Source organism: Haliotis rufescens, unplaced genomic scaffold, assembly GCF_023055435.1.
Source record: "Haliotis rufescens isolate VD_foot unplaced genomic scaffold, xgHalRufe1.0.p SCAF_13, whole genome shotgun sequence".
NCBI classification, from domain to species: domain Eukaryota; kingdom Metazoa; phylum Mollusca; class Gastropoda; order Lepetellida; family Haliotidae; genus Haliotis; species Haliotis rufescens.
Window position 1 is genome coordinate 18,275 of NW_025963813.1, and position 72,089 is coordinate 90,363.

The window sequence follows — 72,089 nt, forward strand, 5'->3', positions numbered from 1 at the left end:
ACATAAATATATGTTTTGGACAGGTAGGATTTTGAATACATAAAAAATATGATTTGAATCTTTCATGTTTTGTTTTATTGAACTGCGTAGCAGCATACACTCAGCTGTGATGCTGGCAGATTTGCATATTGGGTTGATGCTCACTGGAATGCTCACTGTTATGGTACAGCTTTTATGGTATAATCTGAGGATACAACTGGGGGGTTTGCAGAGTAGACCAATGACCAATAGATATATTCAGCAATATAGGTCAGCACTGTGTACTTGGTAAAGTGACACACAATGAGCCAGCTGGTGGTCAGGATGTGTGAGCTGGCTCATTTTGTGACACTTTACCAAGCTCACACATCCGACCACGTAGCTACATGGTTTCAATGGACCTGATATGCAGCAGTCACCCAGGGATGATTGGATAGTAATGGAGAACAAGCCACGTCTTCCTGGGTACCTTTTATTTGGTTTTATTAAAACCCTGCAACTGTGGAGGACAACAATAAACTGGTGCTGCATTTGGTATATGATTTCATGTGCACTGTTTGTTTTGTCAAACAGTTTATGTCACTGAAAAGGTAATGAGTTGAACTTAGATCTGATGTGCTTGTCTTCATCATGAAAACAATAGTAGTCAGCCTCAGTGTCTCCTGATAGCCTCAGGGTTAAAGTGTTCACTTGTCATGCCAGGTACGGGTTCAATTGAGTATAATGTGTGAAGCCCATTTCTGGTGTCCTCTGCCATGATATTAATGTAGTATTGTCAAAAGTCACATTAAACCATTGCTCACTGACTGACTGACTCACTCATTATCATTTCATGAAGCTTATATTACCTCTTTAGGTTCTGGTGCCTGTGACTTGAAACATTGTTCTCTCCAATGACTTAAGGTGACTGTAGCTAAAGACATTGTTGGGGTGCATCTGTCTCCATCAGTAGGGTGCGAATACAGTTATACTTACACAAATACCACATTAATTTCACCTTGTCAAGCAAACTAATAATATTTTCTTTTAAAACTTTTGTCAAGGGTTTAGAGTTAATTAGATTAACATGTACGAGACAATGGTCGCAACTCACAGAACACCTGAAGAGTATAATACTAACTTAATGCTTGGGAATGCTGAGTAATCCTTGTGGGTTCAATAATAATTTGATAAAAACCAAAAGTTGCTAGTGGTTCTAGTGGTTTTAGGATACTAAGGTAATCTATATATATTAATATTACCTGCAACTATTGAATCAATATCTAGGTCAATTGCGTTGCCTTATAACATATCAATCAAGCCCCAGTATTGACTACTTTAAGTATGTTACAACATACCAATAAACAGGTGTTCCTTCTTTCTAGTAATTTTCATCCAAAATGCCTCAAGTCCTATTAATAAGTTGTCCATGCATACAGTGAATAAGTTGTCATTATATAGATGGAAACCCCTCCACCCCTTGTACATGTTGTAGACCTATCTAGTGTAAATGCACTGCGGAAACCTGGTTAAGTTATTTCTTCATTAAGATATTAGAGTGTAACCATGTTTATTTAATACATATAACATTATATCATTACATTTGATGTTAAAAATATGAATCTTGTAATTGGGACTTCCTATACTAGGCAGCTGTATCCCCCTCATGCTGAAAGTACAGATGAACTAGATAACATAATATAGATGTAGTCTGTGTTTAAAAACATTCTGCTCTTTGTACAAAGAACCTTACAATTAAATGCCCTATTTCTCTGTTGATACTGTACAAAACCAACTCCAATCAAAAACTTTCACAGGATCAACTTGGATAGAAACTCAGAGTATGCAAAGTAAGGTGTCAAGACAGTTGTTTTAATATAAGAATTATTGATGATTTATCATATCTGTATCAGAATGCATGAGCTGGTGGCATGTGGTCCTGTGCACAGTGCACAAGTCACAAATCATGTCAAGTTAAGCAACACTGGTCGTGGAGAATGGTTGGATCCACTGTGTACAGCAGCTCGGCTGCTAAGATTTTCTTGGACTTTGGTACTGCCTCACTCTGAAGCACATTTAACAAATGTGGTGTCCCCTTGGGCAAGTGACTGTTTGAAATGTGCCTTTGTTCACCCAGCCGTGAATGGGTTCCCGGTAGGATGAGATGTCAATGTGACTGTTAACCTTCTCGTGCCTCAAGTCAGTTTGGGTTGTATACTCCCCAGGGAGCTGAGAATGATTGCTAAGTGCATGCTGATCCATTGAATGGGGTAATTTGTGTGCTTTGAGCAACCACATAGTGGATGGAGAACAGTGCCTAACAAATGCACTTGTGTTGTATGAAATGTTGATGCAGTATAAAGATTTTCAAATGTTAAAAAAAGTAATAATGCCAAACAGGAATAATAAATATCACACAAGGCATGTCAGCACAACAGAGGTCATCCACAAGGCATTTGTCCAGTGACCATGACAAAATAAAGTTCAGAATAAATTATCATGTCCATGAATAAATATATGCACTGAAAGTCAAGTCACAGTTTAGACGATTGATGACAGTAAAGCCCTCCCACAGATCATAATTATATTGACAAAATATGATATAATTGTTTGTACAGAACATGCATGTTTCATGTAGTTGAACTGTTGAACAGATTGTTACTCTAGACCATCATTCGGTTTTTATTTTGATGTGGTTTCTATTTTCTTACTGATAGAAATTTGTTTGTTTAGAAATGGATGTAGTTACTTTGGCTGCTCTGTGAAGATACGTTTGAGGGGCTGATCATCTTTGCAGATCAGGAGGAGTATGGCCTTTTTACCTATTTGGGTTTGAATTTTGTATTTTGTAAAGCCATCTGCAACCTTCACTTGCGTCCATTGGGCTTGCCATGCCATTTGTCCTTTGATTTTGCATTTTCTCCAGTTTGCTAAAGGGAATAAGGTTTATCTCTGTTTTGTCCAAAGCTAGCTTTGCCAGTGTGTCTGCGGCTTCATTCCCATGAATATCTATGTGAGACAGGGATAATTTACCTATTCAAATGTCTTATATAGGCCCAACTAAACACAGATTAATTACTTCATATTTTAAACTTGTTTTGACAATTGCTGAGAGTCACTTTGCTGAACCATTGTGCATGATGTACCCCTCTACTCATCGTTTTTGCCCACTTCACCTAATTTACCAGTAGGAGAGAAACAAGTTATAAGGTGCTGTGTGCAGACTGGGTTCATCAATCAGGTGATGTGGGTATGGAAGAGCCCCCTCCTGAATTCTTAAGGGGTTCCCTGAGGGCCAAATAGTAGAACAAAACATGGATGATTGAAAAGAAGATGAAGAAGTCTCTGTGGTCATTCAAGACAATTTAATGGCAGTTCGTTATTTTGTCATCATAGGCCTGGCATCACACAGACATCATGTGGTTACATAAAAAAGTATGAATTGGGTGCATATAATTGTTGGACCGGCAACTGAATGGCAGAAATTACAACCCACAACAAATTTGGAAACTCTTCCAACTAACCAGATGGCACGCACACTTTTACGGGTCAACTATCACAACATACTTACAGTCTAAACTGCAAGTCTGGCAAATAACGTCTCAAATTGTGCTTCCAAAATTGATCTGCAAGGACTTGACTATGGCGCCACCTGCGCCGTCCTATGATTTCGCTGGCAGGGTAGACCACCTGTTGAAGGGATTGATCCAGGCATCCCATCAGCAGAACATGGCGAGTAATGGGATCTATGTCACGCACATCAATATACACATAACCTAATGGTTTAGAGTTCAAAATGTCTTCTATTTCAGCAAATACTGTTTGAAATACAGGTTCAGTGACTGATTGGTCTCTCAAGATTACCTTGAGTCCATCCTTGACATTTTCTGTTAAACCACATCTTACACAAATCTGAACGGTCCTCGGATGGGACATCTTGCACAACAGAATCATCATTACTGGTCCGCTGTCAAACATGAAATCCTCCATCATCCAACAGATTCCCAATATCATGGAGCAAGTTTCTAGCATCTTCACTAGTTGGCACGCTGTCCAGGCAGTTGTCGACATAGAAAGCCTCTATAACAGATCTCTTGACATGTTCTTTACCCGACCTGTGGTCCTTTACATGCCTCTGTAGGGCATAAGTAGCCCATACTGGACTGCACTTTGTTCCAAATGGCAGTACTTGCCATTCATAAATGTCCGGTTCACTATGACATCTCATGTCAAGCCACAGAAAACGAAGAAGTGATCTGTCCCTTGGCAAAAGTCGCACTTGATGGAACATAGCCTTTATGTCCCCAGCATTGGCAAAAGAATGCTGTCGAAATCTCAAAAGAACTCCGAGTAGGGATGGTCCCAAATGTGGTCCAGGTAACAATTTCTTGTTGAGATTTTTATCGTCATGTTCATCAGAACAATTAAACACCAACCTGTGTTTACCATTGTGTTCCACAATATGATGAGGAATCTACCATGACTTGGAAGTCTTCCTCGTCACTAATAACTTGTACTAGCCCAGCATCAACTAAGTTTTGAACAAGATCACTGTTAATTTCTGCCCTTGCTGCATGATTCAGTAAACGGTGCTCCATACGTTGAAGTGTTGGGATCATCTGTTCTTTTGATGCCCCAAACACTGTGTCATTGAATCGCAACAATGGAGTTGCCTATCGATAAACACCATTCACTTCCACTCTTTGAGTGTCAGTTTCTAGAATATTCATGGCAAGGTTATCCCACTTGGTCCACTTCTAACTGGCTCTTGAGGTACGATCCGTTCGGCCATGTTCATACAATGTAACTTCAACAACTTTCAACATGGTACTAAAGGGCTTAGATGGCTGATCAAGATATGCTTGTACAGACGAGGAAGAGGTCTTTGAAAACATCACCTTCTGTGCAGTCATATGTCTGCATGCATCATTTTGGGCAGTAGGATGCAACTCATCGAAAACATCAATCTCTCAACCAAGATTCAACTTCCAGATCAGAAAGCTTCTTAAACACTGGGCATGTGATGATGTATACATTTAGGACAGTAGCCCTTGTACTGTGGTTTGACCTTGTTGACCCTGTTGTCTGCCATTTGAAGCATTTTGTTGAGTGTAGAATGTTGATGCAGAACTTGTTTCCTTACTTTGTTGGCTGGAGAAAACTGTACATCGAGACATTCGCTTATCAGACTTCATGGAGTCACTCCCAGGCACCGCTTGATGAGATAATCTCTTGGCCCTTGATTTTGGCTGTAACCACTGGTCAAGGTGGGTCAAGTTGTATGTTGCATTAGAAGCAGAATCATACAGTCCCTGTTTGATACAGTACTCTGTAAAGTTATCAAACATCCCATGTGGAAGCTTGGTGATCAGAGTTGACACATGTGAAGCACAATACAGTTCAGCTCCACTCTGCATGGATTTCAACATCCCAACAAACGACTGAAAACATAAGGCAAAATTCTCAAAGGCATCATAATCTCCAAACCTAATTGGTGGACTGTTAAGCAAGGCACTTATCTCACTCTGAATCAGTTGGCCTGCACTACCATGTGTGTGTTGCAACACCTGCACAGCTTTTGTGTAAGGAGTAGGGTGAAAGCACAGCACTTGGATGGAGAGTGTGATTATGGTCTACATATGAATGTTCAATTTCATGCTTGATATGTCTATCAGTGGATGGTTCACCTTGGTCAGTTAACTGCGCAGGGTATGTTACCTCAGTGTTACGTTCCCTGTATGTTACCTCAGTGTTAAGTTCCCTGGGATAGGATGTCTCACTGACTACTGGCTCCTTTATCCAATCACCACGGTCAATCATTGATGAAATTAACTTTGCTTCTTTATACATATTCTCAGCTTCTCTTAAGTTTCTTTTTTAGCAACCTGTGACATCCTACTTTCCTTCTCTTTCTTGATACTCCTCTCAATGTCTCTCACTTATGTCTAGTTTCAGATGCTTCATCCTCCATATGCTTAATGTGAACAGCTATATGTCTAGCAGTTTGCTTATCACTTAGTCTTGACAAGACAAAACGGACGAACTAGTAGAATGTGCACTTCCACACTTATTTCTGATCATGTGGTCATTATTTCATCAAGTTCATAATCCACTCACCTACATAATCTGACAAATAGGCAAGTGGTAGTCTGCGCCTGGACGAAAACTGGACAGGGCATCCGTCTTGTGAGCGCAACCATGTTTCAACGAGAATATCATTGTCATCACTGTCAAAGTTCATAGTTAGGCACAATCCTTACATATCCGGCTCGCAGGACCATATAAAGAAGACAAAGAAGTCTCCGTGGTCATTCAAGACAATCTAATGGCAGTTAGTTATTTCCTCATCATAGGCACGTCATGGTGGTTTGTCAACACATGCAAACAGACAGCACATGGTCACATAAAAAAGTATAAATCGGGCGCATATAATTGTTGGACTGGCAACGGAATGGCAGAAATTACACCCCACGACATGTACACAGCATCAGCAATAGGTGAACAGCCTTACTATTTTTATTATTATTGAACAGCATTCATTCATTACTTTATGACAATGATGGTGATACAAGATTCATTCAAAGCATAATTTGTTGAGTTTCACCTGTTTTTGCGAACAGTGAGTGGTTTCATACTTCCTAATCATATGCATGAACTTCATCCACTCATATTTCCATGTATTTTTGTTCAGGTTAAATGTCTGTTCCCATCCACCAAGCAGACGAGACACATGGTAAATGGAGTCTACTCATGCCTACAGTGTTACAGAAACATCTTTATGCATCAGTGACTGTCTCAGCTACTGTCTTCTACCTTGACATAAAGTGGCATAGCCCTCCATGTTATTGTGGACTGTGACATGCCTACACAAACACATTAAGTACATATTTTATTATTTTTTTGTATTTTCTGTTCCCCTTTCAGACATTTAGTAAAATATATGAAATATTTGCAACAACATGTCAAATTGGTATGGTTTTACTATTAAGTTATTGTGACAAGTTAAAAATGTGGATATATGTTACGCAATATTATATAAAATATGTCTCAGTGTATTGTTACTATAATACCTATCTTTAAAGTCATATGTCACTACAGTTAATTGGTTGTCCAGCAGCACTAAGAAATTCAAGGGGAGTCTTAATCCTGACGTGGTACTGACCCACTGTGAACCATCTGAGCTGACGTTGTACTGACCCACTGTGAAACCAACTAAACTAACTTTGTAACGACCCACTGTGAACCATCTGAGCTGACATGGTACCTGTGATATGATCCTATTTCGTTTTAGATCATAGATTAATATCTGGTTCGTTTCTGGACGAGTTACGATTTTAGTAGGTTATCATCTCTCACATGTCAATGACACCATGTTGCTCACGTTTATTAAAAGTTTAAATTGAAGACTTGTGTTCTGCCATGGACAGAAACTGTTACATGGTGGCAGCGGTGCAAAGAAGTCTACGCATCACCGACTCGATCTTGTTCATGCCTTTTGACATGTTTTGAACTGTATCTATGTATCTGACAGTCGGCGTGCTGTTTCGACTACGCGCCATGTGGACTGAATCATGGATGTCACTGTGACCGTAACTATTCCCAGCTTTGTGCATTTAACCAGTAACTATCAGTATTTGGTATACAATCAGAACATTTCACGAACGAACATTGTACCGTAGCATATTTCCTCAGTGTGACTGATGAACTTTTCACTGAGCACACACTCCTTAGCGCCAAGTTTTCTTGTGACGCGATCGTAAAATCACCATGGCAGAGTCAATACCGTCACCTTGCATGGACTGCTCACACCCGGACATAGGTCAAGCTTTTAAGGAATTTAAGCAAACTAGTGAACTTTGGTTTAAGATTAAAGGTATCAAGCCAGAAGATCAACACAGTTAAATTATTTTATGGTCTGGCAAAGAAGGTCTTAGAATGTTCAACACATGGAATCTAACTGATGAAAATTTAAACAATCCCGAGAATTTATGGCAAAAGTTTTCTTCTCAAATTGAACCTGAAGAAAATTTCAGAATTCATAGATTAGAGTTTCTTCGTTACAAACAGAAGGACAATGAGACTATTGATGACTTTATCACAAGATGTAAAGCAAAAGCTATGAAGTGTTTGTTTAAAGACAATGATGCATTAGAGGAGAGAATGATTGAAGTTTTCATTGCTGGTGTTCTATACCCATGGTACAGAAAACATTGCTAGGACGTGATGAAAAATTAACCCTCTAGGAAGCCATTGATATTGGTAGGAGACATGAAGCAAGTGTTAACCATATGTCCCAGTTTAAGAATCTAGATGGTAAGGTTTTAAAAGCTGATGAGATTCAGCATGTTTGCTGGTTTTGTGGAACAAAACACTCTTTCAAATCTAGAAAAGTATGTCCAGCAGTCAACAGTAAATGCAAAATGTGTGGTAAAATTGGGCATTGGCAGGAAATGTGTCAACAGGGAAGAGAGTGACCGCAGCATAGACGAAAGACAGTCAAGGCGCCATCAACAGTCTAGGTCAAGGAGTCGTGGACGACAGTCTCGTAGGAATGATGAACATATGTCACGACAGTCTCAGCATAAGCAAAAGTCATACCAACATTCACAAAAACAACATGATATTGACTATGTGAGTGAGGAGTTTGAACATTTCCATTTTGAATCTATTACTTTTGTTGATGAGGTAGCCAAAGACAACGTTGATGAACTGAAAGTAAACCTAGATGTTTAGCTGTGTAGCCGTCAAGGCAGCCACACCTTAAAGGTTAAAGTGGATACAGGCTCACAAGGAAATCTACTACCACTTCGTGTATACAGAAGAATGTTTCCAGAATTTCTTGATGCATCAGGTTTCCCTAAATCTGGTACTACAAAGGCTAGACATGTCAAGCTGAGAGCTTATAATGGTACTGAAATTCCCCAGTATGGTAGTATTACTTTACCATGTGGATTTGATGGTAAATGGTACGTTGAACACAGAGTTCTTTGTTGCAGATGCACCAGGGCCTATTCTGCTTGGATTACCTTCAATCCTTGCTCTGAATCTAATCACACCAAATTGTCCCACGAATTCAGTGCATAGCGTGGAGAAGTCTGCACCTATCCCTAACAAGGAAACCCTACAGAAGCTATACCCAGGCAGATTTGAAGGCATTGGTCAATTTCCTGGAAAGTGTCATATAGCTCTGAAGGAAGACGCTGTACCCGTGATACATCCAGCCAGAAAGTATCCAATTCAACTTAAGGATGAATTGAAATCTGAGTTGGAAAGAATGGAGTCTTTAGGTGTGATAGCTAAGGTAACTGGGTGTCCTCACTTGCGTTCAGTAGGAAGGAAAATGGCAAGTTGAGAGTGTGTCTTGATCCTAGTGACTTAAAACGTTCCATTAAGAGAACTTACCACAAGACACCGACCCTGGAAGAAATAAAACACAAGTTTAGTGAAGCAACAGTGTTTAGCAAACTAGACGCTAGGCATGGATATTGGAGCATCACCCTTGATGAATCTTCGAGTTTACTTACAACATTCAATACACCTTTTGGAAGGTACCGGTTTCTTAGACTTCCTTTCAGACTAAGAATATCACAGGACATATTTCAGGAGAAGATGGATTTGATCCTTGAACAGTGTCCTGGAACACTTGGTATCAGTGATGATACAGCAGTCTATGGAAAGACTGTAGAGGAGCATGATCAAAACCTGCATCAACTTAGGAAAGTTGCAGCAAGATATGGTCTCATCTTCAACATTGAGAAGTGTGAGATAAGAAAAGAAAGGATCAAGTTCTTTGGAAACTATTATGCTGCTCAAGGTGTACATCCTGATCCAGAAATAGTTCAGGAAATTCACAATCTACCTCCACCTGCGAACACTGTTGAACTGCAACGGTTCCTGGGGATGATACAGTATATGTCATCATTCATACATTCAACATGGCTGACTTCACGGAACCATTAAGGATGCTGACCCACAAGGACAGTGTTTGGCAATGGACAGAATCACATCAAGCAGCATTTGACAAGCAGAAGACTATGATCTGTCTTGATGGTACTCTGAAATACTTTGTTCCAAGGAAGCCAACAGTCGTGCAAGTTGATGCATCAATGAAAGGTCTAGGTGCTGTGATCATGCAGGATGGATACCCAGTTGCTTATGCCAGTAAGGCACTCACAGACACAGAAAAGTGATATGCTAATATCGAGCGTGAACTCCTTGCAGTGGTGTTTGGATGCAAGAGGTTTTTATACATATGTGTTTGGCAGTCACTTCACAGTTGAATCGGATCATAAACCTCTAGAGAACATTCAGCACAAGAATCTAGCCAGCACTCCTCCTCGACTCCAGAGAATGATGCTACAACTTCAGCAATACGACTTCGAGATTAGATACAAACCTGGGAAGGAAATGATTCTTTCAGACATGCTGTTTAGGCAAAACCCAGCTCCAAGTCCAACTATCAGTATCGACAAAACCATTCACCAAGTTCGGTTCTCAAGTGAAAAGCTTCAGATGATCCGCAAGGAAACTGAAAATGATGAGACATTCAGTTCATTAAAGAACATTATTGTATCAGGGTGGCCAGAAGATCCAAAGCAAGTGCGAAAAATCGTTCGCCCATTTTGGTCTTGTCGTCATGAACTGTCTGTGGAGGATGGGCTGTTACTGAAAGGCGACAGGATAATGATACCTAGTGCGATGAGGCGTGAGGCGCTTCAACAACTTCGCATTGGACATCAAGGTGTTACAAAATGCCAACTTGGTGCTAAATCGTGCATACACTGGCCAGGTATCAACAAGGAGATTGAAGAACTATTGGCAAATTGTAATATTTGTCAAGAAAACCAAAAGTCGCAATAAAATGAAACATTGCAACCCCATGATATTCCACAGAGACCATGGCACACAGTAGCAATGGATTTGTTTCACTTCGATGGATGTGAAAATCTTTTGATAACTGACTACTACTCCAAATCATTCTTTGTACGCAGAATTCATGGACAGTGTACAAGTAGGGCTGTCATAGATCACTGCAAGCAACTGTTTAGCGAACAGGGGATACCCAACAAAGTTATCAGTGATAACAGTAGACAGTTTGACTGTGAAGAATTTAGACATTTCGCTGATAAGTGGTGTTTCGATCATGTAACTTCTAGTCCACGATATCCACGAAGTAATGGATTCGTAGAGAGAGCAGTGCAAACTGTAAAGCAGTGTCTTACCAAAGCGAAGCAGTCTAGAACTGATCCAGATCTAGCATTGCTGAGTCTCAGAACAACCCCGATTGACAGTACCATTCCATCACCAGGCGAACTTTTGGTCGTAAGTTGCAAGGTAACTTACCTGTATTAATTGCAAATAATCACCCGCAGAAGGATACAATCATGAATAGACTTCAGGACAGACAACAGTCGCAGAAATATTATCACGACAGAAAAGGGGTGAAAGACTTACCTGCTTTGAATATAGGTCAGAGAGTTTTGACTCAAGATCAAGACAGCGGAAGATGGGTACCTGGTAGGATATCAGCTAAGTGTATTGAGCCCAGATCCTATTTGGTGGAAACCCTAAATGGCAAGGTGTTAAGACGAAACAGACACCATTTGCGAGAGATGCTGAACGCCCAGAAAAGTGAGATTTGCGCTGGATGATCCCAGTGTCATTGATGAGACTCCCCGGTCAAGTATATCTGATGATGACAGTCAGCATGCAAATAGCGGTAATGATCTGACCGCTAGAAACATTGATGGACAGTACAGGACCAGGAGTGGGAGAATGGTCAAGAGACCAGACAGATTCCTGGAACAATATTGACTTTTAACTATTGATTTCATAGTTTCAACAGTTCAGAATACTAAATGATCAGTGATTTTTATTATAATGTTGGAGGAGTTAAAACTCAGTTTATCTTTAAAGTGTTGACTGTGTGGAAGAATTTAACTATGAGTTAAGGCAAGGATTTGCTGCTAGATTCATGAGTTTGTGTTGAACAAGTATTCAAGAATTTCAGTATTATTTCCAGGTATCATTTAAATTGTGGAAGTAGCATTTTACATGTAGGATAATTTGCTTCAGTAACAATAGGTCAATTATCTGATGATAGTGCAACACATAAGTGTGCTTCAAATTATTTCTTTATAAAAGTAACTATCACAGTTCCTTCTATTCAAAAGAAAGGGGATGTGATATGATCCTATTTCGTTTTAGATCATAGATTTATATCTGGTTCGTTTCTGGACGAGTTACGATTTTAGTAGGTTATCATCTCTCACAAGAAGATGACGCCATGTTGCTCACGTTTATTAAAAGTTGAATCTGAAAACTTGTGTTCTGCCATGGACAGAAACTATTACAGTACCGACCCACTGTGAACCATCTGAACTAACTTTGTATTGACCCACTGTGAACCATCTGAACTAACTTGGTACTGACCCACTGTGAACCATCTGAACTAACTTGGTACTGACCCACTGTGAACCATCTGAACTAACTTGGTACTGACCCACTGTGAACCATCTGAGCTGACATGGTACCAACCCACTGTGAACCATCTGAACTAACTTGGTACTGACCCACTGTGAACCATCTGAACTAACTTGGTACTGACCCAATGTGAACCATCTGAACTAACTTGGTACTGACCCACTGTGAACCATCTGAACTAACTTGGTACTGACCCACTGTGAACCATCTGAACTAACTTGGTACTGACCCAATGTGAACCATCTGAACTAACTTGGTACTGACCCACTGTGAACCATCTGAACTAATTTGGTACTGACCCACTGTGAACCATCTGAACTAACTTGGTACTGACCCACTGTGGTACACGTGAGGTATTCAACTTTCTCTGGATTTGCCATGGTACTTGTTGTTGCTTTAAGTGTTTAAGAGGTCGCCTTCTGCCTAAGCAATTTCAGCTGACCTGTCCCTCTTTGGGACTCCTGTGTGTGAGTTGGGTACACATATCTATTGTGAGTTTGGTATTCACATAATTTCTGTTTTTGTATTGATATGATTTCTATTTTCTTATATTGATATGATTTCATGTTTATCCTCGGCTGCTCTGTTTACATACGTTCGAGTAGCTGTCCATCTGTCAGAAATAGAGTTAGTTTGGCCTTCGCTATTTTATCTCTTGGCTTTAGGAGATCTATGACAGATAGCGCATCTAACTGTAATTCTTGTTTAAACCTTGCCCGGAGCTGTGGACATGGATCCCGTAACCAGCACTGTTGTTGATAGGATTCTTGGATCCATCAGTGGCCCGCCCAGCTGTCCCAGGTAGTTTGAATTTTAGTGATAGCTACTGATCGTAGAAGGGTTGGGTTTTCTTTTTTAGTGACTTCTGATGTTAAAGCAGTGTCAACTTTGGGAGTTTTTAAAGTCCAGGGAGGGTGTAACCCTTTGTAGTGACTTTATGGAGGCTGAATGTCATCACAATTGTGACTTCGGATGAGTTCACTTACTAATATCCCAGATGGCTTTAGTGAGGGATTTTTTTTAGCTAGGGCTTCATCTCGAGTGTTTTTGTCTTGCCATATCTTTTAACCAAAGGGTTTGATGTTCGTCCCCAGAACGATAATATTGGCTGCTCTCTTCTTAGTTTCAATGGTAGTTCTCCAGTTTCTACTTGTAGTACTTCTAGTGAGGTGCCTGTTGCTGCGCCTGTGGCCAGCATTGGGGTTTTGTATTGTATTCTGTCTAGGCGGCTCAAGACAGTATTTGATGCTGAGTGAAAGGCCTCACAACCATAGTCAATTTTGATCTGATAAGAGATTTGTAGCGGTCCAGCTGAGTGTCCCTCGATGTGACCAAGATATGCCTGAAATTGCCCGTAATACGTTAGGTCTTTTTGACATCTGTTTTACACATATTCTATATGTTTGCACCTAGTGAGGTGTTGATCAAGGATCACCCCAAGAAATATTGTCGATTTTTAAAATTTAATTGGTTTGCCTTTTATGGAGACACGGGGTATCATAGCATCTTTCCCCCGGCGTTTGAATAGAACTCCAACAGTTTTTTCACTTGAAAGGGTGAATCACCATTTATTGCACCATTGATCTACACCATCCAGGGCTGACTGGTGTTTTTTCTGATTTGTGAAATATCCCATATTGTTGACATGATCAAAAAGATCATTGATCATTTTGTTTGATAGGCATTACTTAGAAGTTGACGGATGACAAGGTAGACACAATTTTATGGATAACAACTTCTTTAATACTGTGAAAAATACTGTGACTGTGACAGTATTAAAGAAGTTGTTATCCATAAAATTGTGTCTATCTCACATTGATCATGATGTTAACAGGGTTGGGCTTATAATGCTGCCTTGTGGCGTGCCATTGTCCAGTGCCATAGGATCAGATTGATTGTTCTTTTAACTGATAGTGACCTGTCTTGCAGGAAGCTGTCTATGAAGTTTGCCATGTTCCCTTCTACTCCATTTTGTGCTAGTTTTGTGAGGAGTCCTTTGTTCTAACATCCCATGACAACTTATAACTGTGCATTTCCTTCCCCACTTTGAGTAAAGAAAACAAGATTCTCATTTCTTACAAAACTGCTTACCAATCTCCTACTGGGACTTGATCTTACGGTAAATGCCATCAAAATACTGGAGATGCAAATGAAGAGAAGCGAAACGAAAACAACATAATCTGTACCTTTTGTTTTGCCCCTGGCATATAATGTTGGGGGATATAGTTGATATCTGTCTGTCCATCCGTAATCATTTTGTTTCTGGAGCATAAGTCGAATACCATTCAATATCTTTGAACAAGACCTCTATATCAAACAGGTCCTGAAGTTGTGCCTGTTACTGTTTGCAGATTTTTGGTTTGTATATTTTCTCGATTTCCATGGAAACAATTTCAAAAGGTGGAGGTAGGTGTCGTTTTTCGGAGCAGAACTTAAAAACTATACGTCAATAACTATAGATTTAACGCCAACTTCCGGGTCTGTTATAGAACTGTTGTGGTTGGAAAAGTCTGGATTCAGTTACAGTACTTAATTCTTCTGGTGTTTCTTAGAACCGATACTCTGAAGTGTAAAGCAATATACATACAGTTGAATGTCGACATATGACGACAACAAAAATCTTTATTGAAGGTATGTGACAAGTAGTACTTACATGTAATACAATACAGCCTTCGATGTTTTCATATTTGATACTCCGATTTCTATTTTTGAATAATATTGTTTAATCTTTGATATAAGATTACAACAAAAACTTTAATGAAGGTATGTGACATGTAATACAACAAAGTCAGTGATAACCTTTTGTTTTAAGGATTTGAAAACAATGAACACTCGGTATTTTCTGGTTTCCCAGTAACCATACATTATTATTTGTTAACACAATATTTTCGGTTCTCTCCGATGCCCTGATCCGGTTTTGTTATAGAACTGTTGTTGCCTAAAGGATCCGGTTTCTATTAGTTACTTCTTCCGGTGTTTCTCAGAGTTGATACTCCAAAGTGTAGAACACAGATATACTGTTGAATGTTGATACAGGATGACAACAAAGAACTTTATTGAAGGTATGTGACAAGTTGTACGTTCATGTAATACAAAACAGCCAGTGAGAACATTTTGTTTTACCTGTGGGAGGAAAATGAATGCTTTGTAGTCGGTGTCACCCGGTATTATTTGTATGCATACTCAGATCGTCTTGATGACGGATATTTCAGAATAACTTTCTTTTGCAATATCAAAATAATAACTTCTTGCTGTATTTTGTAGTTAATATTACGTATGAGAGGAAATTTTTGTCCTTAGATGCAAAACTGTGGTCATATCATAAAATTATCTTGCACTAGTCTAGATTGTAGTGTGAAAAATATTTTTGTAATGAAAATCCCATGATAATAAGGGACTGACTGTAGATAATTTTTGTACAATCATAATGATATTTGATAACACCATGAAAACTACGGTGTTAATGACTTGACAACATCCTCTGATATTATTTTGAATAGAAATTATATACAGATGTAACAATGTCATATATGCAAGTGGTAAAGTGGCTAATTATTAAAACTACTATATTACCATAAAATAAAAATCAACATCAGTATCTTTTAGACAGTTTATGGATATACAAAAACCATGCCTTCCCCTCTTGGGAACATATTCATATTTATCTCTTTACCTTAAGAAAACATGCAAAAACTAAAAAACCTGTATATGTTCCGTAGGTGTAAATTGTTCATACTGTTTAAAAGTTGTCAAATCTTTTCCTTTGGTAATGGCTAAAATAAATAAAATTAAAATTGTATCTGCAAATTGTAAAGGCTTAGCTGAAAAAAATAAACGAAAGGAAGTCATGAATATCTGGCGAAAGAAAGTTTTTTCAATCATTTGTCTACAGGACATTCATATTTCTGAAAAAGATGAAAATATAATGAGAAATGAATGGGGGCTACAATGTACTATTGCACCATTTAGATCCAACGCCAGTGGGGTAGCTATGCTTTTCAATGATAATTTAGAAATAAAAATTCATAGAACTAAAACCCAAGACAACAGGCAAGGCTTGATTTTTTCATGATCTCTCAAGATATTTATGATATGACTTTAAAGAGTTCAATATTACCAGGCTATAAATCTGACCATTCAGTAAAAACTCTAGAATTCTCAAATGGTTTAAGTCAGGAAAAAGGACGAGGTTATTGGAAGCTTAATACCTCATTATTGTGTAATCTAGATTATGTTAAAATGGTGATTGAAACTATGGAAGAAACTAAAACAGAATATTCTTGTAAAGTGAGTGAGTGAGTATGGTTTTACGCCACTTTTAGTAATATTCCAGCAACATCACAGCGGGGGACACCAGAAATGGGCTTCACACATTGTACCCACATCGGGAATCGAACCCGGGTCTTCGGCGTGACGAGCGAACGCTTTAACCACTAGGCTACCCGACCGCCCCTATTCTTGTAAAGAGCCAGGAGGTAAGATTGGTGATGGGGATAGAAACTAAGAATTAACCATTGGTGACTGTTTAATTCTGGAAACTTTATAAAAGAAAATTAGAGGTAAAACCATATCATTTGCAACATATGTTAAAAAAAGCAGGCGAAACCAGACTAGAAACTGGAAGATAAAATAAAAGAAGTAGAGGAAGACATTAGGAATAACTTTCAACAGATTAGTGAAAATAAATTGGCTGAACTATCCAAATATAAAATAGAATTATAAAAAATTAATGAAGAAGTAACAAGGGGAATACATATTAGAAATAGGATAAAATGGTATGATGAAGGCGAAAAACCAACAAGCTACTTTTGTACTTTGGAATCTCAAAATTATACGTAAACATAAACTCATAAACACTTTAATTGATGATAAAGGGGAAGAAATTACTGACGGATTCTTTATAATAAATGAACAAAGAGAATTTTATGAGAAGCTTTACTCATTACCAAAAGAAAATGATACTGAAAATGCTGAGACACTCAAAAATGTAAAAAAAACTAGTCTAAATGAAGACCTAAGGGTTAATTTAGAAGAAAAAAATCACTTTAGATGAAATATCAAAGGCAGTAAAACAAATGAAAAATAATAAAAGCCCAGGAATAGATGGCTTTCCAATAGAATTCTTTAAGTTTTTTTAGAAAGACTTAAAAATATGGGTTTTTAGATACATAAATGAAACTTTTGAAAATAAGGAAATGACATATACAATGAAATGGGGAGTCATTACTTGTATAATCAAGGGAAACAAAGACAGAAGATTTCTAAAAAATTTGCATCCAATATCATTGCTGAATGCACTTTATAAAATAATTAGTACTTGTATTGCAAATAGAATGAAAATCACTTTAGGTCTTCTAATTCATGATAATCAAACTGGCTTTATTCCTGGAAGATGTATTAGCGAAAACACAAGACTTTTGTATGACATTAGGTTTGAATGTAAAAGACTAAATAGACCAGGAATGTTGCTTCTGATTGATTTTGAGAACGCGTTTGATACAATATCAAGACAGTTTATTTCCAAGGCATTAGAAAAGTATGTCTTTGGGCCTTATATGATAAAATGGATACACCTACTAACTAATAATGCATCCTTCAGTGTAATACAAAACGGTCATATGTCTTCTTTCTTTATTAATGAAAGAGGATGCAGACAAGGAGACCCAATATAGCCATATCTTTTTCTTTTTGCTGTAGAAATCTTAGGCTGTATGATAAGAGACAATAAAAATATTAAAGGAATTGTATTGAATGATAAAGAGTATAAATTAGGTCAGTATGCAGACGACACAATTATTCTTAAATGGAGGGGCAGAAAGCCTGTATGCAGCAATAAATATACTTGATTGTTTCTTCAAAATGTCTGGACTTAAAATAAATATTGATAAAACAAAAGCCATATGGATCGGGTTGAAAGCAGGTAGCTCAACAAATATTTGTGAAGATTTAAAATTAGACTGGCATGTAGGCAATTTTGAAGGGTTATCAATACCCGAAAAAGACTTGAAACAATAACTAGGCTATTGGCAAACTGGAGAAGAAGAAACTTGACTCTCTCAACTCTTGTCAATATTTTTATGGCACTGCCAAACCCCCCAAAAGATTTTATTACAAACTTAAATAAAATGTTGTTTAGATTTTTATGGAATGATGAACCAGATAAAATTAAAATTCAAAATCTGAAAAAAAATTATGCTGATGGTGGGCTTAGAATGGTGGACATTAAAATATTTATAGAATCACTAAAATTATCTGCATTAAGAAGGTATTTTAAAATGAGTACATTTGATAATCCTTCAGTTTTTTCTTTCACTGATATGATTAATTTAGGAGTTAATGCTGATAGATATTTATTTGTGAAAAACCCTTTTTGGAGAGATGTTTTAAATCTTTGGGGAAGTTATGGCAGAAAAGTTACAACAGATTCAGAAACGATTTCCGAAATTCTATCACAGCCCCTATGGCTAAATCACCAATTTAAACATGAAAACTACATAATTAAAAATTGGTTTAAAAAGGGTATAATGACAATTAAGGACTTATGTATAATGAGAATGGATTTCTGCCATTTGAAATATTAAAAGTATGTTATGATATACAGGGTACAATACTAGATTATAATAAGGTTAAACTTAGTATTCCTGAAGAATGGAGAGACACTGTCAATTATTATATCCAAATACCAATATATGACTTAAATCTTAGTCCACAATTGAGGGATATATTTATACCCGTTCAAGGATCTAGGTACTTTTATGATAGACTAATTACAATAACAAAACCACCCTTAGTAAATGGAAAATGGCAGTCTCTTTTTGACGATGATATTCCATGGGAAGAAGTTAATTCAAACTTCAGAAAATGTACTAAAGATACTAAATTGATTGACTTTCAGTTTAAGTTTATCCATAGAATATTTTACACCAAAAAGGAATTATTGAAAATGAAACTAGTTGATAATGATATTTGCTCCTTTTGTGATTTAAATGGTGAAAACCTTATACATGTATATTGGGAATGTGAATATGTTAAACGCTTTTGGAGCAAAATGGAAACCTTTTTAAACCTTGATATCAATACTAGGATCTCACTTACCAAATGCTCAGTTATATTTGGATTCAACAAAAATAAACTTTTACTAAATCATATTATAATATCCAGTAAAAGATTTTATATATATATATATATATATAAAGTATTAAGGGTGAGAAACCAAGTTTTGATAATTTTAGGAAAATACTGAAAGAGTCAGCTGTGATTGAAAAATTCATTGCCACAAAAAAAAATGGTCTATTACAATTTGAACAAAAATGGGGAAAAATCCTACACAAATTAAAATAATAATCATGCCCTGTACAATAATGCTATAGATCAGTAACGCCCCAAATAGCAATACTATCATAAATGCTTATATCTGACTATCATTACAACTTTTCATGCTTTTCTTGAAACATATCGTGTGTATATATATATTTATATATATTTCAGTTATACATGCTATATTTATATCACAAGAAATGTACATCCATGTAACGTATGTTCACTACAATTGATTAAACCTAGTGTACAACCTTGGAACCTGATGTACAACCCTTTGAAAGGAATAAAAAATGTTAAAAAAAACAACTTCACAGTCCTGTAATCTGTCGACAGGGTAGGTGGGGTTGAATAAAAAATAATGTGCTTAATAGATATAAACCACCATACAAAAAAACCCTGTAATTGTAGGGGGTAAAAATATAAGTAATAGGGCATATGTACACATGTATATGTAAGGGCAAATCCAACCGTCGGGCAACACTATGGTATACTGCTACCACACTGTTGTTATACATGCAGTTAAACACAATCAAAGTTGATGCACAACTGTAAACAAATGACGAAACCTTGTAAATATGAGCAAATAAATAACATATGTCGCCCAAAGGTAAAGTGTACAGTGTATAAGTGTATATTTTAGACCATCAGGCTACTGTCGCCCAAAGGCTGCTTATCTAATATATAGTATATATGTCACCCAATGGTTGCTATGTAACATAATATATACATATATATATGTGTGTGTTCCACTGATCACTTATTTAATATATTATATAATCTCACCCAATGGTTTATGTGCAACATGATATATATATATATATATATGTATGCATATATGAGTGTGTGTCTTCCAATGGTTGGTTATTTAATGTCACCCTTTAATTGTTTGTGTTTCAAGGTTTCGACCTGGCCAGTAAAATACATTCCATATCTATGTCCTTGAAATCAGATCTATTGTTACTTCATTCTTGAAACTCAGAGAGCTGCTGGTGTTCTAGACTAACACTAAATATATAATTTTTATGGAAATATGTAGCTATTGAGATTGAAAAGGAGCCCTAGTGAGATGATAGATTCCTGAACCTGAGAAAAATCTAGACTTACTTTGTTTAGGGCTTTTGCATTACAGAAAGGGCTGGGCGGAAGGGCAAATAACATGGTTCAGGGACTGTGAGACACACAACTGATGTGCAGCATCACAGTATAACCATTCATAGTTCTACTGTGGCAGTGTTTAGTTTTCACAAAAGGACTCAGTCAAACTGGGCTCTCCAATGGTTAGAATTAACAGGCTGCACTTGGTTTGATAATATGTAATGTTTGCATAAATACAATGTTGAAACACCCATTTATCATAAGGCATGACTAAAAACATATCCCCAAACAAAAATCCATCATGTTAGGTGGCCCGGAAGGCAGATGTGCTAAATCTTGACTATGGGTATTGTTAAATTTATTTCAAGCTTCTTTCAATGGCATATCAAGCAGTGCATGGAACTGCTCCCACATATCTTAAAGATCACACAAGGCAGTATGTCCCTGCAAGAATGCTTCAGTCAAACCAACAATTCCTGCTGCGGGTTCAAATATCAAAGTTAAAGACCTTCGGCCCCAGATCGTAAAGCATTGATGTCACTTCTTTGTGGAACTCACTCACTCTCACACTGAAACCAGGACCAACACTTCACTCCCCGAAGTCAGGGTGTAAAACACACATCTTCCAGCGCTATTCCCATTTACTCTGATGATTTGGTTGATAAGCACTTTCAGAGTAAACTGCATTTGCTAGTCTTGCAATTTGTGTGCACTTTGAGCATGCCCGTATGGTGTGGACAAAAAGTGCAACACACATAACCTTATTATTATTTTTTACAAAGCTCACCTGAAACTAAATAAAGTTAGGAACAACAACAAGCCATCAATAAAAAAATATATTTGTTTTAGTAAAATATTATTAATACTTATCCTTACTCATACTTATTGCTTATGTCTCTCTCTTCCGAGAGTGGAAATGTCCTGTTTTGTGTTCCTGGAGAAAAGTGAAAAACATCTCATCCCAACTCACCCTGGTTCCTCTCAGGCGCACCATAACCATGTGGCCAAGACCAGGAACTAGTCACTCTCTCTTTTCCCAACTTAATGGTCCAAAACACATCAGTGGAGAGAAGGGACGGCCTGGTCGGTGCTCATGGGTATGAGTCAGGATAAGTTTTAATAATATTTTCACTAAAGAAAAATACATATTTTATTTTATCATGACTCATACTTATTGCTTGAATAAGTTCCACCTTATGTGTGATTAGGGACAATCTGTTCTATAAACCCCATGGGACTGTTGGTTGATTCTGTGATGTTTTTCTCTTGGGGCACAACCTTCCTTTTTTGTGAACAGCAAAAATTGAAGTAAATCTTTTAGATTTTGTAAGCTTTGTGAAGATCTTGCTTGCCTTAAATGATTCTAGTGTTAAGGGAAGAGCAATAATTGTTATCACTTATATGCTGATTTACATGGTATGGAACAGTAACCTGACTTCCATGAGCCTGCGTGATTGTGGGTTAGTATAATCTTGCCTATCTTTTAGAAGGCTTTGTGAGTTGCTGTACAACAAGTAATTCAAATTGATGAATGTCTGGTAGCAAAATCTGAGGTAGTGACTGATTTCCAGAAGCAGATTTCCATGATTGATGGAGCAGTTGATGGAGCTAATGTGGAGCTGTGGCTCTTACTTCATGGGGGTTGGAGGCTGATGGTGGATCCAAACCAGCTGCTCTGTATGCTCTAAGAATGACAGCTCTCATCCAGAATGAAATAGTGTTCTGGAGACTTCTGTGCAAGTATTTCTTAATATAGAAATAAACAGTCTTTCAAAACCTTGATTGTGACTTTTGCAAGTATATCCGTAAAGCCCCGACTGGGCATCGTGATAAGTCCTCTGTATCCTCTGAACCCAGGATGGAGGAAAGACCCGGGACAACAAATTGTCTGTGTGGTTCCCCTGGTAACTGAGCTTTTGCAATGATGTCCCATCTTAAGCCAAGCTCTGATGCATTATTGCTGCTGTCAAATCTAACGCGATTGAAATCTGTCACAGGGATCTCAGACATTCTGGCTGCTGTGGCAAGAGCCAGAAGAAACAGACTTTCTGTGTTTGGTGTTCCAAGTCCACCTGATACAGTGGTTCATAAGCATCACTGGTTAAGTGTTGTTGTACTATATTTAGGTCCAATGCTGTGGCTCTAAATTTCTTCTGTTTGTCCTCCAGCCTTAAAGATAAGTAGAACTAACAGTTCTGGGACTTTGGTAAGTTTTGTTCTAATAGACACTGTCAGTATGGAGCTGATAGCAGCCAGATAGATGCCTAGAGTTAAGCCTTTAAGATTCCTTGTGCTTCTTTAATGACACAGGTAATCTGCTACAAGAGGGAAAGTAGCTCTGGCTGCTGAAAATCCCTGCTAAAGAAACTGCCTTAGCTGCTCTGATGGAATAAACTCGTTTGATGAGATTGTTTTTAATATGTTCCATACGTGGAGCTTGAAAAGTTCTGGTCTGGGATGAACTTGGTTTGAGTGAGGGTGTAGTTGAAGATTTGGCCATTTCGGAAGTTTTACTAACAGGTTTCCTGCTATTTTGACTAGTAAGGCACTACCAAAAGCAGTTGTAGATTGCTTATGTGTAGAATCTTCTGTAACATCCGTGGTATCAAGGCTTGTGGGGGAAAACGCCTATGCATTTAGGCCCTCCCATGATATTGCCATAATATCAGCTGACCAGACTAGTGGGTCTGGTACTGATGACACAAACATTGTTATCTGATTGTTGAATCTGGTTGCAGATAGGTCTATTATTAGCCCCTGTCCTTTATCACCAACTGGAATGCTTCCAGGTGAAGCTTCAATTCTGTTGGTGATGGTTTGCCTGGACTGGATAGGGCATCCGCCAAGACATTTTCCACTCCTGGTATATGTCTTGCCTTAATCTCAGTTGAAAGGTCAACTCTAGAAGGGTTTTTGGCTTTCTGGTACTTTGACAAATTATGTTGAAGGCCACAGTTGAATTGTCTGTTCTGATCATCAGAAAATTGTTTCTTGTCTGTGGGGCCCAGTAGGATATTGCTCAGATTACTCCCTCATATTCCAGATAATTGATGTGGAATGAATTTTCTGTCTCTGACCATAGGCCTGACGTTACTACCATGTTGAGGGTGAAATTCAGTTGTTGTTTGAGGAGTTCTATTGATTTTTGGGCTTATATTCTGTCGTCTATGTACAAAGCGCAATAAATTCCCTTGTTGTGCAGAAATGTCATAATTGGTTTGGTCACATGTGACGAAATTCCAAAAGGCAGGACTGTCCATTGGTAGTGTTGGCCTATGAAATGGAACCATTGGAATATTCTGCACTTAGAATGAATGGGAATGTGTGTTTTTAAATCTTGTAGATCTATGATTGGGAGATAGTCGTGCTGTCTTATCATTTGTTTCAATAATGGTTGGTAAATCATTCTGAACATTTCCGTGTTTTTAAAGGTATTTCTTGTTGAATCTCCTCATGTTGTAAATCAAACGAAACTTTACGTTTGAATTTTTTGGGAGAACCAAAACATTTTGTGAATAAAAACCTGGAGTTAATACTTCCAGATGAATTATCACTACTGCGCCCTTGTTGAGAAGTGCGTTGATCGCTTCCGTTAATTGTGGGAGTACCTGGGTCCGATTGTGTAAGATTGGTGGCTTGAAAGATAATGTTTGTTTTTTGTGATAATGTCGGAGTGTAGCCCCTCCTGAGAATGTCTGAAACGAACATGTCTCTGAGTATGTCCCAATACTTCCAAAACACTACTGCCAACCTTCCGCCTATAGTTGTTTGCCATGTACAAACTACTAGGGGGGGGCGGGGAGTTCCAAGTGGTTCATGTGTGGTTCTTCATCTGCTGTGCGCTCCCCTGAATCCATGACCAGGACTGTAGTCACGTGACTTGTCATGTGGCCTGCGAAAAGAGCTATTTTTAGCTCCTCTATGTCTGTTAGTACGTTTCTCCTTATCTTTTTGGATTCCTGAGAAATGACTTTGAATTGAGTTCTTTGTAAAGACTGAACATTGAACTCATAGTCTGTACTGAATTACATTTATTAGTATTTAATCTTTGGAATCTTGCGTCACTTCCTTGTTGATGTTGTGAATATGACCATTAAAAATGGTTGTTGATTCTCCATTGTTGTGTAGTAATTCTTTTGTACAGCCCTGACCAATTAGAATTGGCTATGAGTCCTTGGCATCGCAGCCAAATAAGACCTGCTGATACCAAACTCATGTGATCAGAGATAAACTCTTGGTTTTCCTTTTGACTGATTAAAACTGAAAGTAACATTCTTTTGCGGTCAATGTTTTGGTTGATCCTGGCTTCATTCATGGATCGAGCCACAGCTTGTCAAAAGAATGAACATCTGGTTATTGCATCTAGTTGTGGTAACTTTCTATGTTTGATATGGCAAGACCTGCTCTTGGGGTCTGACATGAGTGAATAACCTTCGTCAATCTCTGGTTTTCGGAGAAAGTGAGACATGGCAGGCATGCATAGGAAACTTTCTCTGGTTGAAAGTGGGTGTCGGTAGACCTTTTGATCTCTTAGCTTTAGTTAATGCTATTTTAGGTTCTCAGCAATGTTGCAAATTAGCTTTTATTGGGAGATAGGTTAGTGTGTCGATGTCGTCACCATTGATGCAGAAAGTGTCAATGGGAGAAGAATCCTGAGTTGGTGATAATATCGCCAATCTATCCATAATCCATGCCATTACATCATGATCCTCATATTTTGAGGGATAATTATGCAGAAATGTATCCTCTATTTGAGGTTGCTCGAACACATCATCCTCTTGCAGAAGATAGGAGGCGTTAGGTATCGGAGCGGTAGATGAAGGCTGAGAATTCACGGCTATTGTGTGCCGTCGTTGTTGACTGTGTCCAAGCTTTGTTGAATAACTGTGTTGAATGGCCATTATTAGATGTTGCGTAACATTATCTACTAACTCTGTGTTAGTAGCTGACACTGGCATAGGAGCTTGCGTAAAGAATGAAGGCTGTGTGAAAGCAGTTGGTTGTGTGAACGATGCTGTAGACTGTAGGGCTTGCGTGTACATTGATTGATTATACGAGGGCTGCACAAGGCCGGTATCTGTGCGAAGGTATGCGGTTGCATAATGCTTGAATCATGTGTGTTCACAGCCTGACTGGATGGAGCATTAGTGAAGGTCTGCAACTGCACCAGAGTGGACTGTCATTCTTCTTTTGACCCTCAGATGAAGTAGTTGTATATCTAATAGATTCCTTCATGTTCGATGATGGCACAGGTTTTAAAAGAGGTTATAACCTCTGCATAAACATCATCTCTTACAAAACAGGACATTTCCACCACTATTCGGAAGAGAGGGCGATAAAAAAGCAATAAGTATGGTTCAGGATAAGATAAAATTCAAATTTATTAAACCACAGTGTTTTGAATATGTAATTACATGTATCAATAAAACATAGGAAGGAAAGTAAGCCTTTGGGACAACTATCACATGGAGATCTATCTATCCATCCATCCATCCATCCATGAAAAAACAGAACATTTTAATGACATCATTGCATGCTCAATGAAGTACAACTTCGAAGTTAAAGTCCTTTGCCTCCCGCTGCCTTAATATCAAAGTTATGACAACTTCTGGGTGGATGATATTACTGTAACCTCAGGAGTTGCGTTCTATACCCTCTACCTTTGGTCACTCGTAATTATCAACCACTTCTTGGTTCCTAGGACGATGTAGGTCTCAAAATCACAAGTCGGCTTGTTTGCTCAAGTCCTTTTTATTTATGATGTAAGTTATCATATTTCTGATCAACTGTTAACTTTAATACTTTTCCTGATCCGGACTTTCAATTTACAGAAAGAACCTCTCTGTTCAGCCGTGAGTTTCCGATTCCCCGCACCACTCCCGGACAACTAACAAAATACTTTTGATGATAATTTTAGTTCCTCCCACCGAAATAATGTTTAAAGTCATAAAAAATTACTCAAAAGCTTATTTCATTAGAAGCTAATTTCCAATCCCCAAGTGGCAGATTCAGTTGGTGCTATCAAACTCTTCTTGTCTAAAATAACTCAGCTAACTTTCTAAATTCATCAGTCAATCGAACATAGTTCATGAACCTAGGATGAGAGCCAGGTACTATGTCAAAATGGTATTTACCAATTTACCAAGAGATCCTAAATCAGATTCCAATCAAGCAATAATTCATACAGTCAAGCAGTAGTTCATACAATATTTGGTCACTTCAAGACTGATTATCTGTTCCATCTTTTCATTTGTTCTCTTGTACTTGTATTGCAAGACCAGATCCTGCTAATTCCCTTTTACTGATGAGAAGTCGTCACAAAGAGAAGTAGAATCAATAACCTTTTGACCTCGTAGGTCTAGGCCTCACCCAGTACAATCACCCCTCTCATGTCCATTTCATATTTTAACCTAGAACCTTATAGAATTTCATAAACCACATTTTAAGTTAATATTAAATCCTTTTCCAAAATACCCTGGTTATATAACTTCAAAAGTTTGGGAACATACCGTACAGCTGAAAATAGGGCTTCAAAGAGTACTTGAGTACTCGGGCACAGGCCGAGTTAAGTGGGACTCGAGTCCAGATTGAAAGACTCGAGTGCTCAACGAAGGGAGATAACTCTAATTTGGTTGACTTTTGATAAGTAAATAGAAACGTGTCTTTATGCAAACATGAGTAATCAATTAAATCAAATAAAAGTGTCAATAGCTTTTCTTTAGTTATTTTTCGAAACAATACACTTATTTACAACCATTTCATAAGGATATTACCTGGTTTAAAAAAGTACTTTATTTCTTGTTTAAAAGGGATGTTTTACGAAACTATTAAACTGTCGCAGACAGTAGACCTATTTATTTTAAATAAGCGTCGTAACGTTAATCATTATTAATTCAATATTTTCATAAGATATTTATAACTGAACATCACTTTAATAAATAATAACATTGTGTTACTGTATCTCATTCTGATTATCTCTTTAAATGTCGGGAAAACATCTTATAGAAGTCAACCATAAATTTACAAGCCAAGTAATCTTTCAATGTTTTGTTTACAATGAAGAAAAAGGTAAATAATGACTTGTGAATTTGTGATAACATTGAAAATGTTACTTTTAACTTATTATCTATATTTTGTCATTTATTGACAATTTACTTCGGCGCTGGCATCAAATGATCTTATTTATCATATAAGGTATACCTAAGAAGCCAGCCTGCCAAAATCCAGCCAATCACCAATTACAACATACATCACGTGAGCAATGTTGTTTTCATCCTGAACTTGGCATGTGTTAAATTGAGATGTAAATGATTTCTTTTCCCAAGTTGACAATTCTTATTTCAATGAAGATTCAGAGTATCAACATACAAATTTATAAGGTATTTTATTTGATATGCGATGACATTGGTTTTCTTAGTTATCTAAGATGTCATTGTGACTTTTCCACTTTGTATACGATAAGATAATTGCCAATTTTATTGAACAGATGTATGATTGCGGGTACACGAGCACGAGCCGAGTCTTACCCCTCGGGTACTCAAGTCGATATTTTTGGACCCGTTGAAGCCTTAGCTGGAAAACAAAGTCCCGTGCCTCTTGCTACATTAATAAACAAGAGTCATCAGAAGATGATAAATCCCCCCCCTCAACCCCCACAATTCATCTGACTTAGTCCAGCTTGATGAGAGAATTTCTATCGGATCTGTCTGTCGATATACATTAGTAGTTACTGAGCCATAAAAACAATACCATGGAATTAGGATTCGGAACTTTGTATTTCTTTGTCAGGTAGACACCACTATGAACAGAGTCAAAATCAAACTTGTTGCCATGTAAACAGAAAAAATATAAATTCAAGACATCCCTTAGTAAGCACTATTTGACAACCTGTTCTCTGTGTGTGTAAAGTGTCATGAAAGAATACCTATTAGTTTTAGAGATATGGTCTTGACAAAGACACCACTATGAACAGAGTCAAAGTCAAACTTGTTGCCATGGAAACAGATTTTTTTTTTAAATTCCTAAAAAGCAAAAGGCACTACTTCAGCTTGTTTAATACATGAACCAAGTTTGGCTGAAAAATGTTGAATAGTTTTTAAGTTCTGCTCCGAAACGACACCTACCAGTATTTCAGCTTAATCTACCTTGTTTCGATGGAAAGAGGGAAAAATGAAATTTTGAAAAGTTCCTATATAACAAAAGGCACCATTTCAGCCCTTGGTGAATATATGCACCAGGTTTGGATGAAAAGTCTTTCACAGTTTTCAAGTTGTGCTCCGGAAATGACACCTACTCTCCCTCCGCCAAAAAATCTCTAAACCATTTTTGTCTTTTCTTTAATTGTGAAATAGAACATGTAGCACCCTTCTTTTGTTCTAGCAACTCCTTTGCCTTTTCCCCATCCATTAGACTCCCTCAATCTTCAAAAAGGATGTCTTTGTTAATGTCTTTTTGTGAAAACACCAAAGCCAAAGTGTAAAAATGCAATATACACAGTCATGTGCAACTTATATTGGCCCACCCAGCAATTACGTCGTTCGTGTAACATTCAACTCGGTTCTTTGAAGCGCTCGTGTATTGCAACCGGACGTCGTATAATTATTTTAGTGGGTGCATTACGTCTCACATCATGTGGCTGTCATGTGACACATTCTAAACTTGTCGTCTGCTGCTTTTGTTGACTGAGTGACCGAAAAGCCGAGATGGGTTGAAAAAGTAATGAGCCATCTGTGCCTCTCAAAGACATAATTGCAGAAAAGTTTGAAAGCGGTAGAAGTCAGAGACAAATTGCTGATCTCTTGAAGATTCCTCAATCTACAGTTAGATATATTATTCATAAATTTTGCGGCACTGGATCCGTTGAAAACATACCTCGGAGAGCACAAAGAAAATCCATTGATGGACGTGATCGCACCTCGTTAATTAGACTCGCAGAAAATAATCGATGAATGACTTTGAAGGAAATTACCAGTGAATTTAATTCAAATAAGGATCAAGTTTTTTGGAACGAAGTGTCCAGCATGCATTGCACTCTGAAGGATATTTTAGACGTATTGCCAAGAAAAAATTGGAGGCAAGAGAGTTAACTGACTTTAAAAGTCCAGTTTCCACCCTTGCCGAACTAGGCTGGTATTATGGAGTTACATTTTGGCATGACTAACGAATCTATGCATAGTCCAATCAAAATCGCCCACCGAAATCGAAATCCGGTTCGTCAACTGCCGTGCAGATTTCGGTTGATTGCAGGATTTGTAAAGCAAAACTCGTTGTCAGCAGATATTTTCCAAATCTGTTCATGTTTTTAATGGAGGTGCTCACGTGATTTGATGCATTTCGCGATGTAAGACCCGTTTTATCACAATATAGATCTTGATTATCGATCAGATTGTCCTGACTCGGCTCCACCATTTTGTGTGAAGCAAACGCAAGTGATGAGAGGTGGAATCTGATTGGTCCATAGGAGCGGCTCAGAAGGGACATAACTGGTAAAAGCCACTAGTGGCGCTACGATCGTGCCCAGTAATTCCAGCCTAGTTTGGCAAGGGTGGAAACTGGACTTTTAAAGTCATAACTCTCTTGCCTCGGGAAGATGTGTGTATGTATGGAGGAAGTCTGATGAAGCATACAGGCCAGAGTGTGTGTGCCCACTCCAGGGACATAAGGTGTCTTTGATGATATGGGGTTGCGTCACTTTTAAGGGTGTCAGATCTTTATTTCCCGTTGAAGGAAATATAAATGCTGACAAATATGTTGATGTAATTGACACTAATTTGTGGCCAGTTATTGCCCGTCATTTTCCCATCGGAGATTATGTCTTCCAAGACGATAATGCCCCTGTAGATCGTGCGGCAAAACTGAAAAAGTATATGGAAGACAACCAAGTCAACACGCTTGAATGGCCGGCTCTGTCACCTGATTTGAACATTATAGAAAATATTTGGCTAAAATTTAAAAGACATTTAAAATCCCATGTCAGTGACGTCACTACACCTGATGAACTTTTCAACGAGATCCATGCATATTGGCAAAATATACTGCTTGAGTATGTTCAAGGATTACATGTATATTCGACGATTCCGAAGCAGATTTTGCATGTTATAAAGATGAAAGGTCATCTCACAAAATATTAAAGGCATGTGACAAATAGATTTTAAGTTAATGACTTTGAAAGACGAGGTTGCTAATGTAAACAATGCGCTGCCATTTTGAAGGTGGGCCAATATAAGTACATGACTGTACATTATATCAGAACAGGGGTGTGTAGTCTAACAAAATGAAAGAAGTTTGCAAAGTTAAACAATTCACAATCAGGGCTCGATTTAACATCATAAAGGTTACCCACAAACAAAGGTTTTCCCATAGACTTCTATAGTAACATTATATATTTTTTTAAATAACTAGAATTCAGCAGCCATTTATTAAATGCACATGTGTGCACAGTTTGCCTCAAAGCAGCAATAAAAACAAAATAATGGACTGGCACAGCCAGCTCCTTTTCCCGAGTTCCTTTGGGCACGTCAGAAACCTATGATTGTGGGTTCGAATCCTGATTCGCCCCGATTATGTTTCTAGGTTTGTCAGCACCATACCCGTGCTCGTTGGTTTCACCGAAGTGGTAAACGTCTGAGACCTGCATCACTTCGGGCTTTCCTCCCACATTAAGCTGACATAACTGGAAAACTGTTAAAAGCGGCGTTAAACCCAACTCACTCACTCACTCACCTTTTCCAAGTACAGGAAACTAAACACAACACCCCAAGTTCTGCACCAAATGTTACTTGCTTGAAAATATACATGTATGTGGTCACATTCAGCATAAGTCAGATGTTAAAAAAAGACGCACTAAATATTGAAAAACATTGGTCAGTTTTAATTACTGGATGGATGTACTATACAAAAAAACTTGAAAACTTACACACAATCATCCAATCACAGCTGCCAGATGATTCAAAAAGGCTCTCCATGAAATCTGCTTGTTGAACAACTGATTCTGATTTGGTGTTGTAGGACCTGCAGACAAATGAGAAAACATTTGATTTATGTATGTATGTATGTAAGCTTCTCAGAAAAAAATGGAAATTGGATTTAATTCATCCAACATGGGAATATGGCACCAGAATACTGATTGATGTACCGTAAGAGCTGTAAGAGTTAAATGATATATATTTCATTAATGTTTTACAAAATGTATTTCTGTATTAATACGAAGTGTCTACAATCATACACAGACCATGGGAGTTTATTCATGTTTCATAAAAGAAGGGGCTCATGGATCAGTTCCATACATGATTGAGGCTGCCTAGATATTTATCATCCAAAACTGGAAGCCTCAGAGTTTTCCTACTTTTATCAACTCGTGTTGATATATTTGATATCAAAAGACACAAGGATGAGATTCTCTCTGTCACCCTAAAACATATTTAAACTATAAAAAATGAACAAATCTTTAAACCTCAACACCACTAAGAATACATATTTCAAATTCATTAATGGGCAGTTGTTTGCCTCAGATCATAGCAGAGTCTTCAACATTCATGTAAAATGGTTTCATACCCGTGAAGATCTGGGGTAGAAAAGGTCTTCAGCAACCCATGCTTGCTGTAAAAGGTGACTATGCTTGTCGTAAGAGGCGACTAACGGGATCAGGTGGTCAGGCTCACTGACTTGGTTGATGCATGTCATCGATCCCAATTGCGCAGATCGATGCTCATGATATCAATCACTGGATTGTCTGGTCCAGACTCGATTATTTACAGACCGCCATCATGTAGCTGGAATATTGCCGAGCGAGGCATAAAACAACAAACCAAACTAATATAGATTTGACATTCATGACATGAATGATTGAGATTGTTCGTGATTCCTTTAACTTACATCCCTACATTGTTCTAACTATCGAACACCCAGAGACTGTCCATATTTGGTAAATCATCTATAGAAGGACAGAGGGACACATTAAGCAGCTTTACATGTGAGGCGATGTGAACTTTACTAGAAAGTAGGAAGTAAAGAGGTGGATTGCGGCCAGCAATCTCAAACACTGACTAGTGAACCATACCATCTATCACAGCCAATAGGGAAGTAACCCCTCAAGTGGAAGAAAATACTTTGAACCACAACATGAAAGAAAATTACACTTGAGTTTAATGATTCATTTACTTAAGACTTTGAAATACTCCCAGGAAATCTAAAGCAACTTCTGATTAATGTTTTTAGGTTGCTAAACAAGCCAATTTCAATTATTTGCCAATTTGAAGGCGACAAAGAAAAAAATTTCACATTAATTAGGAAATCTATAGCTTATCCCGACACAAAAATGGTTATTTTAATTCACAGCAATAGCAGCTTAGCATAGTATTTCTCTGCAATAATTTATAGGCTTTTGGGTACAGAAATATACAATGCATTTTACGAAACAGGGGAGATAATTTAGTAAAGTAGATGAATGTCACACTTTTTATAAGGTGAATTAGAACCATAATGTTTCATTCCGCAAAAGCCAGTGGGTATGATTGTCATCTCTGCAGGTTCTGGGGCTGATGTATAGCCCTTGCTTCAGGTTGGGATAGTGAAAGGCTGCACAATGACGCACTAATGAAGCACTGTCAGACATTTCTGATGTATGAGGGTGACTTCATGATGGAACTCAACAGTGGTGTTCTTCCCTAGTCAACATCAGACATGCAATAAGCTGAAAACAGTTATTATTAAATTATTAAAAATAATTATTTGAAAATCATATTAACGCATATCGCTGTGTGTAAAGAATCCCCACGTATAAACCCCCTGTACACGCCTTCAAAATCAACCCTAAATCCTATACTCCGTCTATACAGTGACCTGGAATGAAGCACATCACAAGTTGGCACACAATATTTTTGTAGAAGTATAAGAGATAACTTGGAGCATCAACACACAAAAAGAACAGAAAGAACGGCTAGATTGCTATATTGCTTACATTACATAAGAGGGTTTGTTACATGTTCTGCTGGCAGCAGTGTACATGCTCCATACTCATGATACCAGCATCCCGTGACTTGGCCAGCAGGTGATTAACACAGACACACAAATTGTTTTGGCAGTGGTGACTTTATCCTAATTAGTTGTCAAATTCATCAGTTTCAACGAATTCAAAAGGCAGGGGACTGTAACTTCACAATCTAATGGAGGGGGCTCTCCTCTTGTTGATACAAAACAAAGCAATGTTCATATTCATATTGTAAGAAAAGGACACATGGAAACTGGTAACAGTTTGCATCTGATGTTTACTTTGTGCTCTGGGTTCTTGGGACTGAGCAAACCTTCATACCAAGGAAGGATAGCGCTAGCCTGATAGGGGTTACGGAACTTCATTTAACTTGCTCAAGGAGCATATTGACGTGAAAACCTTGTTGCACCAGACAAAATTAAACTTGTACCCTTGTCACATAAATTTATCAAAGATGAAACATACATGAATAAGTGAATAAGTACAACTCAAATGTCTTATATAGTACATGTATATTTAACATAAATAGTGCTGTTAAACGTAATAGAATGTGCACATAATCTTGAAGTCCCCCCAGTTTGAGGATGTCAAGCCCAAGGAGTATCACAGGGAGTAGTGATGTAGTAGGGTACATTCAGCTGGAGTGAGTGAGTGAGTGAGTGAGTGAGTTGGGTTTAACGCTGCTTTTAACAGTATTCCAGTTATATCACCGCGTGTCAGCTTAATGTGGGAGGAAAGCCCGAAGTGATGCAGGTCTCAGACGTTTACCACTTCGGTGAAACCCACGAGCACGGGTATGGTGCTGACAAACCTAGAAACATAATGGGGGCAAACCGGTATTCGAACCCACAATCATAGGTTTCTGGCGTGGGGTAAAATGCATGTTAAGTAACACAGCAAAGTGGGGTAAAATGTATGTAATGTAACACAGCGAAGTGGGGTAAAATGCATGTTATGTAACACAGCGAAGTGGGGTAAAATGTATGCTATGTAACACAGCGAAGTGGGGTAAAATATATGTTATGGAGCACAGCGAAGTGGGGTAAAATATATGTTATGTAACACAGCGAAGTGGGGTAAAATATATGTTTTTAGGCATGTATATGTTACCATGATTACAGTCTATTTATAAAATTTTATTCACTCAGGCAATTTAATTAATGTCTAAATATTTCAGTCATATTACAAATTGACTGAATAATCTGTCCATTTATTTCACTGATAGACTAAAATTTATTAAGACAATCAAAAGGGCTTAAATCTTGAACCAAGAGCATGTTAAAATAAAATCAATTCTGTGCAGAATTGCGTCACTTCGCTGTGTTACATAACATACATTTTACCCCACTTTGCTGTGCTCCATAACATATAGTTTACCCCACTTCGCTGTGTTACATAGCATACATTTTACCCCACTTCGCTGTGTTACATAACATACATTTTACCCCACTTTGCTGTGTTACATTACATACATTTTACCCCACTTCGCTGTGTTACTTAACATGCATTTTACCCCACTTCGCTGTGTTACTTAACATGCATTTTACCCCACTTCGCTGTTACATAACATACATTTTACCCCACTTCGCTGTGTTACTTAACATACATTTTACCCCACTTCGTTGTGTTACATAACATCCATTTTACCCCACTTTGCTGTTACATAACATACATTTTACCCCACTTCGCTGTGCTCCATAACATATAGTTTACCCCACTTCGCTGTGTTACATAACATACATTTTACCCTACTTCGCTGTTACATAACATACATTTTACCCCACTTTGCTGTGTTACATAACATACATTTTACCCCACTTCGTTGTGTTACATAACATATATTTTACCCCACTTCGTTGTGTTACATAACATACATTTTGCCCCACTTAGCTGTGTTACATAACATACATTTTACCCCACTTCGCTGTTTTACATAACATACATTTTACCCCACTTCGTTGTGTTACATAACATACATTTTACCCCACTTCGCTGTGTTACATAACATACATTTTACCCCACTTCGTTGTGTTACATAACATACATTTTACCCCACTTAGCTGTGTTACATAACATACATTTTACCCCACTTCGCTGTGTTACATAACATACATTTTACCCCACTTCGCTGTGCTCCATAACATACATTTTACCCCACTTCGCTGTGTTACATAACATACATTTTACCTCACTTCGCTGTGCTACATAACATGCATTTTACCCCACTTCGCTGTGTTACATAGCATACATTTTACCTCACTTCACTGTTACATAACATACATTTTACCCCACTTCGCTGTGCTCCATAACATATATTTTACCTCACTTCACTGTGTTACATAGCATAATTATAAGAGGATGCTGTAAATGAATATGAACAGCCATGCTGTCTGACTGTTGATAGAATTTGAGATCTTCACAATCACCGGGTGTGACCATGTAGACAGAATCTCGTTAGGGTTTGTGATTTTTACATTTGCCCAATGACCATAGTGAGTATTGCTGGGGATACCAAACGTAACAGTTTATTATTAGAGGTTGTGAGTACCTATACCACGTAGATAGGATATCTTTAGGATTTTAATCCTTCTTTGAGAGGCATTTAGAAGTTGGAGTACTACGTTAGGATAAGATTTATGGGTGACTTTAATCCTTTCTTTCTCTGTGGGTAATCCTTTCACGTTGATTGGAGGAAGTCACGCAACCAGGTCATGACAGGTCGTGAGTTTACTCACTAACTACTGTGAGCGTTTTTGGCATAACATCTTTTCTTGTATAAACATAGAAACGATGCTCACTCACTCACTGTTAATCTTCTGCAGTTTGCTGGCAAAGTGGGGATAAACCTCAGTGTCAAAGACGATCAAACTTAGTTCGAATCCTTGTTTATATGTGACATCTCCCAAATGGGGACATTTTCATAAACTTGGCAAGTGATTATGAATTTTAATATTAACATAATTATAGTTTATGAAATTGTTAATAAAACTTTAATAAAATTGTGCTTCACTCTCACGAAAAATATATTGTCTGTGAGTAAATTTATATGTCACGTTTCATCGGCATTTTTCAGTGATATTGGGACTACATGAAACATGGCTGGTTTTACATTTCTGATACAGGTGCTTGACTGACTGAGTAGTCCATGATCAGTTAGATATGTTTAAATCAGTCAAGTTTGCAACAATAGATGAATAAGTTGATACATTTGGACCGCAGTTACCGATTAACAACTTAAGACATAGAGACAGGGAGGAGATATATAACCAAACCTATGGTCCTGTTGAGACAGTTGACAGTTAGAACGTTGGATTAAATGAGAGTAACTAATTTGAACATTCCCCAGTAATATCATAAAATACATCATAACTCATAACAGTCCGAGAAACAGCTTCCAGCCGTATACTAGTATTGAAGGGACAATTGCTTTTGACAGTTTAAAAATAAACTCACCTTAAGGTGCTTGGCAAGTCAAAACTGACCTGCCTGAATATGTTTTTTAGGTTTGACAGCAACTATGCTTGTGGATTTCAGAGATAGACATGATTTGATAGCTAGATGTTATTACAATAAGCGAAAATGTCTTAAAAGTCCACAGTTTGTTTAATAGTACAAAAAGTGTGTTATAGATCTATCAACGTTTTCTTTTATTGAGGTGAGGTGAAATTGGGTTTAACGTCGCGTCCAAGATTATTGCACTTATATAGCGACGTGCATGCACGTGTATGTGTGTGTGCGGCTGCTAGTAGTAGTCCGGACTGATGCCGATTTATAGTGCTAGCTCACTGAGATACCATGCCGAAGTTTAACATGAATACCCCACTCAGACACAGTATACCGACTCCGAGCCGACCAGTCCTTGTTTTAGCCCCTTAATGCCGAGCGCCAGACAGGATAACAACAAGTACAATCTTTTAACGTCTTTTTGTATGACGCGGCCCGGGATCGAACCCCGGACCTTCCGCTCTCCAGGCGGACGCCCTACCACAAGACCACGGAGGCGGTCCTTTCTTTTATTGAACATAATATTTGCACTATATTGCTGTTAGCTGTAAATAATCTAGCCTCCCCATGTACGTAACTTACATATATTTATGTATGACCAGAACAGCAAATAAAGTTCTGGTAGATGGGTACCTCGGAGATTTAACGTGCGCTTTCCGACTTAAGCCTATCTCGCACACGGGGAAGCACTTATACTATTAGGGTAAAAAAGCGTAATGATTAAATAAAGAAGTGCACCCCCCCCCCCCAAAAAAAAATATAAGTTTACAGCCTATTCTAATAAAGTTAAGGGGGTTGGGGTTTGGCTGGGTGGGAGTGGGTGATAAAAGAATATTCAATAATATGGAAAAGTTTGGGCCTGGGGGTGGGGGGGCAAGCGTGGGAAGGCACGGCGTCGGCTGGCGAGCGTGTGTGGCTAGAAGTCTAGCGGCGGTATCCTTGTAGTAGTCTCTTGGTCAGCTTCTCATCCTGGAGGTCGGGATTCTGGTAGAGACTCTTGGCAAGGAGGGCGGTGGTATTGGCGACGAAGTGGTTTGAGGTCTGTACGCCACTACTCTGGAAGAAGTGGTACAAGTCTGTGTAGTTTGTGATGTCGTACTCGATGTCCTGTCCCCCCTTCTTGTGCACCATGACGAAAGGGACTCCTTGTTTGGCGTAGAGATGTTCCTTTGGGGTGTTGATCTGGTCAACCTTGAGATCCGGCCGAGCCTTGTAGTGGTTGATCGGAATGTCTGACTTTTCCACTAGTAAATAAAGTTCTTTGGTATGACCTCTTTTATCCCTGCTGACGTTATCCTAATGTTAAATTTCAGTCTGCCTCACCAATCGTTAGAAAGCATTGTACATGTTCTGATATACCACACTGATGCAATTAAGCAAATGAATATTTGCTGTGGGCAAATATCTATTTTCTATATATATATTTGTGGATATGAAGCCTTCTAGTTAATTGTGGATACACTGGGCAGACAGAATTGTGTTTATTTCCAGGCCATCCTGATCGACGTTTACTACTATAAGGTGTATGTTTTGAGGCAAGATCAAAGGCGCCGCACAGCATTTATTAGATAACAGACGGGGTCGTCCGTTTCGCTTTAAACAACCACCCCACCCTGTCTGTAGGAGTTATATAATCGGTGCGCAAATAACTGTGTCAAGTCCACTGCCGGGCTGATGCGGTGTCAGTGTCAGCGATGAACATGAATGCTCAAATTATAGACCTGTAGCACTCACAAGTTGCTTAGCCAAAATATTTGAAAAGTGTATATTCAATGCTCCGATAACAGCAAATATAACCTTAGAAATAGATTCAACATACAAACAATCAAATGTAGAACACAGACCTATGCTTAATAATAATTTCTGGATATGATCAACCTGCGGAACCATCTATCCGATGAAGTAAAAAATCATTAAAAGAAATCAAATCATTAATTAATCGTTCTGATGCAATTACTAATAATTTTGACTTCAAATATTTTCATAGATCATGCCAAATTGTCCACTGTCGCCTTAGGCTCGGCTGCAGTGACTTAAACGCTGATAAGTTTAGACGACATGTATCAGACATACCAGACTGCACTTGTGGATATCACCTTGAAGATGCAATTCACTTTTTCTATAACTGTCAAAAAATACGATAATATCAGAAACACTGTGTATTTCTACACACATGGGTATGGTCTAAAAATGATATTACGTGGCAGTAGTTAAGCAGTTCTACAAACATGACTCTTCTTAAATCAGTTCACGACATCATTGTCAAAAGCAAAAGGTTTGAGTCGCTTAATTTTATGCATGTAGTAAAGGAAAACTGCATTACCTTATTTCACAGACACCACTTGCTTCAGTGTATTGGCTTCGTGTATTTCATTTGTGCATTTTGTATGTTTATGTTCATCACTCTCTTATATATATCCAGCTGTTGTTAAGTTGTTACCTGGAGAGGTATTACATAAGCAAGTTTTGCTTGTTTACCGATCCAGATTTCTTTTGAAATAAAAATACGTTTAAGCCAACACAGCTAACCCTAAAACACATGATTGTAAACTATTCAAAAAGGGGCACTAATCTCTGGCTTCTTCTCGGGTGTCGGACTCAAACTCAAACTCATTTATTCTAAGAATAACATGACATACAATTATCTACAATTTTTATTATGTACAATTTAACAAAAATAATAAAAATAGGATACGTGGATACTAATACAATTTACCAATTGTATTGTACACATTGTTAAGGAATTTAGATAGGCCTTTTAGATTTCTTACACTGTTAGTGGTCATAATTTTCTTAAATGTTTGGAAACTTAAGATATCGCTTATTTAAGAGTTCATATCGCCATTGGTGAAAAGCTTCACATTGGAATAAATAATGCAATTCATCTCCCACAGCGAAAGATTCACAGAGTGGACACTGGCTGTCTTCCCTGGGAATGTTCAGCCATCAACCAGTTTCAACTGGTAATCCTTGGTTAGAAAGTTCTGACTTTAATTTTGAGAGCTGTAGATATTTCGCAAATGAAGGTTGATTCTTCAGGTAATACGACCTTTGGATTTCCGCTTGGGCTTTCTAGCTGCCATGAGTCAATTTGCTCGTTAACGCAACCGAGCGTGACAAGAGACTGGGCTACCAGTCTGCAAGGACAGCTAAATAAGCTTACGCATTTTTGAAAACTGATTGGTTACCCGTGATCTATGAAGATTTCAACAAAGGGCGCATGGTAATTAATTTCTTCAGCCTAAACAAACAGACAAATAACGGCGAAAGCTCATCGGATGTCGTTATTTGGAAATACCCCTGATGGTTACAGTTTAATAATAAAAAAGTATCCCTGAGTGAAAGCATTTGCGGATTTCGGATTGCGTGGATGATACAATTACTACTCCCTTGTTGTCATCCACATTTTCTGGTATAACCCTACACTTGTGTATTTATCGTAATTCACTTGCTGCTCAGTTAATGAATTTATAACATGTATACTTAGTTGTAGCACCACTCAGATTATAAAGGTTCAAATTTGGTCTTTCTTGTACCTGGGGTAATTATTCAATCTAAATCCAGGTTTGAAGTGAGGTGGAATGTGAGTTATGTGATATGCACGTGGCAGCCCAGCAAGAGATGTATGGTCAGTTGCTTTACTTTTTTTGTAAATCAACTGATCATTCCCAGACATCAAAGGATCAACAGGAAATACGTTGATTGATTAATTACTGTTATCTTGCACAGTGGATATGTCAAAAGTAAGTGGTTACATGTGAAGGTAGGTTTACTAAACCTAGGGAATACACTCATATCATGGCGTGAAGTAGAGATGTAAAAACAACATACTTTGTTCAAAGGGTAACCGATAATACACTGACTGGTTGTTTATTGTAATCTAACTCAATGTATGTTTTTAAGAACCGTGGACATTATAAAAATAGTTGTCACGTGGGCTTTCTCAGCTAACTTGGCACCTATGTGAAACAATTGAAACAAACTAAGTGATCAGTTAAGAAACAAACACGGGTTATAATATTCGATACATTTAAATAACGTATAAGTATAAGTATATATCGAATAAGTATTTTTGTACAGCTGCAGACGCAATGGATATTGTTCCTTTATGTTGATATTCCCGGATACATTATAACTTTAGTAGGTTGAAATAATGATATTTACATTATGTTTTCATTCATTCGCTGCAGCTTTGAACAGAATCATTCTTGTTCCTTTCCGTTTGGTTGGGAAGTTTTTCGATGCGCGATAGACGTTGTTTTCACAAGTATTTTCTTTTGTAAGCGTGTATATGTTACAGTCAATGTGTAAAATATGATTCACTCAGGCAATTTATTAAATATCTAAATATTTCAGTCATTTTACAAATTGACTGAATAATCCATTCATTTATTTAACCGACTGACTAAAAATGATAAAGACGATCAAAAGAGCTTAAACACATCACAATATATTAATTATGCTAAGAAAAGAAGCCAAACAATACAGAACTGTACTTGGTGATGATATTAAACATAAACAAATATTTGGAATTCATTATCATATTAATAAAGATTGACATATTTTTCAGTTAATTTGTAAAATAAACTGAATATTTAGGCATTTAATAAATTTATTTAGTGAAATCTGTTTACATTTTGAATGTAAACATATACACACGGTAAAATAAGCAATGTTCAGATGAAATATTTACTTTGTGTTGCAAGTCAAAATAGTGTACACAAAGATCGCACAATTACCAAGCAAGTGACTTACCAAAACTGCATCACCATTACCGATGCTCCCCACTAATATACCTACATTTCCAAAACTGTATTTCATTTTTGTTGATCAATGTGACCATACATCCTTCTACTTTCAATAAAAATGCGCTTACGAATGGCGAGCACAGGTCGCGAACAAGTCTAGATTTCTGCTATATCATCTGGGTACGCACTGGGAAAATACAGTAATGCACAGGCAACAACTACTCCCGCGGAATTGCTTTAGATCAGTGCTCCTTTGTACGTTGAAATACTATATATTGTGAATGCCAAAATGATGTATCAAGGATCAAGTAGAAGATACATTGACCGTAGCGCTGGGAGTTTATTCAACAGACCTGTGAAAATAACACTGCTGTATCTTATTATTTATTTTAGATGACGCAGTCAAAGCTCACTTCTCCTGGCGGCCATTATCGAACGGCCAGCTAAAACACAACCCCGCGCTTACATCTACAGGTCTCTTCCTGTAGTACGGTAATTAGTATTCTCTCCCTCAAGTGTATCCTCAATGATATAACCCACCCTCCTTAATTACATGCTGCTCTTTTCCAGCCTCACGGCTATGGAGCTGAGCTAAAGAGTCCAAGTCATCATAAAGTAATTTGGGTCCAATAAAAACAATGCGCCGCCAAACCTCATACATATTATCACTGAAAGTTGTACTACAGACGGTTAATGTCAAATCACAATAAAAGCATTTCAGTTGCAATAACATGTTCCAGGACCATGTATTCTCTTAACACCATCGGATTTAGAAGCAATGGTCGTATAAAACAAGACAGATCTATTTAAACACAACAGTATTCATGTTATTCCCACAAAATCACATAAAGAAAGGAGACATTAGCAAATACATGTGTGTTATCATTTTCTCTCCTTGTTACCATCTCCAGGTTCAGCTTAAGACGGGTCCTCCTTTGGTCAAAAGTTTGTTCCCCCTCTAATGAGTGTGTCACGCGTTGCACACGATTGGCGGACGGGGTGCACACCCGTGACCAACCCGATGCACACTGGTTGCGTAACGCGTTGCCCATGCGTGTAAGGGGAATGAACTTCTAGGCAGTAGTGTAACATATATTTTACCCCACTTCGCTGTGTTACATAACATACATTTTACCCCACTTCGCTGTGTTACATAGCATACATTTTACCCCACTTCGCTGTGTTACATAACATACATTTTACCCCACTTCGCTGTGTTACATAACATACACTTTACCCCACTTCGCTGTGTTACATTACATACATTTTACCCCACTTTGCTGTGTTACATAACATACATTTTACCCTACTTCGCTGTGTTACATAACATACATTTTACCCCACTTCGCTGTGCTACATAACATGCATTTTACCCCACTTCGCTGTGTTACATAACATACATTTTACCCCACTTCGCTGTGCTACATAGCATACATTTTACCCCACTTCGCTGTGTTACATAACATACATTTTACCCCACTTCGCTGTGTTACATAACATACATTTTACCCCACTTCGCTGTGTTACATAACATGCATTTTACCCCACTTCGCTGTGTTACATAACATGCATTTTACCCCACTTTGCTGTGTTACATAACATACATTTTACCCCACTTCGCTGTGCTACATAGCATACATTTTACCCCACTTCGCTGTGTTACATAACATACATTTTACCCCACTTCGCTGTGTTACATAACATACATTTTACCCCACTTCGCTGTGTTACATAACATGCATTTTACCCCACTTCGCTGTGTTACATAACATGCATTTTACCCCACTTTGCTGTGTTACATAACATCCATTTTACCCCACTTCAAACCTTGATTTAGATTGAATAATTACCCCAGACAGGGAATGCCAAATGGGAACCTGTCAGGTAGTAAGAGTGGTGCTACCACTAATTATACCAGCAATAAATTCATTAACGGAGCATCAAGTGAATGATCATAAATACACAATTGTCGGGTTATCCCAGGATGCATGGATGACAAGGGAATAGTAATTGTATTATCCACACAATCCAAAATCCACCAAAATGCTTTCACTGCAGTGAGGCTATTTTTTGTTAAATTAAAACCATTAAGGGTTTTTCCACATAACGACATCTGATGAGCCTTTACCATTCTTTTTGTTGTTTTGTTCAGGTGGAAGAAATTGATTTCCATGTGCCTTTTGTCATCTTCACAGATCACAGGTAACGATATCAGTGTTCAGAAAAGGTGAATTGATGAGGACAAGCAGGCAGTGTCAGACATCCCGGAAGAAGAGAGAGATTAGTGCCCCTTTAATGCTTAATGTTTGCATTTCCGCTTTGAATGAAATGTTAAACTACCCCAACATTTAAGAAAGAAAGGAATGTAAGAAAATCCCAATTTGAACAAAATTACAGTTATGTAGGCCTATAATATATCCCTGCATGGAGATAGGAGTCTGAGTTGGCCTAATGGCCTACCAATAACATGTCTAGGTGTGTCTGCAAAAATAATGTTGGTCTACATGCTCTATGAAAACATGACATATTGACTGCTTTAAATATGTTGAATTAAATAATAAATATTCACATTTCTAACACACAACATGACAACTTGGGCTGGGATTGTTCACTCAGGCACTCTGTGGATGGGTCATGAGTAGGACCCGAGTACCCACAGTACCAGATCTACCTTTGTTAAGTCATGTGATACTTTGTTTAATGACAATAACAATCAAACTCCAAGGTTTCACTTCAAGTCACTGAATGGTTGCCTTTCTTTCAGACAATGCACACATTCCTTCTGATTTTATTATGTTTGAGTAATTATTAAAGCTTCTGTCAACTTCAGTGTATGCATGATCAGATCACATTATGTGTGTATCTAAGTAGTTTTCACAAGGGCTGTGGTAAAACACTTCCCTATCGGACTTCTTGCACCCAACTCGAGACCTACAGCAGGTAGGGCTGAAATATTAGAATCAACAGGCCTGTTTCTGTACAATGGATAAGTGTATAGATATTGTTTTCACAATAGATAGGCCTAGTTTATACAAGTATTATAATAATTATCTCAGATCGTGGGTTTCACCGAAGTGGTAAACGTCTGAGACCTGCATCACTTCGGGCTTTCCTCCCACATTAAGCTGACACGCCGTGATATAACTGGAATACTGTTAAAAGCGGTGTTAACCCAACTCACTCACTCACTCACTCACTCAGATCTTGTAAAATTTTCAGAGTGATATCTAAAATTCAAATTGAACATACCACACAGTCAGCTTGTTCATGCAGAAGTCTTAGTCTAAAGAACAACTTGCCCGTCACATCTCCTGGATATCAGGCATCTGTGAGTGAGCACGGTAAGAGACAAGCACCACTGTTGATACAATCATTATTTTCAAGAAGAGACACGATACAAACCATGCATCAGGAATACTCCCAGAGCCTGGAGAGACAGTTGATACTGTCCACGTAAGTCAGAACACCGGAATTAATAAAGTGTTGATGAATATAATCACACCCTCAAAAGGTTGCAAATGTTTTTTATGATATACTTTTGAAAGCGCAAACTGTACCAGCAGTATGTAAAAAGTGGTAAAACATTACTGATATTATACAACCATGGGAGGTTCTATTCACAAATAATAGAAGATGTACAAAAGACACTAAGTTGCTCAATTTTCAATACAAGTTTATTCACCAAATAGTATACACTAATAATGAACTACAAAAGATAAAAAGTGTGTACTTTCTGCTAGAGTGAACCAGAGAATAGAAAACACCTCCTTGTTTCGTGTGTGCATTTGAAAAAGTTCTTGAATGATCTGACTGTTTATTAATATCTTGATATCGATGTTGGATTAACATCAGGATTAACCCATCTGGTGATTAGCATTGTGCTGTAAAGGGCAACTGAAATGAATAGAGCACATATGAAACTTCACAAAATGAATGTTGTGACAGTAGTATGGACAAGCATTTAATTCTCAATGAATATATTTTTATAATATTATCTTACTTTCATGTCAAATACTTGAACAACATCATCATGAATTCCCATCTGTCCCACTCTAGCCATGTAAAACATGGAAAAATATACCCTGCTGTCATGGCAACAGGCATGTTGCTGATTTGTGTAATGACTAAAATTTTAACATGGACTTTGATTACTGTGGTAATATATGGTGACAATGTTGCAATGTGGTGATACAGTGGCAATGTGGTGATACAGTGGCAATGTGGTGATACAGTGACAATGTGGTGATACAGTGACAATGTGGTGATACAATGGCAATGTGGTGATACAGTGACAATGTGGTGATACAATGGCAATGTGGTGATACAGTGACAATGTGCTGATACAGTGGCAATGTGCTGATACAGTGGCAATGTGGTGATACAGTGGCAATGTGCTGATACAGTGGCAATGTGCTGATACAGTGACAATGTGCTGATACAGTGGCAATGTGGTGATACAGTGGCAATGTGGTGATACAGTGACAATGTTGCAATGTGGTGATACAGTGGCAATGTGGTGATACAGTGACAATGTTGCAATGTGGTGATACAGTGACAATGTGGTGATACAGTGGCAATGTGGTGATACAGTGGCAATGTGGTGATACAGTGGCAATGTGGTGATACAGTGGCAATGTGGTGATACAGTGGCAATGTGGTGATACAGTGACAATGTTGCAATGTGGTGATGCAGTGACAATGTTGCAATGTGGTGATACAGTGACAATGTGGTGATACAGTGACAATGTTGCAATGTGGTGATACAGTTGCAATGTGGTGATACAGTGACAATGTGGTGATACAGTGGCAATGTGGTGATACAATGGCAATGTGGTGATACAGTGACAATGTGGTGATACAGTGACAATGTTGCAATGTGGTGATACAGTGGCAATGTGGTAACACAGTGACAATGTGGTGATACAGTGACAATGTTGCAATGTGGTGATACAGTGGCAATGTGGTGATACAGTGACAATGTGGTGATACAGTGGCAATGTGGTGATACAGTGGCAATGTGGTGATACAGTGACAATGTGGTGATACAGTGGCAATGTGGTGATACAGTGACAATGTGGTGATACAGTGGCAATGTGGTGATACAGTGGCAATGTGGTTATACAGTGGCAATGTGGTGAAACAGTGACAATGTGGTGATACAGTGGCAATGTGGTGAAACAGTGGCAATGTGGTGATACAGTGACAATGTGGTGATACACTGTGCGTAGAAGAGGGAGGGCAACATTGTAGGATGTTTAGAAATTATATTTGTAAACAACCACTTAATGTAACCAGGGGTGTTCATAAATAACATGGGTCATATGTAAAAGGATTTATTGACAACGGTCAGAACAAACGCCTCGAAACATACTTCCAGATATAAATACACAGACATAAATATGTAAGGGTACATCACATTCACATGCAGTCATAGTTATTGTCATTCACATCGTCACGCAGATGACATCATAGAAACAGATACAACTCATGTTATTAACAAATAGATTGAAGGATGTGTCAGAAGTCACAATAACTTTTTTTTTATCCCTATACATGTGTAATGATATGATAAATATAATTATGGATTACATTAATTCACAAGACAATACAAGCATAGCTGGTAGGTGAAACTGGGAGTTGCTGTGTTCAGCACACTGGAGTGAGTGAGTGAGTTGGGTTTTACGCCGCTTTTAACAGTATTCCAGGTATATCACGGCGTGTCAGCTTAATGTAGGAGGAAAGCCCGAAGTGATGCAGGTCTTAGACGTTTACCACTTCGGTGAAACCCACGAGCATGGGTATGGTGCTGACAAACCTAGAAACATAATTGGGGCGAACCGAGATTCGAACCCACAATCATAGGTTTCTGGCGTGCCCAAGGGACGCAACTCTGCACAGCGAATCGCGGCGCCTTAGACGACTGGGCCACCCGTGCCCCTCAGCACACTGGAACTGACCACACAGTGATGCCTGCATCTGAATACAAACTCACAGACAAATATACTCACTCTCAAATGAATCATTTAGGAAAGGTGAAGATATATACTGCTGTATTTCTTTAGAAACTTACTGACCTAGTTTAAACATTTTAGTGGTTGCAATGACATGACTATAACTAATTGAGATAAGTAATTAGACTTTGTAATTCTACAACAGATTACACAAATAAGTACAAGTATATCATAACAATACGTATAAAAACATTACTGACCTGTTAGGACGGTCTCAAGAGCTGAAATATGACACAAAGCAAATGACTGTTGTCAGCATGGTCAAGGTGTTGTGGCTGGTGTGCTGGTAGTTAGTATTTTAAACAAGGCCAATCAGGCACAAGCTGAATTAAACAAAGGACTGACCCAAGCTACCTACCCTACCCCACAGCAAGTAGAAGTTATTACATGAATACAAAGATAGAAAATACACATACAAAAACAACACTGCCACTCAGCACATATTGATAGCAGTGGAGCCCTGGAAGCTCCTGACATCATTACATCCGACCTCAGCACATATTGATAGCAGTGGAGCCCTGGAAGCTCCTGACATCATTACATCCGACCTCAGCACATATTGATAGCAGTGGAGCCCTGGAAGCTCCTGACATCATTACATCCGACCTCAGCACATATTGATAGTAGTGGGGCCCTGGAGCTCCTGGCATCATAACACCTGACCTCAGCACATATTGATAGTAGTGGGGCCCTGGAGCTCCTGGCATCATAACACCTGACCTCAGCACATATTGATAGCAGTGGAGCCATGGAAGCTCCTGGCATCATAACACCTGACCTCAGCACATATTGATAGCAGTGGAGCCATGGAAGCTCCTGGCATCATAACACCTGACCTCAGCACATATTGATAGCAGTGGAGCCATGGAGCTCCTGGCATCATTACACCCGACCTCAGCACATATTGATAGCAGTGGAGCCATGGAGCTCCTGGCATCATTACACCTGACCTCAGCACATATAGATAGCAGTGGAGCCATGGAAGCTCCTGACATCATTACACCTGACCTCAGCACATATTGATAGCAGTGGAGCCATGGAGCTCCTGGCATCATTACACCTGACCTCAGCACATATTGATAGCAGTGGAGCCATGGAGCTCCTGGCATCATTACACCCGACCTCAGCACATATTGATAGCAGTGGAGCCATGGAGCTCCTGGCATCATTACACCCGACCTCAGCACATATTGATAGCAGTGGAGCCATGGAGCTCCTGGCATCATTACACCCGACCTCAGCACATATTAATAGCAGTGGAGCCATGGAGCTCCTGGCATCATTACACCCGACCTCAGCACATATTGATAGCAGTGGAGCCATGGAGCTCCTGGCATCATTACACCCGAGAAGGTGGATTGAAGCTCACCTGGCAAGCTGGCAGAACCTCTCAGGTGCACACTGACCGTCCGCCTTGACACGCTGAGGCAGCTGCCCATTTTTGCTGAAATGGGAGAGAGAGTGAATGAAATTTTTCAGTCTAGATGGGGTTGTGCATGGTCAAAGGGATCAGGAGGGGCCTATGCACCAGCTAATGACTGCCTGGTGGGTCCAGGAATGGGCCACCCCATCACTGTAGATTTAAGACCTTCAGCAGGTTTAAGGGTTCCAATAACACAGCACTTAAACCTCCTGAAAGTCTTAAGGCTACAAAAGTCCTTGAAAAGAGGCAGAGAGAAAAAGAAGGTGGATTTGATTTGTTACCAATCCCCTAGGGTGCCTTGAGCTATTTGAAGCTCACCTGGCAAGCTGGCAGAACCTCTCAGGTTCCACTGACCGTCCGACTTGACACACCCAGGAAGACACAGGAGAGAGAGTGAATGAAATTTTTCAGTCTAGATGGGGTTGTGCATGGTCAAAGGGATCAGGAAGGGCCTATGCACCAGCCCATGACTTTCTGGAGGGTCCAGGAAGGGGCCACCCCATCATTGTAGACTTAAAACCTTCAGCAGGTTTAAGGGTTTCAATAGCAGCCCTTAAACCTGCTGAAGGTCTTAAGGCTACACAAGTCCTTGAAAAAAAGACAGAGAGAAAAAGAAGGTGGATCAGATTTCTTACCAATCCCCTTGGGTGCCTTGGGCTATTTGAAGCTCACCTGGCAAGCTGGCAGAACCTCTCAGGTGCACACTGACTGTCCGCCTTGACACGCCGAGGAGGCCGCCCATTTTTGCTGAAATGGGAGAGAGAGTGAATGAATTTTTTCAGTCTAGATAGGGGGGTTGTGCATGGTTAAAGGGATCAGGAAGGGCCTATGCTCCAGCCCATGACTTTCTGGAGGGTCAGGGAAGGGGCAACCCCATCACTGTAGACTTAAGACCTTCAGCAGGTTTAAGGACTGAGATAGGAACCCTTAACCCTGATGAAAATGTCAGATCATGATTGAGAAACTATTTTACAGGGGGTTTTTAACATCATGTTGTTCATACTTTTCGACAGATCTTCCATCTTGAGTAACATACAACTGCTCACATATCCAATTGAATGTTCAGCCTGTATTATCTGGAATAAGGGAAAATATCATTACTGATCATGTATTTCATCTCATTTTATTATTTGCCAAATGGTTCATTTACAAGTGTAAACTGAATTTGAAAAAATATATATCTAAACAGATTATATACAAATAGGGCATCATATCATATATTGTTTGGAGATAAAAGTTGTGTCACTTTTAATACCTGGAATTGTATTTCATACTTTGTACTTTATTTTAGCTAAATATTGAGGACTGTAGTTAAGCAGTACAGAATGAATGAAAGTGTCTCAGAATCTCTGTTCATATGGGGTTTTTTTTAATCCAGAAAGAGGATTGCACATTCCTGAATCTGTCTCTCAGAAACATGAGAATAAATTGAGTAAGGCAGCCAACTCAAGTCTAGAATGATTTGGCAAGTCCAAATTGCCTGACCCCTCGGCCTGATTAATAAACATTGTTCTAGGCGCCATTTGGATTTGATTTTATATATTTATATTACAAGCATGATAACTCTTTTTCTGGGACACCATGATAATATAGCCCCTACCAGGGTCTTGTAGTTGACCAACTTTTGCCACACGCAGAGACTGTTTTGCTCCTGCCTATAACAAGTAGAGAAAGATGTATTGTATAAGTATGGAGCTTGGTGACAAGAGCGTTTTACTGTGTTGGGTATGAAAGTAATAGCAAAGGCATGTCAATGTTACGATCAGGGCTACTTTGGTACATCAATGAATGTTTCGGAGATAGGCGAGTTGAGTTGACTCTGCAATTCGGGTAACTTTCGATCTGAAATCGAGGCTCGCAAATACAGTACAGCACAATGTTCAAAGACACATACACTACATGTTATACATGGGCGGATACAGAGGGGGGTGGGGGGGGGGGGGGGGGGGTGCGCACATCAATCTACACGCATTTACCTCACACATCAATCTACATGCAATAACCTCACTCATCAATCTACTCGCAAAAGAACTCACTAATCAATCTACACGCAATTACCTCACTCATCAATCTACACGCAAAAACCTCACTCATCAATCTACACGCAATGACCTCACTCATCAATCTACACGCAAAAAACTCACTCATCAATCTACACGCAATTACCTCACACATTAATCTACATGCAATAACCTCACTCATCAATCTACACGCAATAACCTCACTCATCAATCTACACGCAATAACCTCACTCAGAAATCGCGAAAAAATACGCTCAACAATGACAAGCTTACAATCCAAAAGACGTTCACTTTATTGTCATCATAACATCATGTTGCTGATACGATTGTCAAGAAAGTTCATTCGAGGTATTTCATTTCGTACAACCATTAAGGCAAAACGTAGACGAATACAATATATTATAGTAATATATCAAGGTAAATACTGGAAGCAGCTAATCAACAATTTATGGTAACATTGGAATTGGAGGTATTTCCAAGAGTGTTGTTGGAGGCGGTACTGTTTCGGATCTTCTTGCACTTTAAATGTCCCATGACGTCACCGGCACCAGATTCGTCTAGAACAGCAGGCTTGGCCTGTAAAACATCACAGACAAGTCGCTTGTGACCATCACATTGGCAATTGAACAATATCTTCAAAATGTGAATTGGCAAAACTACCTTCATGCTTCCTTCCAATGGGCGCTAACAAGACATTGACACAACGATACATGTTGTAAACATTTATCACATTACTCGATATAAAAATGACATATTAAATTAACTTAATACTCACCGGAAGTATATTCTTCAGAGCTAGAATCATGGTTGGAAACAAATTTCACAGTGTCCCCTGAAATATGTTCGTAACATTTTACGGTTTTTTAAAGGTTTTTTTTGCGTTGATAATCAGGATAACAGATATAGTACTTACACTTCGTAAAACTGATGTACATATATACCATGATTTTCCTTTCGTTTGTAAAAATACATTTTAAAAATAATTCCTATCTTAAAATTTACCAAGTAATTTAAGGTCAATTCTGATTTTATGCCAACGCTCTCAGCTGTTAGAGACTAATAGACTAAGTGTATAAACACAATTATAACAATTTCAGCAATTACATCACTCACAAATATTTTTAAACTCTGTAAAACTGTTTCACCCAAAAGGCTAAAAGATATAAGAAATTTGTCCAGATATATTGTATGTCTATATAAGTAATTAAGAAAGAACCGTTGACCCTGTCACTTGTCATCTTTTTGTATTTTCATATGTATATATATATAGCTGTAAACGCTCATGAAAGGTGCGTCACCTCATGACATTGATTGATACCTTGCCAACACTGGCAGATACACGTGCCACGTGTAAGCACGTGAATCCTCAGGTTTGTGGTTTACGGTAATCCTCGGTATACCATTATCAGCCGTGCAATGAAATTTTCAGCGTCATAAATGAAGTCTTTGTTTTTATTAACAATAACTGAATTTTACTTGTTTGCTTGTGGTTTTACGCCGCCATCAGCAATACTCCAGCTATATGACGGCTGTCTGTAAATAATCGAGTCTGGACCAGACAAACCAGTGACTGACATGAGCATCGAGCCACGTAATTGAGTACAATAATATGTATCAACCAAGTCAGCGAGCCTGTCCCCGATACAGTTTGTCGCCTCTTACGACAAGCATATGGGTTGCTGAAGACTTATCCTACCCGGATCTTCACGGGTCCTGGATTTTAGGGAATATGATAGTCTGTCTCTGAGAAAATTCGTCGAGTGGCTGGTCTAGAAAAAGCATCATTAGTCGGGACAATCCCTTATTTCGAGTTGACATGTTCGACCATTCCCTTGAGGCATTTCCTAAGCTAATATCTCAATAGATTAAACCAGTTTCACAGTTCACTTATCCCGACGTTTTAGTGGACGTGGAATAAAGTCGTCATCATTCCAAATAAGACGAAACGTTCTAAAAACGATCACCTTCCATTTCAAGATTTTCCTCCCAAATTTTGGGAACTTGAATTTAAGTCTCTCGTCACACTCCTCAAACCCCAAAGGAGTTTCAATCCGGTGTACAGCTTGGGACAACACGCCATCTTCTCCATATTTGAAACACATGCTAACACGTGACCTCTTTTAGATCCCTTTCAATGCACGCTTTTCTCGGTTTTTTTGCGTTTCGGCATGCTTTCCTCTCTTTCGTTGTCTTCGGCACTACTTTTAAAGGGATTTGACATAATATCTTCGAAGGTTTCATTAAAATATTCGATTATTTAAAATCGTGTTTCGTCATGTTTGTTTTGACAAGAGTATAGGATGGACAATGAAACCTCGGTAATTCACGGCTCAGAAACACCTCAGCCTCGGTCATTCTCTCCAACACACCAACATGACAACACGTTCACACCTGCCCGTTCAGTGGTATAAAGCGTCTTATTTGTTTGTTTATTTGTTGTTTAACGCTGAACTCGGCAATATTCCAGCTATATGACGGTGGTCTGTAAATAATCGACCAGACAATCCAGTAATAGATATCATGAGCAACGATCCACATAATTGGGATACGATGACATGCATCAACCAAGTCAGCTGGACTGACTATCCAATGCCGTTAGTCGCCTCTAATGACAAGCATAGTCGCCTTTTGTGACAAGCAGTGGTTGCTGAAGACCTATTTTAGTCCGGTTGTTCACGGGACAGTGTCGTGTCTAAGAGACTGGTTGGTGATATTGGTTGTTTCCATAGTCTGGTGAATCGATATCCGAGTACATGCTCTCTGTATCAGTTGTCAATCCTCCGTCCTGTATATTTTGAGTGCGATAAATAGCAAGGCTAAAGAGTCTTACTTATACGTGTAAATAACCCCATAGCTCCCCATAAGGAACTTGTATTTCCAATGGACGATAGGTTGCTGCCAGCACAAGACATATAAATGTATGGCAGAACAATAATACCCCAAAGGTTTGGCACTCATGCACTACTTGACACATATAACGACACATGACATCTTGCCAAGAGGTGCTCGCTTTGAGAAAACGCTTGAGCCTCGCATAGGTGACGCGAGGGTCATTCTTCTGACGTGGGTTCTTGACGTATTGCACACTGCTAAATACAGGCGAGTGTAACGGGGTGTAACCGTCTGAATTTGGTGTCACCCTTGTAAGGAATGACTAACGGGTAGCCAGCGCAGATCAGGGAAACAAGTGCGGGATTCTGAAGGTACAACGAGGCACGTGAATGAGGTGACCACATTGCAGTGTCAGAACGCTGTTGTTTTAAAGGCGGGCCTCACCTTTCCGCACAATTTCTGCAAGGAAACCTGCGGCTGCTCGCTGAAGTCAGTCGATACGCAGGTCGAGTTCACTGGATACTCAGAAAATAGCTACGCATGGCTGATTGATCTCAGAAGTTAGGCCTGAGGTCCTGACATATTATTTACTGATATATAGATCTGGGTCATTATTCTCTGTGGTAAATCGTTAGGGTGTCTAAATCTGGTGGCACCTAATTATTTAAATTTCGTCGGTTTAATCAAACAGAATTACGTACCTTGGTCGTGTTTGTGTGGGAACAAGGTCATGAAACTTCATGTACCTTGAATAATTGTACTCCAATATTGATTGGTAGATGTTCGATATGATTAAACCTGTGGGCTTCTGGGGTCCACCTATGTGTTCTCTGTCCATCGTGTTGTGACAGCATCATCCCCTTGTTGTCAACACCTACCAATGTTATCCCACTCATGTATCCAATTGTTGTTACTGTTAATCCTCTACTGTTAATCCCCCACCTACTATATGTATTCTGTACTTTGTCCCTCAATCAGTCTTGCTTGACAACTGTATAAGGATCTATACCGAAACGTCGCTTTTCACAGTATTAAAGTTGTTATCCATAAAATTGTGTCTACCTTATCGAATCCTAAGTTTTGCCGTCATGTCGAGGGATTTTACGTCCGTTTAACCATTTTCTCCGACATATCCGTCTTCTTATGTCAGACCAGCGATATCCAGGAATACATGTTGTACGATACATGAGTGGTTACAGGTCTTGATCGGTTCCAAGATGAACTGTACTGTCGCATTGAGCTCAGCTGTCGCATACTGAGGAAAGTACAGGCGTACTGTTCCGGGCGCGGGTCAAGAACCATAACTCTTCACGGCCTCTGTGGCTCTTGTGTTGGGCTTGACAAAAGGAAATATACTGAACCGCAAAAGAAACGTCACCATGGATAGATATTATGAGAAACCTAATTTGTCCAACCACTGTAAACATACTTTGAGACATATTAAAAAGATGACACTTGGCAAAACTGATCATTAAGGTTGAAATTAAAGTGGTAAATGTTCTTAAATTAAACACAACACTAGTCTCTGAGAAAAGGGCATCACAAGTCAGTATCTCGTGTGTCCGCCATGTGCATTGATGACTGCTGCAACGTCGAAACATGTAATGGATGAGGCGGTTGATGAAGGCCATAGGCACTTGAGCCCACACACTGAGGAAAGCCTGATGCATTTCAGCTGCAGTTTGTCGGCCTTGGTCGGACGTCATTCAGCCGTCTTTGAATCTCGTCCCACAGGTGCTCAAAGGGATTTAAATCGGGGCTGAGGGCAGGTCACTGTATGGTTCTGATGCCTTTCTCCAGGAGGATGTCTCTTGTTGCTCTCGCAGTGTGGGCACAAGCGTTATCATGCTGAAACTCGTTGTTGCGGCGACATGCCAAATAAGGTATGGCGTATCAAGACTTGATCAATGTACCGAGCTGCTGTGACACCATTGCCTCTCCCTGGACCGATGTTCTGGAACACCACAGGGCCGACAACACAAGCATCCGAATAATGTTCCCCACGGCGCCGCCAGACGTCTGTCGTGCAGTTTCTACAGCAGTAACAAACCGATCTTGAAGATGCTGTCGCACAATCGGACGATCCTGACGTCGGGTGGTGACCCTTGGTCTTCCACTACGTGGTCGGTCATCTGAAGTGTTGGTGGTCTGGTACCGTTCCTGGAGCCTGTATATTGTCCAGCTTGCAGTCGTCCAGGGGCTTGGTGTCGCTGATTTCTTGTCAATCTTGGCATGTGGTAGCAATTCAATAACGAATGAATGTTATCCGATCTGGGTGGATTTTTATAGGGCAAGAAATGGGGGAACGCATGTGCATTTCAATCTACACACAACTCATGTGCATCGGGTTACCATAGCCGTTGCCGTGATGCGTTTTGGCGATCGGTTATATTGTCATCTGTTATGTTTTTTTATCATCAAATTTCATTTTTCCGGACAAGGTAATGTTAGATTGTAGAAACTTTGACAAAAATTACCCAGATATTTAAATGAAAACTTTTCATGCAATGTTACTTGGGGTGACGTTATTTCGCGGTTCAGTATATTTCTCGGGAATCAACGCGTGATTTAAAATCCTGCGCGTTAGTCACATTTATTATTTCATTATAGATTTTTTTCAAATCTCCCACGTCACATGAAGCATTCTCCGTTATCAACAAAATGCCCGACTTGGTTAATGCATGTTCTCGTACCCTTATTGCGATGATTGATGCTCATGTTGTCTCTATTATGTACAGACCGCCGTCATATAGCTAGAATATTGCTGAGTGCGGCGTTACACAACAAAACAAACAGAAAAAAGTCATGCTTTACAACGGGTGGCCGAGTTTATTGCAATATAAAGCAAATATAGATAAAATCCTACTCACTTTGGAGAAAAATGGCTCGAGAAACAATGTTTTATTCAGCCTGACCGAAAGCCAACACGACAAGTTTGTGACAAAAATAACAGATTGTACACAATATGTCATTGACAATAGTGATGAGATTCATGATATTGGCTCTATGTCTACCTGTGCCACTTGTCAAGACCGGCCAAACCTGCGATTGATAGTAGGAGCAACATTCCACGCCGACAGGGTACTATGACACGCAATAAACAAAATCACCCAGCCTAATCACCCGATCCACTTAGTCGTTGGGGGACAAATCCAACCCGGAATCCCGACGGGAGACTTGTCGTGAGACCCGGCATATTAGGAATGAGTGGCTGCCTTGTTCCTGCTTTAACCTGCGACGTAAAACAACATTTACTCAGGGACCGGCATTTCATGGCTTGACTATTGCAACCAATGGGGAACACAATGCCCTGCAACAGTCATGGTTTGAATGTATTATTAATTCATAACCTTACCTGGTTCATCATTCGTTGATCTGAAGCTGCCACGATGGAAAACCATGATTTAAGATTGATATCAGATGTTGATTGAACGTCGACATTTCAACAACATTGGAACAAACAAAAATCGATGCTATTTCAACATTAAAGCACAAAATTGATTCAACGCTGTAGTGCCTGCTGGGTAATATCTTCATTAATGCACAAGAGATGCTATTGTCAACTTAAATCTACCCTCCGATCATCATTTTGTAACTGCATCCACCAGCTTACATGACTATACATGATCCTTATGTAAATGGAGCTCCATAATTATGTAAAATACATATCTATACACCGTTCTCAAAGCTATATAACCCCTAAAGATCCGGGTTAGACCTAATATTCAGCAACCCATGCTTGTCGTAAGAGGCGACTAACGGGATCGGGTGGTCAGGCTCGGCATCCTGGCTGATGCATGTCATCGTATCCCAATTGCACGGGTCGATTCTCATGATTTCAGTCACTGGATTGTCTGGTCCAGATTCAATTGTTTACAGACCGCCGTCCCATAGCTTGAATATTGCCGACAACAACCAAAAGATAATAGATAGAGCGACTCAGATTTGCCATCTACAGGTTGCCGTTATAGAGCGGGGGCGGTCGGGTAGCCTAGTGGTTAAAGCGTTCGCTCGTCACGCCGAAGACCCGGGTTCGATTCCCGACATGGGTACAATGTGTGAAGCCCATTTCTGGTGTCCCCCGCCGTGATATTGCTGGAATATTGCTAAAAGCGGCGTAAAATCAAACTCACTCACTCACTCACGTAATAGAGCGACACAGATTGGCCATCTACAGGTTGTCGTGATAGAGCGACCCATATTGGCCATCTACAGGTTGCCGTAATAGAGCGACTGAGATTGGCCATCTACAGGATGTCGTGATAGAGCGACCCAGATTGGCCATCTACAGGTTGCCGTGATAGAGCGACAAGGACACTGCCTCTCTTCTGGCTAATCAGCGGTTTATCTTGACCTGCTCAGAGGCCGACATTTGTCCAAAGCCTGCAATAAATGTCAGTAAAACGTCACAAGTTGGACTAATAAAACTGCCAAATCATGTAAACATATGAAATCAATGCAAGGCTGTAATATAATGGTAAGATACCTCTGAAATAAGGAGAATAACTTCCTAAGAAGTCAAACTGTTGAACAAGTTAATGAAAGTTCCCCAATTTGCCTGCCAAGGACACTTAGTTTGGAATCTTAGAATGCGTGTCATCATTCTGCAAAGGGATTAAACAACAAACAAACATACCTACTACCGGCCGCGTCAAACACAGATTTTAAAAGATGGTACTTGTTGTTACCCTGCCTGTTACGGGGGCTGGTCCGCTCGGAGTCGGAAAACTGTTTGAGAGGGGTACCCGGCCTGGCATTCAGTTGATTAGCACTATAAAATGGACATGAGTCCAGACAAGGACACGCGCGCTCAACTCCCCTCACCCCTTTACCACCTTTCTCACGGGCTTTCCTCCTACATTGAGCTGAAACGCCGTCCTATTGATGAAGTACTGTCCAAAGTGGCGAAAAGCCCTGGACGCTGAATTCTTCGTGTTAAGTTTGCTTCCTTTGCCGTGCCAGGATCCGCTGGTCTTAGGTTCGAATCCCATATTTAACGGGATTAGGATCTTTGGTTTGTCGTTGTTTCACCAAAGTGATACACATCAATGGCTGTTACAACTTCAGGATTCGCCAAATTTAAAATTCTATTCAAATCAGCGCTAAAACCAACTCGCTGATCTAGCTGAAGAGTTGACTCTTGAACAACTATATGACCTTTAGCAATAATCCAGCCTTATCATGTCGGAGGACACCGTTAATGGGCTTAACACACTATCCATATGAGGAGTAGAACCCGGATCTGTGACGTAACGAGCGAACGCTTTAACCTCTTGGCGACTGGAAACGACCCACTAAATATTTCAGACAAAAGCATCGTTTCTTTGTTTACTCTCGACAATGTACATCTCAACAAAACGTGTTTATTAGGTTGTACATGTTTATTACACAACAGACACATTACGTACAATAACACACAAAAGTCAGGCGAAAAGGATTTCTACTCCCCTTACTATGGTATTCCCCATTGCACGCATTATGTTTTTATTCGCTGCCATCTCACATATACCGCATACAAATTCACGTCGAGATATAATCAGGCGCTTTTGTCATGGTCGTGAGAAACATTCAATACTGTAAAACTAATCTCAATGCAACGTTATTGTAACTACATCTTGATGTTAATTCTTTAAGATTTGTCATCGTCGTTACACAATGTTCAGTGGACATTAGTATAGTGTGTGATGCTATTTTAAAAGTGGTCACAACACTTCAAATCCAGACCATAAAATGGAGGTTGTTTTGAATATGAATATGTACATGAGATCAGGTTTGTATGAGCAATTTCAGTGGTACACTCCAACATGTGTCATCAACAAATAGAGACTCTGGTCAACATATCGGGCAGGATACAAGATATGAGCAGTTTCTTGTCATGCGCATTGATGATATCACCCTCGCAAACAACTGCAATATGTGACGTAGTGTTCAGCCTTTTCCTTTGTCAAATACCGACAAATACCGGTTTGCAAACAACACCAACAAATCCCTTGTCCATTTGGCCACTCCTGCGTTTCCATTTCTAATGTCAACATTTCTTGGTCAAACACCATGGAAACGGTGCCACGATACTGACGTTGGTATCTTGTCGAGTACAAACAGTACCTTGAACGAGGACGGATCCACACCGGAGCCTTAAGACACGTGGTACATAAGACACGTGGTACATAAGACACGTGGTACATTTCTATAAAGGAATAGACAGTCGAAGTTGAAGTGTAGTTTGTTCTTCTTGGTCCCGGGATGTGCTGAAGTCGTTGTGCGTTCAATTCTTTCGTTGTGGCGACTTACCAAGTCACTCACGATATGGAAGAGGCGATTCTCAGGAGCCACGTGGAGGCGGCGGAGAGTTTGGCCTTGGATTCACACACCGCCACAATGATGCTGCTCTTCGTCTTGCTGGCAATCAGGTACCGTCCACCATTGAAGGCAACAACCTGTTCCGGACATGCGCTCTTCAGACAATACGTACATCCGCTGGCACGAATTGTTTCCGGGGGTTGGTCGCTGTGAAAACACTGATTGATTGCCTGGAACGAGAGTATGATGCTGTTTATGAATGCTGTCGTTGGAAAATGATGGAATGAATAATTATGTTTAAAGGAGATCAATTGAATCAAAACTTCATGACATGTTAAATGGTCAAAGTTCATCTTTACACAAAAAAAAGTCGTATGTGATTTTATTGTTACATTGACTACATTTTATTGTTTATTGTTTTCTAAAAGGAACTATTCAATTTCCCTGATCCACAACCATCGCGTACGCATATCGAAATCCCGACTAACGGCTGAACTCTAGCTGTGACGTCACAGTGGAGAGGCGCAGACTATTTCCCTTAAAGTTTGTTTTCAGTGCATTAATCTCCACGACAATGAAGTGGTTTTCCGTTATTCTCGGAGTATGGAAGTTGTGGTATTGTGGGATCTACTGGTAAACATCTTCCCAATTTACTGGAATGTCATTCCCAAATAGTGGGGGAAATTCTTGTAATGGCCGCTTGCGCTCTGAAAAGGAGCTTGACAAAGTAGCTTCCGAAGCGACTCCCAACATCGACACCTGCATTATTTCGTGTATGCAGCGGCAGACGGTGGTGCTGGGGAGTCATGCTATGCCCAAGCATGTACCAGTTGTGTTTAAGTGTGCCACGGCATACTGGGCAAGAATGTGGTCCAGAGATTGCAGTGCATATGGGTCGCGTATTCCTCTGTGTGCGATACGTGAGGTGATATGGGGTTTAACGTCGCGTCCAAGATTATTGCACTCATAAAGCGACGTGCATGAAGATATGTGTGGGTGTATGTGGCTGCTTGTACTAGTCCGAACTGATGCCGATATATAGTGCTAGACCACTGAGAAACCATGCCGCAGTTTAACACGAATACCCAATTCAGACAAAGTACTGACTCCGAGCCGACCAGTCCTTGTTTTAGCCCCTTAATGCCGAGCGCCAGATTATGTATCAACAGATACCATCTTATAACGTAAGTAACCCCGGACCTTTCGCTCTCCGGGCGGATGCTCTACCACAAGACCACGGAGGCGGTCCGTGTGAGATACGTCTATCTGGGAACAAGTGGGTGACGGTTGAGTTATGTTCATTGAGAAACATTAAATATTATGAAACCAACTCCGGCGCGTTTGTAACTCGAAGTTCAGGTACTTTCTTCTCTCCATTAAAAAGAAACCTTTAAATAACTTCAATATACTGAAAAACCTACATTGTTCGACGTAAAACAAGTAAACCATTTCACATTTATTTTCTGTTTCGATATCGAATGCTCGACTGTGTATTTGTTTGTTTGTTTGTTGTTTAACACTGCACTCAGCAATATTCAAGATATATGACGGCGGTCTGTAAATAATGGAGTCTGGAATAGCCAATCCACTGATTGACATCATTAGCATCGATGGCATGCATCAACCAAGTCAGCGAGACTGACCCCCCGATCCCGTTAGTCGCCTTTTACGACAAGCATAGTCGCCAATTATGACAAGCATTGGGTGCTGAAGACCTAATTTACCCTGGATCTTCACGGCCCAGTGTATTTGGATAATACATGCGTGTATTGTAAACGGTCAAAACAAAAGAAGAAAATGTCAAGCTGACTCTGAACATAAACTAGTCAATCTCCTCCCATGTGGGGAATCGAACACGAGCCATTGCTTTAACCATTAGTCTACCCAAACGCGCCTTACTTGTGTTCAGAGTGATATCTTATTTAAGAAACGTCACGCGTGTATCCTGTTTCAGCCGGTGTGTTAGCTTTGTTTTGATAGGACATAAGACAGCAGGCGTATATTTCATACCACCGAACCTGAAGCGTGTGTCCTTGGTTGTGTAATCTATTAGCGGATTCAGACGTTAGAGGTCAGTTGGGTATATGCTGACAATGTACACTCATGTTTTGAAGTGCTAAGCTTTATGGACAGTGTATATTTATGCGCGACGCCGATACTTTGACGTTTACTCAGTAAAAAAAATAATTGATAAACAAATTGGGTCTGTGTGAGTGAATGTTCTTTTATACCATAGTTGGGTAATTTTGCAGTTTTCAGACGGCCACCTGTGCCATGTCGGGTTTGAAGCGGATAAACAAGTGGTTGATGACACGAACACCGGTTAAGGCTGATCGGCCACTGAGGCAAGCGTGATAACTATTCTGTATCGGCATGCTCCGAGTTTGTCCGGCCTACCTGAAGTAGGCGACACGGTGAGGCGTGGCGAGGTGAGGTGAGGTGAGGTGAGGCGAGGTGAGGTGAGGTGAGGTGAGGCGATGTGAGGTGTGGCGAGGTGAGGTGAGGCGAGGTGAGGTGAGGCGAGGAGAGGCAAGGCGAGGTGAGGTGAGGCGAGGCGAGGTGAGGTGAGGTGAGGTGAGGCGAGGTGAGGCGTGGCGAGGTGAGGCGAGGTGAGGCGAGGTAAGGTGAGGCGAGGCGAGGAGAGGCGAGGCGAGGTGAGGTTTGATGGACTCTGACGTTGCCTTCGAGGTTATTGTACATGTATAACGAAGTACATGCATGTATGTGTTCTAGCCCGGACTAATTAGGTTTTATAGTAATACATCAAGGAGATGCCAAGCAGCAGACACTCAGACACAGTATATAGTGTCTCCGAGACGACAAATCCTTGTTTAATCCTCTTAAAGCAGAGAACCCGTGAAGATCCGAGAAAGAATAGTCTTCAGCAACCCATGCTTGCCGCAAAAGGCGACTATGCCTTTCGAAAGAGGCAACTAATTGGATCGGGTGGTCAGACTGGCTGACTTGCTTGATGCATGTCATCGAATCCCAATTGCGTGGATCGATGCTCATGATGTCAATCACTGCATTGTCTGGTCCAGGCTCGATCATTTACAGACCGCCGTCCTATAGCTGGACTATTGCTGAGTGCGGCGTAAAACAACACACACACAAGATACACACCATGATAGGTCGCTATTCTGAGTTGTTATAAATTGCAACATTTACCATCACTTCTTCATTTGTAAGATTGAATCCTTTGCTGCGGATTAATTTCGACCCAACATCCGGAATGATTGCCGCTTTTTTCAGCTCCATTATAGCCCCTCCTTGGGTGATTAACTTGATCCATTTCTTCCAAGATGGCGATCGGTTAGCGGTAGGATTGACACCAAAACCGAGCATACTTCTACACACAATGTCGATCTGAAACGAAACGAAATATGATTATATTTTATACATGTAAACGACTGGGAAATTAGCAGATTGAAGACAAATAATAATACATGTATGCTTCCAAACTTTAATAAATAAACACACAAATACAACCAACATAGAACTAAATCGAGCGGCGATTCGTCTACTACCACTGATCTAACCCAACTGTTGGCATTTTTGTTAAAAGCAGTATATTATTTGTTTGTTGTTTAACGCCGTACTTAGCGATATTCCAGCTATATGACGGAGGTTTAAAAACAATTGAGTCTGGACAGACAGTCAAGTGATAGACATCATGAGCATCGATCCACGCCATGCATCAACCACGTCAGCGAGAATGACCACCCGATCCCGTTAGTCGCCTCTTACGACAAGCAAAGTCGCCTTTTACAGCAAGCATTGGCTGCTGAAGACCTATTCCATCCCGGATCTTCACGCGTCCAGTATATTATTTCGCTCACTGATCCGCAGCATCATATCCTCCCGAATATCAAAGGGTCAGCCCTGACCATGTTGTGTTTAACTAACAACCTTCTGAATAGACAAGTTGGGCGGATTCCGAGGAAAATACTGTAAATATTGTTATCTGACAGGAAATACAATGTAACAATCTACGTTGTTTGTAAATTCATCCCAATATAACAATGATGAGAGGGCTCAAATATTTCAAAGTTCCCTCCTGTTCTTTTCTTTGCCTTGTGTGACGTGTTAAATATAAAATCCCTCTATTGAATCATCCTATATCTTGAAACTTTGTGCCAAAATATAATGTGTAGTGTATGTAATAAAACATACATATTTACTATTATTGTATATAAGTATGTGTACCCGGATAGATATAAACATAAGTCTAACTAAACAATCTGTGCTTCAACAATAAGGAGAAAGTAGTAACCAACATTACAAATAATTTAGAAACAGATCTATAGTGATATTACCTGCGACACTTATCTCTGTGAACTTCACAATATCACGTCCCACCTGTACAACACGCCAGCGTTAACTCAATGACTGCACGGCACATTTGCTTCAAACATGTTCCGCCTTTGAATTTAGGGAGAAATCATTTGATTTTCAGGCCTTGGTTAAACTGAATTATATTTAAATATTCCTCGCATTGTAAAAAAACCATATTGCGCCCTTGAATTGCAGTCGGTTTGTATTGAAATATTGAGAAGTCACAATTTAATTCATAACTGCTCTATTAAAACTGGAAAACTTCACACTGTAAACACGAAATAGATTTTGTCGTTACAGTTCGGTGTGTTACATTATTTGAAAAACAATCAATGGAGCACCTGTTTATGTTGGAAACACTAATCATTAATGGGCTAAACAATAAAATAAATGCTGATATCAAATTAGAATACCACCCAAATCCCCATGAAAATTAAATAGTTTCTCCCTTTCAACTCCGAACATCCGGGTCACAGCGATTCAGTACGTGACATACTGAACGCACTGTCAGTGAAATAATCCGGGTAGTGTATGATTCATATGACCCAGGTCAACGTGACATTTACATCAAGGCTATAAGCAATAAATATAAATAGGCAGGAATGATCGCTAATCTTAGTTCAACTTTCATTGATTTTACGTCGTAGTGTAATTTGCGCATTGTATTTGAATTGATCGCGTGTGGCGTCTCACTGCGGTTGGGTTGAAGGCGATCTACTCCAGCCGTTCTGTACGTGACTTGCACAGTGTGGACAGTCTGTTGACACACACTTATAACATCCGGGTTTCTGGACCGTGGTTGTAATGTTTATGACCCCCGACACGTCACCACTTAACACTATTTGGGATATTTGCAATACCTGGCCCATGACAGCACGTTTGTAAACAGGACTGAGGATAAAACTCGTGTTTTGTAATTATTGATTTTGTAATTTTCATTTAAAAACCTAAACGCGATGTTCAGGTTTGCTGTAACTTGTTGAAATAACATTTAAAAAATGGTGTGCTTTATTATTTGTGTTTGAAAGCCAGCCATTTCATCGACAACATGAATCTCAGATAAACCTCCAAATGCAAAATTAATGTTCACCAGCGTATATGTGTGTATGACTGATAGCAATACGTAGTGAATACGCCCAATCATTTGGATCACCAATGATTAAATTCTGGATAACAAATAATGGAATTGCTTTCCCGGAGTCTCTCGGTTCTATTCATTCTTAAAGTGGAAGGAATAATCTGTTTTCAACAATAAACTGAGACTGCCAAAAACAAAATGGTTGTCCTGGACACCGACTGACTTACTGCTGTGCTCATATCATGGCATTGTGATTCAGTGATTCAGTGATTCAGTGATTCAGTGATATATGTCTTTATAATGGTTCAGCGATTCGCTATTATATTTGAAAATCACTGCCACAACGTGTGGTACAGTGAAGCGTTGTTGTGTCTGTATGGCGGTATAGTGAAGCTTGTTGTGTCTGTATGGCGGTATAGTGAAGCTTGTTGTGTCTGTATGGCGGTATAGTGAAGCGTTGTTGTGTCTGTATGGCGGTATAGTGAAGCGTTGTTGTTGTCTGTATGGCGGTATAGTGAACTACTGCTATCACCACAGGTTTGTTCAACGAGTGTTTCACGCCCCTCAATTACTAAATCGAATACCGTTGTCGCGGTCGTACGTGATACAAAGAGCGTAGTCACTCTAACGGCGACCTTTGAATACCGTGACGCCAAACACGAGGAAGTGTTTGCAAACAGAAACGTGTTTAAGGTCACTGAAGGTATGTGTATCTGTGTATGTTGTATGCATGTGCATGCATGTCTTCGTGCAGAACACTACCTGAACTCGATTAGCTGTCAGTAAAGAACACGATTAATTACGCACACAAAGATTCATAATTTATTAGTTTATGTAAGTTAAGAAGTTTATGAAAGAGTGAATACAAAATGGGTATACCAAACCTATGATTATAGTGAATATGTTATTGCATGTTCTATACAGAGAGTGTCAGGTCAATATATTGCTAAGTGCTTTAATAACTCGCGAGGAAACTAAATCTAGAGTGCAAAGGACTTCCTCACCGAGACACCTGAAGCAATTGTCTGACGCTTCGATTTGACATGACCCGTTAAGAGACGGGGTAGAATAGGTCTGTGGCAACTCATTCTTGTCGTTAGGCGACTTTGCTTGTCGTAAGAAACGACTAACGGGATCGGGTGGTCAGGTTGACTTGGTTGATGAATGTCATGGTATCCCAATTGCGTAGATCAATGATCATGTCAATCACTGGATTGTCTGGTCCAGACTCGATTATTTACAGACCGCCGTCATACAGCTGGAATATTGCTGAGTGCGACGTTAAACAACAAACAAACAAAACAAATCGATTTGACACATTGCTTTAACAATGTGATATGATGACGTAAGAAAACGAGAACATTTCAGCAAGCTGTTGAGCCTTCTACATCTGAGAACTGTTAATCAAATGAATGCAGTAGTTTTGCAAACCATCCCCAGCTAACCTCAGCATGACTGCACATGTACCTTCATTCTTTCAGTGTTGTTCGTTATGTCGAAATTTTGAATTATACGATCTTTGTATCAAACTAACGGAAAGACACCATTCCAGTCTGAATGAACAATACTACACAAACCAACTCAACATTTCCCCATATCTACGAAGTGAGTGAGGCTTGATGCCGCCTTAACAGTATTTCATCTTCACAGTGTACCAGTGTAATGCAAGAGGTGAGGTGAAATAGGGTTTAACGTCGCTCCAAGATTATTGCACTAACATGTGCAGATAGCGACGTGCATGCACGTGTGCGTGTGTGTGTGTGTGTGGTTGCTTGTACTAGTGCGGACTAATGCCGATTTACAGTACCAGCACATTGAGATACCATGCCGCAGTTTAGCATGAATACCCCACTCAGACACAGTATACTGACTCCGAGCCGATCAGTTATTGTTTGAGCCCCTAAATGTCAAACGACAGTCAGGGTAACAACAAGTACCATCTTTTAACGTCTTTTGGTATGACGCGGCCGGGATCGAACCGCGGACCCTCCGCTCTCCGGGCGGACGCTCTACAACTAGACCACGGAGGCGGCCTTAAGCTGCATGAGATCTAACACCGTGCAGTTAGTTACAGGTAAGCTACACGTCGGCTCCACATCTGAAAGGTATTTCCTAAGCGATACAGGTCGTTGACCTTTACTGATGATGTAGGAGGAACGGCTACGGTGCATAATACGAATTCTGATAATGATAATAATAATAAGAATTCTCAATGCGCTAACTACCACGCAACAAAGCATGCTCAAAGCGCTAACAACACAACACACATACATGTGTACACTCAAGTCGAAAGCTAGGCTGTCAGACCAAAAAGGACCCTAAAATTTTAGGTAATGGGGCTGTTCTGAGGGAAATCGGAAGAACATTTCATTTCTCTGCAGTTATTTGCTTCCTCATCAATAACCCCAACCTGGACAAATCTTGGATTCAAACCCACAACCTGTGGACCCTGTTACTGCGACAGCTTGGCCACCATTTGCAGCACACGTTTTGAAGTTTTGTGCCTTTTTCATGCTATTCTTCTGTTACAATACATCCTTTGATTGGATGTGATGGACACTGTACTTTTGTGACCTGTGACATTTCTGATAATTAACTTAACCTTTTGAAATGATCCAACGGTACTGTTTCAAAGCGACGCCGACCCCTACCCCACTCAGATGACCGATGAGGCAGTGGATTAACCTAGTAGTTAAAGCGTAGGCCTGTCACGCCAGACAGGCACAATGACTGTAGCCATTTCTGGTGCCTTGATAATGCTAGAACATTGCAAAAAGAGCGTTAACCTCAACTCACTGACTTACTAAACTAAACTAAACTAATAGTAACGCTACGTACATGGGTAATGTTGTCCAGTGATAATGTGATCGACAACACACCTGTCTAGCGTCATACGACCTTGAAGGAGCTATGGCCTTAACGCATGTTTCGTTTGTTGATAAGATTGGAGTCATGGTACAAGGTACAAATAACAACCGTCTTCGTTCACGAGGGCTTCACACAACCATGTAACCTCTTGAGGGTCAAAGTGGTACACTGATGATACATATAAATACTTATCATTCCACAACTCCTCTTGGAGTTGTGCTCAGCTGAAGTTCCTCAATACTCTGTGGGTTGATTTGTGAGTGGGTATGGTTTAGCACGGCTTTTATAAATATTCAAACAATATCACAGTCGGGGACACCAGAAATCAAACCCGTGCACACGGCGTGACGAGCGAACGCTTTACTTGCAGGGCGACCTCACTATCACCTAGATAAGTTAACAGATTGTATGAGGCATTGTAGATATTTACGACTGTGATTCTGCAAGGCAATATTGGAGTACGGCGTGGCGAGCGAACGCTTTACTTGCAGGGCGACCTCACTATCACCTAGATAAGTTAACAGATTGTATGAGGCATTGTAGATATTTACGACTGTGATTCTACAAGGCAATATTATATGCAAATCGCTCGAGTATTAAACGTTTTCGGTCATCAACGAGGAGAAATTGATCTAATTGGCGGAAAATGCCCAAATAATAAGCCAAATTAATAAATATGCGTAGAGTTCAGACCCAGCACAAACTCACTCCGTATCAAACTACACATGAATGTATACATAATCGGGGCGAACCGGGATCATAGGTTTCTGGCGTGCTCTAGGGACGCCTTAGACGACTGGGCCACCCGTCCCCCCAACTAAGTATAATGCGACTACTCAATACCAAGGCAACATTTAATTCATGCAACGAAATGTGCTACATATGTCATTTTGATGTTTTAGTGCCAACGAGGAAACAGAAAATAATACCTTCCTCAATCAAGAAGTGCCGACGTGAACTAAGTGAGGACCTTCCGCGACTGAATCTCGACAGTAGTAGCTAGTACTAGGTCAGACGACCGCGTCTGTGGTCTAGTGAATCTCGACAGTAGTAGCTAGTACTAGGTCAGACGACCGCGTCTGTGGTCTAGTGAATCTCGACAGTAGTAGCTAGTACTAGGTCAGACGACCGCGTCTGTGGTCTAGTGAATCTCGACGGCAGTAACTAGTACTAGGTCAGACGACCGCGTCTGTGGTCTAGTGATAGAGCGTCCATCCGGAGAGCGGATCGATCCCCGGCCGCGTCAAACCAAAAGACTTTAAAAGATGGTACTTGTTGTTACCCTGCCTGTCGCTCGGCTTTCAGGGGTTAAAACGAGGACTGGTCGTCTCGGAGTCAGTATACTGTGTCTGGATGGGGTATTCATGTTGAACTGCGGCATGGTTTCTCAGCGGGCTTGCACTATAAAAATCGGCATCAGTCCGGGCGAGTACAAACAGCCACACACACACGTGCATGCACGTCGCAATATAAGTGCAATAATCTTGGACGCGACGCTAAACCCCATTTCACCTAACATCTAACCGGTCAGATCAGTCGCTTTATGCTATTCAGCGCACGTTACCAACTTACTCGCTTAGCGTTGGGATTACTTTTCGCGGCTCACATTGCTCGGTTGAAATGTATATGTACAGAAAGAAATTCAGACCTTGGAAGACGGTTGGTAAGTTGCCAAGTAGATTGTGTTTGGTACAACAAGATTATGGAATCCCGCAGCCAACCGTTTCCTATACTGATACTGAAACCATCAATCCGTCCGTCCTTGTGTGGAGACTGTTTGTTTGTTTGTTGTTTAACGCCGCACTCAGCAATATTCCAGCTATGGACCAGACAATCCAGTGATTTACATCATGAGCATGGATCCACGCAATTGGGACCGATGACATGCATCAACCAAGTCAGCGAGCCTGACCACCCGATCCCGTTAGTCGTTCACGACAAGCATAGTCGCCTTTTACGGCAAGAATGGGTTACTGAAGACCTATTCTACCCCGAAATCTTCACGGGTCGTGTGGAGACTGTGTTGAGGAAGACTGATATATGTGCCGAGGTGCTTTATTAAAGAATATTATATATTAAAGAAACGTGAGAGAAAGAATTTGAAAGACAAATGGGATTTTTCAAACAAAAGAATTTCTACAGGATTCTTGGTAGCTGAACACTTGAGCGAAACATGAACCTTTCAGGAACATATTGTGAAACATACACAAGGATGTGTAGTACACATGCAATAACGTAAGGCAAAAAGCATGTATGTAGATCAACCTGTGGTAACACATAACTTTAGTTGATAAGAATTAGACCGAGATAACCCTTAGATTGAAATTTAAAGAAAGCGTTGAACTTAAACAGTATGGAATGTAGATTCATCATTATGACATCACTTGGTATGAAAGAAATATCAGGGACTATTTAGAATAATGCATTATAACGTATATCAGGGACTATTTAGAATAATGCATTATAACGTATTTATAAGAAAATGTCACTTTGTCATAATGCACGTTTATTACGTGTAATAAACTACATAACTAACATCCAAATTTTACAGTATTTTTCAGTAATATATATCATATAAAATTTCTTTACCTGTTTAATTTCCTTGTATATTAGCCCGAAAGTTATATGGTGTACCCCTTCCTGCTGCTCGTTTGCCTGACAGCGCTCGACGATAGAAGCTCGCCGCGTCTCAGCGCTCTGTATTTATATTGCGAAGCGAGTTCAAGTGGGTCACGACTATTTTAGTTGACAGCCCAAGGCTTCTGGGTAAAAAGCTCACCGCTTGACGTCATAACCAAATGCGAACCTTCACCGGTTGACTATGACATTGTTCCAAGGACAATTGTTACTGTTAAAGCATAGGGATGTTGGAGACAAACCTCTGTATGACCCTGGATTTACCTTAATGAGAACCTTTAGTTATGCCCGAGGATGGGAGCTATAGCATTTCACGGTGATTTAGGGGTGATATAAGTGGTAAGGACTTGGAGACGAGTGTTTTTACAAGTAGGTTTTCATGACATAAACAGGGAGCAGCGTAACCTGTAAAGATAAGAGGTTTTGCTATATGTGTTGTACAACGACGAAATGTTTTGTGTACGACTGATACTGCAGCGATGTATATA

At 39.6% G+C, this 72,089-nt stretch overlaps 2 protein-coding genes across 2 annotated transcripts; one reads left to right on the plus strand and one right to left on the minus strand.

Annotated features, from left to right (window-relative positions):
• The first annotated feature begins 9,567 nt into the window (after positions 1–9,567).
• Positions 9,568–44,302, plus strand: LOC125378825. The gene is made up of 3 exons (XM_048394786.1): positions 9,568–9,866; positions 10,224–10,557; positions 44,249–44,302. The coding sequence occupies exons 1-3, from the start codon at positions 9,568–9,570 to the stop codon at positions 44,300–44,302; spliced, it is 687 nt and encodes a 228-aa protein (XP_048250743.1).
• A 16,264-nt stretch (positions 44,303–60,566) lies between these two features.
• On the minus strand, positions 60,567–71,663 carry LOC124148666. The gene is made up of 3 exons (XM_046519897.2): positions 71,554–71,663; positions 63,852–64,049; positions 60,567–60,913 (listed from the first exon to the last, which is right to left on the minus strand). Exons 2-3 carry the CDS (start codon positions 64,026–64,028, stop codon positions 60,683–60,685), a joined length of 408 nt encoding a protein of 135 aa, XP_046375853.1. The 5' UTR covers positions 64,029–64,049; positions 71,554–71,663; the 3' UTR covers positions 60,567–60,682.
• Between the last annotated feature and the right edge of the window lie 426 nt (positions 71,664–72,089).

Coding starts and splice junctions, on each gene's coding strand:
- LOC124148666 (XM_046519897.2), bottom strand. CDS start 64,028: ATGCTCGGTTTTGGTGTCAATCCTACCGCTAACCGATCGCCATCTTGG. Junction 60,914..63,851: donor TTACAAATGAAGAAGTGATG/GTAAATGTTGCA, acceptor CTCTCGTTCCAG/GCAATCAATCAGTGTTTTCA.
- LOC125378825 (XM_048394786.1), top strand. CDS start 9,568: ATGGATTTGATCCTTGAACAGTGTCCTGGAACACTTGGTATCAGTGAT. Junction 9,867..10,223: donor CGGTTCCTGGGGATGATACA/GTATATGTCATC, acceptor TGTGTTTGGCAG/TCACTTCACAGTTGAATCGG. Junction 10,558..44,248: donor GGCCAGAAGATCCAAAGCAA/GTGCGAAAAATC, acceptor TGTTTTGTTCAG/GTGGAAGAAATTGATTTCCA.